Here is a 60,948-nt window from a genome sequence, read left to right as displayed (position 1 = left end):
TAATAATATTTTAATGCTCACGTCAGTCATATTAACTTTTACTGTTAGTTGGCAGATAGAATAGTGCTTCAAAGACTTAAATGTCTTGCGTAAATTGATTTAAAGACTAAAAAATGATAAAAATAAAATATAAAAATTAAAAAAAAAATCAAAATATAGCAACTAAGCATTTACGCCAAAAGTTTATATTTTATTTTCTTTTTCGAGCTGATGAGACTCATGAGAGCACGATCAACCATTTGACAGGTACGAAATCATCAATGATGTGAAAGCACGTGAGTCTTAAAGAAAAGCACACTTTTTGTCAAACATATTGACCCAATTCTTTATGAGATCTATCTTGATCTCAACTTGTACTACTTTACCATGGTTCTTCTATTTCCTACGTAACTCTCTTCCTGATTTCTCTCTCTATATTATAGCCCTCCCTCTTGGTCAACCTTCTTTCCCATCAAAAGCACAAAATGTTGTCTCTTACTTCACAATCTCTCTTTCTCTCACTTCTATTACTTGTTTCCATCTTCTTCTTAATCTTTAACCTACAAAAATGGCGGAGCAGCTCACAGTCACAGTCACTGAAACCACCGTCACCACCAAGCCTCCCAATAATCGGCCACCTCCACCTCCTCACCGACATGCCCCACCACTCCTTAGCCCAACTCGCCCAAAAACTCGGCCCCATAATCAACCTCCAACTCGGCCGAGTCCCCACCATCGTTGTCTCCTCAGCTCACCTGGCCAAACTCGTCCTCAAAACCCACGACCACGTTTTCGCAAGCAGACCGAACCTTCTCTCCGCTCAGTACCTCTCCTTCAACTGCTCAGACGTCACTTTCTCTCCCTACGGTCCTTACTGGCGCCAAGCCAGGAAGATCTGCGTCACCGAGTTGCTCAGCTCCAAACGGGTCAGCTCGTTCCAACTCGTCAGAGACGAGGAGGTGAATCGGTTGCTGGGCTCCGTGTCGGCTCAGTCAGGGTCCGAACTCGACCTGGGTAAGATGTTTTTCGCTCTGGCAAACGACGTGCTGTGTCGCGTGGCGTTTGGGAAGAGGTTTAAGGAGGAGAGTGGGGAGGACGAAGGGCAGAAGCGTCATTTGGTTGGAGTTTTGACCGAGACACAGGCCTTGTTTGCTGGGTTTTGTTTGGGCGACTTTTTCCCGGGTTGGGACTGGGTTGACTCACTGAGTGGGTACACGGAAAGGTTGAGAAAGAACTTGGAGGATTTGCGAGCTGTTTGTGAAGAAATTATAGAGGAACATGTGAAGGAACAAGGTGTGAGAAGTGGTAAAGAGGATTTCGTTGACGTTTTGCTTCGAGTACAACAACGTGAGGACTTGGAAGTGCCCATTACAGATGATAATCTCAAAGCTCTTGTCCTGGTATTTCTCTCTCTCTCTCTCTTTTTTCCTCTTTTTATGATATGGGCATTGGTTTAATGTTCTAAAAATCATATTATATACAACATGAAAATACAAGAATAAAATTAAAATTGCAGACGATATAGAATGCCGAAACCATCTAAACTCCGAAAATACAGTCAGCACGTACAGGTTTAAGCTAAGGCGAATAAGGTTAAAGATATTTCAAAACTGATTAATTTAATCCTTAAATTCAACTTAGCACTTTAAACTATTGCTCATTTTCTCCAATCCCGCAATAATTATAGATTAAATTGGTAAATTTTGATATGTTTTGGATCTAGGCGGACGTATATAACTCAAACCTTAGAGGTTTTATTCTTTTTAATATTCGAAACAGAATTATTAGAAAGTCGTGAAGAAGTTAAGAACCAGTAATCGTCGATAATTAAAATAAGAAGTGCACGTAGAAGGTATGCATGTACAATATGTATTATATGCATTCTAAATGAAATTTAATATTAATAAATAATAACATGCCAACCGTTTTTTTTTTTTTTTTGATAAGAGAATCGAGGTTTAATTTTCTTTCTCAATACTTAATAATTAAAATCACGATTTTCAAGTTAGAAATTGTGACTTGACAGTATTTCAAGTGTGTCCTGCTATTTTTCCTAATCAAGTTTTTATCATCGCTTGTTTGTTCTTGCTATTAGTTCTCTCACGTAAGATGATATAAATAAGATTGTCCATTATTAAAAAATTGGAAATTACCACAATTCAGAACTCAGTTCTTTTACAGTTTTACTTTCCCTTTTTCTATTAAAGATGACACTACTTGATCACTTTTATAATTGGTAGGGCAGTATGAAATTAATGATCAAATTAATTGAATAAGTGCTCTGGTAGAACACCTGTGCTGACCACTGTGTTAATAGTGGCATGACTGAGTGGCAATAAGGTGTTTGGGCCCACTGTGTTACTCACCCTATTACAATTATCTTCCTCTTCCGTTTTTGTTTTTTTCGAATAACCATTAAATAATCCTACTAAAAAAAATTAAATAATTAAATAACAAGTGTTCTAACGATTAACGAAACACGTTAGGGAATAATAAATATTAGATTTAAAGGTTTTAGTACTCATTTTTTGAAAAATAAAATATAGTTGTTATATTACTTTATTAGCTTGCACTTTCATTGGAATTATATATATATATATAATTTGACTTAATTTTGAAAATGGTATAAAGACGTTGTTTAATGGAGAGTTAAATATACCTTAACCTATGTCTTGGGGGTATACAAGGGCATTAATTAAGAAAATATTTTTATAGAAACTTTTTATGGAAAAAAGAAAAAAAAATGATTATTTTGACAATTTTTATATTTCTCATTAAAATGATATCAAAACTTTCCTAAACTAGTTAATTAACTAATGTTTTAAGGATACTTGTTAACTGAACCTTATTACAAATTTTTCTATATAGTCTTTACAAATTAATTTGTCACTAATAATTAAAGGGTTACGCTAATGAGTACTCTTAAGCTATTGGTTAACAATTTAGCTAAAGAAAGTTTTTATAGGAAAATAAAAGAAAAAAGTGAATAATGTTTTGACAATTTTTTTCATTTTCTATAAAAATGATATTAAAATTTTTCAAAAATGGATTGTTAACTAATACTCTAAGGGCAATTGTTAACTTTTTTATTTCTCAAAAGAAAAAAAAAAAAAAAGCTCATCATTTTGCATTCACACAATTCAAATATGAAATTGGAAATAAATGTGATTGATAGATTTAAAAAAAAATGAATCTTGCTATTTGAGTAAAGAAATGTTAGTCTATATGTGCTTTGGTACCATATAATAAACCAAATTATTGATAGTAATTACCCAAGGAATAAATTGAGTTATATTTATTAAAAATTGTCTCAAATTTATATTTGAATTTGGTTACTATTTGTTTTTGGCAAATTACACTATTTTGGCATGTTTTCATGCACAAAGTGCTTGGTGGTCTAAAAAAAAAAGGGTTTGAATTATATGATTAATGGTATATTGTAATTATCTCTAAAAAAAAAAAAAAAAAAATTTATGCTTAAGCTTTTGAACTTCTCAAACACATGATCAACTTTTCAAACTTCAAAATCATTTCCAATGTAACCCTTGCTGTTTTTTTTTGTTTTGTTCCCCTAGAAAATTAAAGAAGAAAAAGAACAACCCAGACAACTCTGTTTGTTTCCCAAGAAAATTAAAGAAGAGAAAGAACAACTTAGACAATTGGAAGCAAAACAAATAGAAAAAACCCACTCAAAGAACAACCCAAAGAAGGAAAAACCTTCATAGTTATTAGACTTTGTACTTTTTATAAGTAAGGGTACCATTTAAATTTAAGACACATATGTTTGAGCGACCAAACAAACCTATAAAATAAGAGCATTTACATTAACTTGTACAAAAAATTGTGTTTATTTTAGCATAAGAACCTACATTTTTCATTTTACAAACATTTCAAAAATCTTACGTTAAGGGTCTATTTGGTAACGTCATTCTAGTAACGTTTTTTGAATTTTTTTGAAATACGTGAGTAAAAAAGTGTGTGAAAATACATATAATGCTGTTTAAAAACTAAAAATTGTTATTCAAAATTCCATACCAAACGTCCCCTAAATTATCTATTCTAAACTCTATTTTCATTAAAATATCAAATTATCTTTATTTTTAAAATTTTTCCTATTTCTTCGCGCATAATAACCATCATCCACTCTCTCTCTTCATCATTGGGATACGCAAAGAAAAAATAAAATAAAAAACTAAATGCAAAATCAATAATGTCAATGTAAGTTTACATAGTTACTATAGCAACTTTGTAAATTAACTATGTAAATTTACACATCTTTAACTTGATTAATAGAGCTAGTTTTCTTCTTGAATTATCTGATGCAAGTGCTCTAAGACGCCTATTAAAGAGGGAAGCAATAAAATTTTTCTAAGAGTGATACAAGGTACATGACACATACACATTTTTAAACTATTGACATGCTCTATATGATTGAAGCGACATCAATTTTACGTGTGTCTAGCATTAACACAACTTTTATTACACATCATGTCACCAATTATGAAAACATTGTAAAAAATGGGAAAAATTACATTTTACTCTCCTAAACTATACTCCTTTTACACTTACCTCTCAAATTATGGGAATGCACATTTTACCCCCTAAACTGTTACCCATATTATACTTATATTCTAAACTATGAGAGTACACACTTATTTCCTTTAAACTATTATTTATGTATCACTTTACACCACATCTTATGGGTCATAGTTTAGGGAAACAAACATGTATTCTCATAATTTAAGGAGGTAAGTGAATATGAGTGTACACTTACCTTCTGTGTGGGCCTTTTTTGTAAATGTTGGGCTGGGCCGCCTCCTGCTGCACTAGACCCAAAGTTTTCTGGATCAGGGAGTTGGGGTCGGTCCAATAGCAACCCTCCTTGGTCCGGCTTGTGCGCAAATGATGAGTCCAAGTCCTAAGGAAGACGCTGTGAAGTGGGCTTATTCCTCTCTTTCATTTGGAGAGAACCTTTCTCTAGTTTCTGCCGCAGGCCTAACTTTTCTGATATGCAGTAAAACTGTCTGCTGTGCAGTAAAACTGCTTGCTGTAAAGTCTTCTGCTGTGCAAATAAGCTGTCTGTTGTGAAGTAAAGCTCTCTGCCGTGCAATAGAGTTATTTGCCGTGCAGTGAAGCTTTCTGCTGTGTTAATAAAGCTGTTTGCCGTGCAGTTAAGCTTTCTGCTGTGTTAATAAAGTTGCCTGTTGCGAATGACTACTCTTCATTTTCTGCAGAAATACTTTTCTACTTCCTGCACACAAACAAATCTAAAACTCAAGGAAAATACCAATCAAGCAAGTGTTAACTTACATGGGTTAGCATATTTTCAAATATATACATACGTATATTCATAAATATACTTATACGTATACACAGAATGTGAGAAACAAAATATATGTATATATATACTTATGGCAGGATAATGGGTTAGAAGTAAAACACGTAACAACAAATAAAGAAGAAAGTTTCGGCAGGAAAAGTTTAGATAACACGGTGGCAGACATGATAAAAAACGTGTTATAGCAGGATAACTAAATACAACAGATATAAGTTTTAATGAGTGAAATCAAATATATTTGTGATCAAAATTAGATATTGAGTCTTCCCATAGAATAAGTAAACCAAGAAGGAACCCAAACCCGAAATTGAACAACCTTGTTATAGGCTCCTGTTATAAGCTTTTGCCAACAAAGTTGTGCATTTTGGAGAATAGGCCTAAATGGCTACTAGCTATTATTTTTTGGAGACTTCAAAGAGTAGGTTTGCTAAGAGAGAGGGAAAAGATGGTCTATTGATGCATGCCCCTATTCCTGCCGCATTTTCTCTCTTCTTTTTATCACTTTCTTTCTTTCTCTCCGTTATTATTATTATTTTTTAACTCTTAGTTTTCTTTCTACTCTTTTGCCGTAGGTTGTTTTTCTCACTTGGGTCTTTTCCCTTAGGTAGGTGCTTCCTCTCTTGGGTTCCCTTCCCATTGGGTCTCCCGTCCCCCTCACCTCTGGGTTCCCCCGTGCTTACTGCCTTCCCCTTCCTCCCATCTCTTTGGGTTCCCTCCCTTTCATCCATGGCTAACTCCTTTTATAGTGAGCTAATTCAATGAGATTTCTCTCTTTTACCCTTAGGACTTCACCAACTATTTTTGGTTCCTTGTGGGCATCCATTCAAGACCACCCACTAACCCATTGGTTGCCTCGACCACTGTGCTTGCTGCACCATTTCTTATTTCACGACAAAATTCCTTTTTGTTTGTTCTTGCTGTATACTTCTACTCTAGGTTCAAACGGATAGGGATTGGGCGACCTCCTTACCTAGCTCTATGGCATGCATCAGATGGTCTCAATCATCCACTACTTCTTTTGGGTAAGATACCATCCTAGCAAGGCATTTTTTCAAAAGAAGTTATGGCAGGAAACCAAATATAGACCCCCTTTTCCCCCCACCACCAAACCACACTCTCTGAATCTCCTTGACTGTGGGCCCACCTCCTTTGTATTGACTGTATACAGGTTAGTGGTGCCCCAGCCCTTCTGTGCTTGCCTTGTTGTCTTCTGATTTGTCTCCCACGCCGCTTCTGTCGTAGCAGATTTGTTCTGTTTCTGCCTACTGCGTGCCTTTTGTCTTATGCATTTGTCATTTCCTTAGATTTGACTTTTCTTTCCTTCACGTGATTCCTGCTGCTGACACTTCCTGCTATTCCTTATTTATTTTCATCGTGCTTCTTTATCTTAACTTTCACGCCTATTTCTTTTATACAAAAGGATTTGGGCATTTTTGGGTCAAATAATGATGAATGGATCAAAAAGGTCTTGGGCCCAATTTATCTTCATTTGCCGAAGTCATTCTGCTGAAGAACTATATTCTGCGGTAGATTTGTATTGCTGCAGCTCATTTTCCCATGCATTTCTTCCTTTAGACCTCTTTTGCTCTTTGGTCTTCTTGGTGGGCCATTTGGGCCTTGCTTTTCATTGGGCTTTCCTCTTCATGGATTTGCAAAAATGGGCATCAACACCTTCCTAAACTATACACTTACCTCCTTAAACTATTATTCGTATATCACTTTACACCACATCCCATGAGTAATAATTTAAAGAAATAAGTGTGCATTCTCATAATTTAAGGAGGTAAGTGTAAAATGAGTTATAGTTTGGGGAGGTAAGTGTAAAATGAGTCATAGTTTGGGGAGGTAATTGTAAAAGGGATTATAGTCTAGGGGGCGTAAAGTGTGCGTTTGCATAGTTTATGAATGTAAGTGTATAACAATGTTTAAACTTTTTTTTTGGGAGGGTGGGTAAAGTGTGATCTTTATAGTTTAAGGGGAGTAAGTGTAAAATGAATCATAGTTTAGAGGGAATAAAATGTAATTTCCCTTAAAAAATGTTATGTCTCTAGACTCAGTGTTTTTTTAATACTTTCTACATTTATATCCTCCCAAAGTGATAAGAGAATACTCTCAAAAAGGAAATAATGTTGTAAAAATGTAGTTTATTAAGAAAAATACTAAAAATATTACAAGTTTTACTGTACAAAACTTACAAATTAAATAACAATGAACGTCAACTACCTCATAAATAAATATTTGAATTGCTTTTATATGATTGTGACACATCGGTTTTTAATGTAGTAAAACTTATAGTACTTGTAAGTAATACTACTATTTTACTAATCATGAACACACATGGTGGGAAAAAAAAGGTTACCATTTTTTTTATAGAATTGAAAATAATATCCTTAATTTTCAATTTTGTTTCGGTGGAAAACCTTTTCTACTTCTAAATGCACATCAATGGAAAATAAGTCCAATAGAGCAAAAAAAAAAAAAAAAAAATCAATTTCAAAGTGAGATTTTTATTTTTATTTTTTTAATATAATTTTTAAAAGTTGCAAAGGCAACAGATAACTATAAATAAAATTACCACAAACAATTCTCCCAATGATAACTTCTCTCTCCCTCTCTCTCTCCACGACTTGATTGTTGACTGTCGTTTACCATCAATTTAATGATAGACCACCATTGACTTAAATTTCTTTTTTTATCAAATAAATTTTTTTCCCACTTAATTTTGCGAAGATTCTAAATTCAAAGTTTTTTTTTTTTCTTAATTTGAGGCTCCCAAATTGTCCATATAATTTTATTTTATTTGGTGTCTATTCTTGTGAATAAATGGTTCTGCTTATATAAAATTATAAGAAATATTGATTTTTCATGCTAGCCAAACAATATCAATCATTTTTGGCTATTTTATATGAAAAAGAATTAATTTTTTAGAAAAAAAAAGTTCCTTTTTCATAAAATAAGTCATTTGTAAAAAAAAAAAAAAAGTTTTCTATTGAATAAAAAGTAAAGATAGTATCCGTATTTTCCTATTTTTGGTAGCATCAGAAAAATTAAATTCAAAGGAAACTATCTGATTAATGGAAAATCTATTAAAAATATGACTTATTTGTAAAGAGATTATTTTCTGCTAAAATTTTCCAAAAAACAACTTTATCACACGCCCTGTTAAATAAAGGAAGTTAAGAGACAATATAAAAATTATTGAAAACAACTCTCTTTCATTTTGAGGTCACTACCAAATATAGGAAAATGATACAATTTTCCAAATAATACTTTCTGAAAAATAGCTCATTTTTTTGGAAAACATTAATGTGTTGAAACAAGTGAAGCTTCGTGAAATTTTTGAAAAATGGATTTGCATACAACTCTACATGCTTTTCAAGGAAAATCCTACAAAAGTGTTTTCTTCCTCTGACTTGTTCTAGGCTTGTTTGTTTTTGTTTATGTAGCAATAGGAGTGTAGTAGACGTCTCATCCAATGCAAACTTCTTTTGTTTTTAGGACATGTTTGTTGCCGGTACTGATACATCATCAGCAACACTAGAATGGACAATGACAGAACTAGCTAGACATCCCATGGTAATGAAAAAAGCACAGGATGAAGTTCGAAATGCAGTATCCAGCCTAGGAAAAGTTGAAGAAAGCCATCTTCAACACCTTAATTATCTGAAAGCTGTGATAAAAGAGACAATGCGGTTGCACCCACCAGTCCCTCTCCTGGTTCCCCGAGAATCCATGGAGAAATGTAATCTGGATGGGTATGAAATACCTGCAAAAACTAGGGTTCTGATCAACACCTACGCAATTGGAAGGGATCCAACATCATGGGAAAATCCTTTGGAATACAATCCTGAGAGATTCATGGACAAAAACATTGAGGTTAAGGATCAAGATTTCAGGTTTCTACCATTTGGTGGAGGTAGGAGAGGCTGTCCGGGTTATTCTTTTGGATTAGCCACTGTGGAGATTGCATTGGCTCGCCTCTTGTATCATTTTGATTGGGCATTACCTCAGGGGGTTGGTGCAGATGATATGGACCTTGGTGAGATTTTTGGGCTTGCCACAAGAAAAAAGACTGCTATTGTTATTGTCCCCACAGCCAATAAGCAGTATGAGTTCAAGGGCTGATGATACTTCGCAGTATCTTACTGTACTCCCAAGAATGTCTATTTTGTAAATTTCTTGTGGTTCCTAGACTCAGCCGAGTGTTTTATTAAAGTTCCTTGTACTAAAATACACCCAATAATCCCCACTCTTTTATCAAACTATTAAGAAAATATAAGGAAAGCAGCATTTTCACCAAGCTGCCAGTTTCCCACAAGGTAGTTCAACCGAACTCCAAAAAGTTGAAAGCATTATGAGGTATGTCATATATGATTCAAAACAGCCTAATTTGCATTTAAACAATACTATAAACAGTACCAGGCTTTAAAATTTTGTTACACCACCTTGTAGTGCACAAGTCTGCGAAAATTGCAGGGTTGTGGAACTCACTGAACCAATAACCAATGTGATATGTCATGCAAATGGTGTCTTCACCTTCAGCCTTTAAGCCTGGTAATGAAACCAACTGGTGCATTTTCCTTCAGCCTTTTACCCTGGTAACAAAATTATTATAGTTGTAAAGCACTGAAAGGACTCATGTCTGAGAGAAGAACCAAAAACTTCAGCTAATTAAACCTATGCATGACCACAATAGAGATGTTACTTTTAATTAAACTCACTTGGCTGCGTCTTTGGGCTTTTCCTCTGACTCCTCTGTTGTGGTTGAATTCAGAGCTGTCAGCTTCCCAAAGGATTCTTTTGCATCCCCAAAAAAGTCTTTCACTTTATCAAGAACTGTTTTGAGCTGATCTTCTGTTGGCAGCTGAAAATTTGATCCAGAATTATAAAAGAGACTTCAGAATCCACAAAAGGTCAGTTCTGACTTGAAAAAAGAACTTTGCAAAAGGTATTGTAGATCTTCACTGTATTTAGATTCTAACTGAACTCGTTGTAAATTGTAGTCCACTAGCATAGATCTTAAGTTGTTTGACAATTTATTTGATGCTCTAAATTCTAAAATTAAGTTAGGGACAATAATATAACTGGAAAAAGGAAAACACCAATCCTCACCTCAATAACATCTGTGGTAGAAAGAGCAGCTCTCAAATTGCCATTTTCCTGCATATTCAGCACTCCTACAACTTGAGACAAAAGGATGGCAGAATTGTTTTTGACAAACTTGTGCAAAACACAAATGTATGTAATTATGTAGTTACAAATGTATGTCATAAATAATAGAGATCATATAATATAGGGTAGAGGTATTAGGCATATTTACCACTAGTTTGTAGCCATATCTGAACTCAGTAGCTGTTCGCAATACACGATACTGCTTAAATGCTGTCTTCTGTATCTCCTTCTCATCCTATTGCAATCATACACCAGTGGTCAGCATGGAGAAAATTAGAAGGAAATTGACTAGAGAATTACTATAGAAGAAAATGTGGTGCGCAATACATGAAATTGTTTGCCTAAAAATATCAATTACAAGATACGGTTGTCAAACTAAAACTCACATTTGGTTAGCTGAATAAAATTTATTATCAGACTCAATTTTGGCAGCAGAGGTAGCAAAGATCTCAACTCAGAATTGCAAATTTCCAAACACAAAAAACATTCCAAAGTGTGTAACATTGGTATGTGTGAGTTGTTTTTGGGTGCATCACTGCAGATTGTTGCAATTGACAATAAATTAGACATGATACAATTTTTGCAAGCTTCACCATGTACAAACTACAGAGGCAGTTGAGTTCTTCTCTTGATTAAAATGCTTATATCAATGGTTAATAATCAGGAATAACAAGAGAAAAGATAAGAAAGTATATGATATGCATACCCCCTCCTTCCCTTCTCTTTCCCCTCACATACAAAAAATAAAAAATAAAAACACCCTATTATGTTTTCCTGAACAGTTAACTTTTGAATCCAATGGCTAGTAGCAATTTAGAGATAAGATCTCAGTGAAAACAGAACTTACACGGTAAATAACTGCTGCGAGATTTCTATCAAGTGTATCTTTGTAGATGTATTTCCCTAGAAAGTTATCCTTAGCTGCAACCATGATTTTGGCAGTGGTTCCACCTGTTATAAGACTAAGCGGATACCAAAGATAAACCTGTACAAAATAGCAAGAATCTGAATTTTGATATATGCTCAATAAATGTGTCCTATAATTCCAATTGAAAAAAAAATATTATAATAGAGACAGACGAAAATTTATTTAAAATGTAAATAATATCAAAACAATGACCAAAAATCCATGGCCAATGACTAGAGGATGGGCAGAGGGGGAAAATAACTAAATTATACCAAAACCCACTACGACAACCTTGATTACATATGGATAATTTTAAGGTCAAAATCATGTTTACATGGAGAAAAGTACAATAATGAAGTATCGGAAGGAGGATAGAGTAAGGAAATTAGTATTGTTTGTTTACAGAGAAAAATAAATTATACAGAAGACTACTGTCAACAAAACAAACAAATTGGCAAACACACAATCCACCAGAGTGTAAGAAACCAAGAATAAGATCTTAGCAGGCCAAAAATATATCAAATTCATAGTTCGTTTGGATAGAAGTACATAAAGAGAAAGAAATGTATTTCAATTTTTAGTTTGAAAAAGATTATGAAATGTCAAATTGTTTTCTATTGATGAAATTTACGGAGGAATTTGAGCTTTATCAATATGTACATTTGAAATAACTAGGCATAAGATGTCATTTCAAATCCATAACATCAGTATATCACAAGTGTTTTTGTGTAACTAAAATTTTCAAAGTTCACATCAACATGTGTTAAATTTATATCAAGCAATTTATACTAGTAATTTTTTTTTTTCAAATTCCATGATTTTATATTCTCAAATCCAAATGCAATCGTCATGAAATTAACTCCAACTGCAGGCCTCAGCAAGTTTAGAACCCAGCTGGTGGATTTAAATTTTAAAGAACCTTCAATGAATCTACTAGAGTAATGAAAAATCTGATGAACATACAACAACAATAGAATCATGCAGGCATGCTTCGTCTGGTTACTCAGAAAAAGGAAAAGCCAGTAACCTTGAAACCCAGAATTATATTCAATTGAGCGTGTCAGTAAGCTATCAGCTATGTCAGGCATCAATCAAACAAAACCAAGCTCATAACTTTCTCTATCCCACATATAAAAAAAAAAAAAAAAAAAAGAGAGAGAGAAAAAAAGATTAAGATAAAAAAGAACCCACATTAGCTATACGGATGAAGATGACAAATCTGGGGTTGCCATCATCTTCAATCTTAGGCAAGGAAGGTGGTGGAGTCTTCTGAAACTGACGAGCTTGCATTCCTCTCTTGCCTTTTGCTTCAACCACCAATATGTGCTTCTGCCTCTGCTGAGGCTTCTGGGTCAGAGTCCTAGAAGAGAACAGTGAATGCTTCACTAACACATCTTCGTGTGTCCTAGAATTCGATAAGGGAAGCCGAACCAGCGCGTTCAGAGACATGCCCACTTCCATTTTTGGTTCACTTTACTCGCAGTTTCTCTGTGAGTCTTTGTTCAATGGGGTTACTCTGTATTGCGCGGTGGATAGGGGGACAAATCATCAACTACGTCCGAGGACTCTTATCCACACGCGCTCAGAGATGTCTCAGGGAATGGGGTGAGACACACGGAGCATTATCATTCATTCACGTGGCAGATGATAAGGCCTCAACCATTATACAGTCCCATTAGGGACCATGTCATTGGTCTCATGATCACGATCTCTCTCATAAATTTTTTATTTTTCATCAAATAGGCTTATAAGATATATAAATATATATATATATATATATATATATATATATATATATATATATATATATATATTATTAGAATTACTTTGCCTACTCCCATCCTTGATCCTCTTACCTTGTAGGTAATTTTAATAACACAAACCAAAGTCTTTACCATGCAATTTATATAACATTCAGGGTATACTCTAGCATATTGGCAACTAAGTCAGATCCTAAGGCCCCTAAATAAAAAAAAACCTTCTCTTTTAACTAATATAATATAATATATTTATATTATATTTCAATTAAGGTTTATTATGCTATTACCCATATTAAAAAAAAATTTAGTACCCCTTATACTAGCTAATAAAATGCATTTGTATGTTTTTTTAAAAAAGCTCCTATACTAATCTAAAACACTAAAAATGTTTGTTCTTAAAAAAAAAAAATCCATAAAAAGTATATAGATTCTAGCTATTATCAAAAATCAATTATCCTCAGTAGAAATTGAATTTGATGATGAGAGATGAGGATGAGCCTATGCCACTTTCAAAGAGAACAATATCTTGGCAATGAAGAATTGGGGTATGAAAATTGTAATAGAGTGGAATCCTTCATGACAGGATTGTGAGAGAATGAAATCTTGACTAAATCTCACATTCCCTATGTAGGAGGAAGTCTTTAAGCCTTATATGGATGGCGGAGAGTTCAAATTGGAGATAGGCATTTGAAAACCTTGAGGGGTTAGGCTATGTCTTACTAAAAAAGAAGGCAAAATCTTGCCAATGAAAAATCAGGGCAAGACAAGTTTAAAGTATTCCAAATGTATCAACATTTCTAATGATCATATTATATAGTCTTTTCAAATAAAAAGGTTTTATTAAAAAGATAAAATTGTACATTGGATTCTAGGACATGAATTGTAAAAGGATAAAATCATACAACTGGATTATAGGACTTGAATCCTAACATACTGTTAGAGAAATTTGTAATTCCTTCATTTGGTATCACAATTATAATTTTTCTATGCCATGAAGTCCAAAGTGTCCTTTTTATTTCAACATTAATGAAATTGATAAAGGATCTTATTTCTTTTTAGAAATTACACAACCTGGAGCCCCTATTTCGAAATTATTATCCCTAAGACATGATAGGTACAACTTTTTTTTTTTGAGAAGTAAGACAGGTACAACTTCTTGTACTCAATTTAGTTTGCATTATTTTTGAAAGAGTAGTATTTGCTAATTGTTGTTGGATTGTCTTGATTGCCTTCAACCATAGCTTGTTTTTAGGATGCAACGCAGGAGCCTTAACATGCCCCGTTTACACAAAGGGGGAAGCACTTAGGATGACATTTGATTATGAATGTACAATCAACATCTAAGATCAGTGACCTGCAGCATTTGACTTTTTTGGTAGTGATAAACCTGCCATCAATATTTCAGTAGCCACCATCATATAAAAAATCAAATATTGAGAGAGAGAGAGAGAGAGAGAGAGAGAGACTTACAAGTTGCAAAAGCAAGTAGGATGATAAAGAACGCCATTTTGGAAGAAATCGCGTCCATTATTTTCTTATTGTTCTAGTTGTGGGCTATGTTATGACTATACAAATTGATTTGCTTGATGATGGTAATCTTTATAGTGTCAGGTAGTAATCTTTATAGTGTCTGATAATATGGTCATGTTTTGTTGTGATAAATGTATGCATTAATTATTGTTGAAAAATTTAGACCCCGGTTGATAGAATTAACAAGTTTTAAATCCAAGTTGTTAATTAGATTTATTATGTATAAAACTTGTTAAAACATACAAACATCAATATCATGTCAAAACTAAGTGCAGCGGAAAAATAAATAAGACAAGATATGATGACCCAGAAAAACCAATGAAACCAACCAGTTTCACTGTAAAAAACCTGGGGGGAAACCTTCCCGAAAACAATTCACTATAGTAAAGAGAAGTTTCAGATCTAGTACAAAACTTTTGTCCCTAGACTCTACAATCCCCATAGATGAACTCACAACAGAAACCTTCTACCGCTTCAGAACCTCTGAACTCTTTAATATATGAACGCCATCCTTTGATGTACGGATTCCAGTACGCGACTCACTCCTTTGCATGAATCTCAATATGTGACTCGCTCACCAACTTGAGGAAGAAGAATGTTGGTTGCAAAGTTCTTCACTTCATCAACAATGAAGATCAAGAAGCACTTGGTTACAAAACCCTAAGGCGCAAAGACGCAGTAACTTTTTTCTAGAGAGAATAAGGCTTCGGTCACCTTTTGTATATGTTCTCCTTGTATTCTCTTGTGTGACGGCTTCTAAAATAAGCATTATATATGTCTAGGGTTGTGAGAAAAGAAACCCTACACAAATACAACAGCCTGGCCCAAAAATCAGATCTAAAAATCTGAATTTTCGTAACCTCGATAGAGACCTCGATAGATAGCAGGTGTCGAGCCTCATTAAATCTCGATAGATAGCTATTTGTTGAGCAGGTGTCGAGCAGCTATCCGCAAGTGTCCAGCAGGTGTTCAGCTTTAGAAAACGTATTTTCTTTACTTGTTTCTTGGTCCAATATTTATAACTTTAATACTAAACTTGAACAACATGTTCTTTGAGTATTAAACACATCCTAGATCTATCCAAATACAAGTAAATTGCGTTTTGTCAAAGGATTAGTCATTTACATAAAAGAATGACATATGTTCTAAACAAGTGAAACACATATATCCTAACAATTATCTTGGTATAAATACATTTTTTTTAGTATTTACTTTTCCATATAATTGAAAATTAAATCCACCATATAATTGAAAATGATTTGTTAATAAGACAAATTAAGGATATAGAGGTAAATTAAAAATTAAAAATATAATTCCAAAAAATTAAGACAGTAAGAAAAATTAAGGAAATAAAGTTAAAATTCAAGTTAAAATTTAATAAAATTAGGATACACATTTTATACTTAAACTAAATTACTTGTGGTCTTGACTTAAACATGTTATATTTTAATTAAAAAAATGAGAGTTTCTAGACATAAGCATAGTGCATGTAATTTGTATAAAATGAAATTGTATGATTATATTTATCAATTATTTATATTAAAATAATTTAATGTGATTGTTAATTATTATAAAAAATATTAGTGGATTTGGAATATTACAATCTTCCTCATATTTAGTTTATTTTACCAATAATTAATAAAAACCATCATGAAAGAAAAGCAAATTTGAATAACACATGCATTTGATAATATAAAAATAATTGTGCACTTAATTAGTAAAAAAAGAATTAAATTCTTATTCATTCACTGTAGTCATATTTTCTTATGTAGTCATATTTTCTTGAATTTAGACTCTCTAGATTTCCTAGGGTCAATAGATTTTCTTAAATCCTAACCAATCTTTTATGATTTAAGAGTCTAGATTCTGTCATATCAATTCTACAAAAAATACTCTTAAAATAATAAAATAATATTACAAACAAAATTATTAAGATTATTGTTAGTGGAATGCTAACATGGAAAAATCTAGACTATTAAATTATTAAAGAAATGGTAAGATTTAAAGAAATTTATTTGGTAGAGTACCTTAGGAAATCTAGAAGATTTGAATCCAATTTTCTTATATATCTACCAAACATTGTAGTAGTATGAATTTACTTTATGTATATCCAAGAAGTATTAATGGCGTAAATGCATTTCTTTTCATGTATTAATGATTTATAAATAGTGCACTAATCATTTATATAAAGAATTTTCTATTTTTATTTTTCTAAGATTAATATAAATCTTATTTGGAATATGATATTTTTACTCAAATACTCAATAAAAAATATTATGTTTCTAATCGCTCAAACAAAAATTTCACATATTTAATTATTTTAATTTTAAAAATTTGTGTTTCATCTCTCTCTAGTTTTTAATTTTTTTTTGAAAGAAAGTTTCATCTTTAGAATTCTCCTTACTTAGCCATCTACTTCACCAAGGAATTTTTCTATAAGTTAATGTAGTGGCTAGGCCCAAAAGCTATAGGATTGGGCTTGGTCCCTCAATTTATTTGTTTTCTTTTTTAGGACATTTTTAGCCTAGGATGGGAGGTCCCAGGAGCAGTGGTTAACTAGAATGGGTTGAGCCTCCAAGGCAGTTTGTCATTTATGATTTTAAGCTTAAGCCAAGGATATGATTCTCGGACTAAGTTTGTTCCCCTGTGCCTTGAGATGAATGTCAAATTCCCAATGTATGACTCTCGTTCCTCTCGTGTTTTCACCCCCCAATTTTTCGAACCGCCTTTCCTTTTACCTCTTTTCCTTTTTATATACTCTTTTTAGAATTGCCTTCATTATGATGGAATCTCCCTCACCTGTGTGGGACCTACCTAATTTAGGACCTAAATGGTTCTGTGAGTCTATGGTACTATTCCCCCTTGTCAAATCGAGGATTAGTAGCGGGTCCCATCGATTTGAATTTGTTAGATTACTTTGTAACATGTGCCTAACGCCAATTTGAGTGCTTGGATTTGCATTAATGTTTAGCTGGGATCACGGGTTTGAGCATTGGGTCTTTCATAACTCGTTTGTCCTCGGGCCAAGCTCACTCCTCTAATGTGGGCTGCACGACATTCTCATCCTGCCTCTGAAATGGGCCTGAAGCACGTCCCCCTACAGTTAAGATAGGAGTTTTTATATTTAAAAGCTAAAGTGTATAATTTTTGTTACCACGCTCCTATTGAGCCACATTAGCATAGTATTTCGGTCTAGTTTGGTCCATTAAGGTACACTTTGGTCCATTAAGGTTTACTTCTGTCCACTTGGTCTATTTATGTCAATTTAACACCATTTCGATTTATTTTGGTCCATTTTGGTGTAATTCGCTCAATCTCTATCTGTTTCATCCACTTTAGTCCTTTTGGTCCACTTCGGTCAATTATGGTTTAATTTGTTCCATTCGGTCCATTTTGTCTAGTTTAGTCCGTTTAGTTTGGTTGATCCACTTCAGTCCATTTTGTCAAATTTGATGATACTTTGAGAGGAGAGGTTTGTGTAAAAACTAAAAAGATGAGCTATTTCGTTGACAATTATTTCTCATTCTTAGTGTAACGTTCTGGATAAAATTAAATATATATTTTTATGTTATTATTGTATTTTTTTAAAATATAAAATTACAAGTATTATTTTTATGTTACTTATATCTATGTCATCTTTAGGCCATACAATACGTATAGAGGATAAACCGTTTGTAAAGTGCAATAGAAATAAATTCTAACCACACATTACATTATTTATAAATATCTATAATAATTAATGTAAAATGCATTATGTTTCCTTTTAAAAAAAAAACTTTCTAAATTTAAAACACTTTAAAATAAAAAAATATAGATAGTTTAATTTTGAAAATCTAATATATTGTATCAATTGTACTTTATTTGAAAATAATCACATCATTTTAAGAATGGTTTGAAACTAACACTTTTAAGTCTCATCTACTATTTTCATATTTTTACTTAACAGAAAAATAAATTGTCAAATATTTTCACACATCACATGGGTTTGCAACTAATAATAATTTAAATAGAAAAACTCCGAATCTCACACTAAATTATTTAAAATAAAATAGTAATACAAATTTCCCAAGTACTCATAATACACTATATTTCCTTTTATAGGTAATAAGGATAACAAACTAATGGGTATAAATTATAATAGAAAATTTGTACATAATTATATATATAAAAAAAGGTTTTTGGTAACTATACTCAAAATGAAGCAACCAAAATTCATCCCCATTTTGTCTCGGAGGTTGAGGCAAAGATTGTGCTATGTCTTTACTTACACATCAACTCTTTGGGACTCAACTTTCTGGGGCTAGAAAATTTGTGCGGGACGTGATCAAGTTGGTTGATTTGGGGTAGATCAAGGTGAAATTGTTATCACTGGTGAAGAAGCCAAAAATGGTTGTCAATTGATAATTTCGTCAGAGTTTATGACGAGGTAAACGTTCCCTGCAAAGATGAGAGAGAAAGACACCGGAATGGTTATTGAGTTGGTTGATTTTGTGTAGATTGAGGTGAAATTGTTATCACTAGTGATGAAGCTAAAATTTTTCTTCAGTTGATGTCCTTGTTAGAGCTTATGATGAGGTAATGTTTCCTGCAAAAATGAGAGAGAAAGACATTGGAGTGGTGTTAGCAAATAGTTCTTCAATGATAAAGTCAGTAGAGTTCTCAATATCTCTCAGATAATCGAAATGTAATTTTGTGTGTTTGAGTTTGTTTACCTTTCTCCTGGTGCTTGGTGGCTTATTTATAGCCTTTGTATATCTGTTGGGAGGCTCATTATGGGTGTAATTGATGGTAGCCTCTTAATAACTCTCTTGATCGTCTTTTGTAACGTATGCCTGAGCTTAAATGAGACTAAACAGTAGCTTGTTTTACGTGATTTCCTTCAACAATAGCTTGTTTTCGAGTTGTAGCACAGGAGCACTGACATGCTCTGTAGAGAGAGAGAGAGAGAGAAACTTGCAAGTTGCAAAAGCAAGTAGGATGATTAAGAAAGCCATTTTGGAGGAAATCGCTTCCATTATTTTCTTATTGTTTTAGTTGTGGACTTTGTTATGACTATACAAATTGATTTGCCTGATGATGGTAATCTTTACAGTGTCAAATAGTAATCTTTATAGTGTCCGATAATATGGTCATGTATTATTGTGGTAAATGCATGCATTAATTATCTCGGTATAAATACATTAATTTTAGTATTCACTTTTCCAAACTTAGAATTTTTTTTTGAGAATACTAAATATTTTTAACACACAAACTTAGAAAATTAAATCTACCGTATAATTGAAAATGATTTGTTAATAAGACAAATGAAGGATATAAATTTTAATTAAAATGTTTAAATTTAAAATATAATTCCAAAAAATTAAAAATGTAAGAAAAATTAAGGATATAAAGTTAAAATTCAAGTTCAAATTTCATAAAATTAGGACACACATTTTATACTTAAAAAAAATATTACTTGCGGTCTCGACTTAAAAATTTTATATTTTAATTAAAAAAATAAGAGTTTCTAGACATGCATAATGTACGTAATTTGTATAAAATGAAATTGTATGATTACATTTATTAATTATTAATATTAAAATAATTTAATTTGAATATTAATTATTATAAAAATATTGGTGGATTTGGAGTATTACCCTCTTCCTCGTATTTATTTACTTTACCAATAATTAATAAAAACCATCATGGGAGAAAAGCAAATTTTAATAACACATGTATTTGATAATATAAAATAATTGTGCACTTGATTAGTAAAAAAATAATTAAATGCATATTCATTCACTGTAGTCATATTTTCTTGGATTTAGATCTTCTCTAATCTGAATACTTTAGAGGTTTTAGGTGTTGATATTGATGGAGAATCCCAAGTGGATATGATACTCCAGTCACTACCGGAATCATTCAAGGAATTCAGACTTAATTACAATATGAACAAAAAGATTTATTCTTTGTCTGAATTAATGTATGAGTTAGTGGCGGTGGAAGGCATCCTTGGTACTTCTAGTGTTGAAGCCAATATGGGTGAAGCTTCTACTTCTCAACCTAAGTTGAAAGACAAGGGTAAGAAGAAGAAGAAGGACTTTACTAAGCAAGAAGGTAAGCAAATTGCTTTAGGGGTTGCTGACAAAGGAAAGAAGCTCAAAGGAAAGTGTTTCCATTGTGGTGAGAAAGGACATTGGAAGAGAAATTGTCCAAAGTTTAAAGCTGCCAAGAACAAGGGTAAGATTTATTCTTTGTCTGAATTAATGTATGAGTTAGTGGCGGTGGAAGGCATCCTTGGTACTTCTAGTGTTGAAGCCAATATGGGTGAAGCTTCAACTTCTCAACCTAAGTTGAAAGACAAGGGTAAGAAGAAGAAGAAGGACTTTACTAAGCAAGAAGGTAAGCAAATTGCTTTAGGGGTTGCTGACAAAGGAAAGAAGCTCAAAGGAAAGTGTTTCCATTGTGGTGAGAAAGGACATTGGAAGAAGAATTGTCCAAAGTTTAAAGCTGCCAAGAACAAGGGTAAGAAAAGTTCTTTTCTTCTTTAAATATGTTTGGTACAGAATCCCACGGATTCCTAGTGTGTGGATTCAGGTTGTATTAATCATATCTATAATTCTTTGCAGGGGTTCTAGGAGACCAGAAAGCTAAATGAAGGAGAATTGTTTCTTACCTTAGCGGATGGGTGTAGAGTTCCAGTTGTATCTGTTGGAGTGCTTAATTTGTGTTTCAGTTCTAGGGTTTTAATATTAGAAGACTATTTGTATGTACTTAATGTTCGTAGAAATTTAAATTCTGCAACTTATTTAGGTAACATGGGTATTGTATTATCTTGAAAGACAATGTTGTAATAAAGAAGGATAAAATGTTTATCTGTTCTGGCAATATTGTAGATGGTCTTTATATTTTAACTCCTGATAAGCATGAATTATACAATTCTGAATTAGATAGTAGCTCTCATGTGAAATCATTAAAGAGAAAGTTTCCTTCTAATGATGCATATCTTTGGCACTTGCGTTTGAGTCATATTAATTCAAACAGAATTCAAAGACTTATCAAAGATGGACTCTTACAGCCCATGGACTTTGATGAATTTCTAGTTTGTGAATCTTGTTTGGAAGGTAAAATGACCAAACGACCTTTTTGTTAGGATTAGTGCTCTTAAATCCTATTGTATGATGTTATGTATGTTATTATGTATGACATTATGTATGACTTAATGTTGTATTTAATAAAGTAGTTTTATTATTATCTGAATTAATGGTAACATGAATATTGAGACATTATTATATAGTCCATGAGATGCATAGTATGTGATTTATGTGAAAAGTCACAGAAGATATAAATCACAAGTTCTTTGTAAATTCAGAATTGTAGTTTGTAGTCGGTGATGAAATTGGGCTTTTCATCTGCGAAGACTATAACATATTAACTAAGATAATTTGTCTTGATCATGGAAATGGAGATTTCTAGTTGGTATGTTGATATGTTTTGAGTTAAAATATATTGAACTGGACCAGTGTGAAATTTATTATTCTCCTAACGACTGTAATGAATAATAAACTCACGACTTATATTTGCATGAACTCTTAATCTTGAGAGAATAATGGACTTGATCATAACGTGTTAGTTGCTTTAATATATCAGGAGTGAGGTCTAAAGAAACGATCAAAACCTCAGTATGTTGGGCAACCATATTTAGTGTTGATGGAACATATATTCTTAAGATGAAATTCATAGTCTCTTAACGGAGATACAAAATATTCCCTTGAGATAAGCTTAATGGTTTTGTTATTCAGAATGTTAGGCCTAACTACTTTAGTAAATTGTTGCTAGAGTATATATTTATGAAATTGAGTTTCATAAATATATGATGAATAACTTAAAGGATTAAACTGGGTACTCAAGGATAAGATGTAGTAATTTACAAAGTGGCAGTCTACATTTATGACTTTGTATTACTAAGAATATTTTATGAAGGGGTTCCATGTACAATAAAGTCTTGGGATATAATTTATAGATAAGGCCTAGAGTGCAACTATATTTATATAGTGGTATTAAATATAGTTAATGGTAACTTTGGACTTGTCAAGAGTTGACAAAAAAGCCCAAGGCCCATTGGAGCTAGTGTCTTATTAGTCCCTTTTGGTCCCACTCTAAGCCACATACTAAAACCCAATTGGAAAGGCCCAAAAGGCTAGTCCAATTAGATAATCAGTTAGATACAAAGGGAGAAACATACAGAAATTTATGTAGAGAATTGAAAAAATACTATTGCTAGGTGGTGTAAGAAGGGTTAGACACTTTGACATTCTCCCTTTGCAACTGATTGAGAGACCACGCATCTTGGGCATTAGTGGAATTGGAGTGAAGATCAAAAGTATTTCCAAGTGCTTTCGATCTTTGTTTTGAAATTCAACACACCAAGGTACGCTATCTTGTTCTTGAATTCTGAAACTTACATAGTGCATGTTATCGATTGTGAATGAAGTAGATCCGTTAACTTTTCGTTGCGTATGTTTTATATGAGATTCAAACCATGTTTAATCATATTATCCTACACTTTTAATGCAAAAGGTAGAAGAGCCCAAGAGATGCTTGAATTAGTTCATACAGATGTATGTGGTCCTATGTCAACCCAAGCAAAATGAGGTTATGAGTATTTCATTACTTTCACGGATGATTACGCAAGATATGATTATGTGTACCTAATGAGACGGAAGTCCGAAACCTTGGAAAAGTTCAAAGAGTTTAGGGCTGAAGTTGAGAATCAATTAGGCAAACGTATAAAGGCCATCCAATCTGATCGAGGTGGCGAATACCTTTTTAGGGATTTCAAGGATTACCTAATTCAAAATGGGATTGTATCCCAATTAACTGGACCTGGAACTCCTCAACAAAATGGTGCAGCGGAGAGATGAAATAGGACTCTTTTGGAAATGGTTAGGTCCATGATGAGTTATTCAACTTTACAAATTTCTTTTTACGGGTATGCCTTAGATACAGCAATACATCTTTTGAATTTAGTTCCATCAAAATCTGTTCCCAAAACACCCATGGAATTGTGGAGTGGGCGTAAGCCTAGTATGAGGTATCTCCACATTTAGGGTTGTCCAGCACATGTGCTAAAGGGGAAGCCTGATAAGTTGGAACCAAAATCAGAAGTATGTTTGCTTGTGGGATATCCAAAAGAAACTAGGGGTTATTTATTTTATAGTCGAAATGATAACGAAGTTTTTGTTAGTACAAATGCTAGATTTTTAGAAAATGACTATATAAATAATTTTACTCCTAGAAGTAGAGTTGTATTGGTTGAAATGAATGAATCTGTAAATCAACAACTGTTGAATAAAACTAGGGATGATGTGGTTGTATTAGATACACCACAAGATACTACTCATGAGATGTCTAGTACACAGGAGCCTCGTCGTAGTGGGAGAATTGTTCAGCCTCTTATGAGATTCATAGGTTTAGGGGAAACTTGTGAAGCTATCTCTGAAGAGGCTGAATTGGATCCCTACACTTATGATGAAGCGATAAATGATATAGATGCACATCAATGGGTCCAAGCTATGAAATTTGAATTGGATTCTATGTATTCCAATCATGTGTGGAATTTTGTAGAGGCGCCTAATGGCATTAAACTTGTTGGTTGCAAATGGGTTTACAAAAGGAAGAGAGGGATAGATGGAAAGGTTGAAACTTTTAAAGCAAGACTAGTGGCGAAAGGGTATACACAAAAAGAAGACATTGACTATGATGAAACTTTTTCGCTAGTAGCCATGCTTAAATCTATCAGAATTCTCTTATCCATTGCTGCTCATTATGATTATGAGATTTGGCAAATAGATGTCAAGACTGCATTTTTAAATGTCAATCTTGAAGAAGAAATCTATATGTTGCAACCAAAACCAAAACATTGGCAAGCTGTAAAGCATATTCTCAAGTATCTACGGAGAACGAGAGATTATATGCTTGTTTACCGTTGTGAGGATTTGATTCCCATTGGCTATACAGATTCAGATTTTCAGTCGGATCTAGATTTCAGAAAATCCATGCCGGGATGTGTTTTCACCTTGGGAGGTGGAGCCATAAGTTGGAGGAGTGTTAAGCAATCTTGTATTGCTAACTCTACCATGGAAGCCGAGTATGTTGCCTGCTTGTGAAGCAGCAAAGGAGGCTGTTTGGCTCAAGAAATTCCTTTATGATCTTGGTGTTGTGAGAATTGAGCAAGTTCCTATTACATTGTTCTGCGACAATAGTGGAGCGGTTGCACAATCCAAAGATCTAAGGAATCACAAGAAATGAAAGCACATAGAGAGAACGTATCACATCATACGAGACATTGTTACTCGTGGAGATGTGGTTGTAGCAAAGATTGATGGTGCAAAGAATCTAGCGGATCCCTTTACCAAAGTCTTGCCCCAAAGGACTTTCGAGTCACATTTGGAAGAGATGAGAGTTAGATTAGTGCACAATAGTCTTTAGGCCAAGTGAGAGATTGTTAGGATTAGTGCCCTTAAATCCTATTGTATGATGTTCTGTATGATATTATGTTTGACATTATATATGACATGATGTATGACTTAATATTGTGTTTAATAAATTTATTTTATTATTATCTAAAAATAATGGTAACATGAATATTGGGACATTATCATATTGTCTATGAGATGCATTGTATGTAATTTATGTGATTTAGTCACAGAAGATGTAAATTACAAGTTCCTTGTAAACTCAAAATGTAGTTCGTAGTCGGTAATGAAAATTGGGCATTTCATCCGCGAAGACTATAACATATCAACTAAGATGATTTGTCTTGATCATGGAAATTGAGATTTCTAGTTGGTATGTTGATATGTTTTAAGAATTAAAACATATTGAACTGGACCGTGTGAGATTTATTATTCTTCTAACGACTGTCAAATGAATAATAAACTCACGACTTATATTTGCATGAACTCTTAATTTTGAGAGAATAATGGACTTGATCATGAGGTGTAGGTTGCTTTGATATATCAGGATTGAGATCTAGAGTAATAGTCAAAATCTCAGTATGTTGGGCAACTACATTTAGCGTTGATGGAACATATATTCTCAAGATGGAATTCATAGTCTCTTAACAGAGATACAAAATATTCCCTTGAGATAAGTTTAATGGGATTGTTATTCAGAGAGTTAGGCCTAACCACTTTAGTAAGGAGTTACTAAAGTATATATATTTATTGAATTGGATTTCATAAATATATATAACGAATAACTTTAAATGATTAAACCGGGTACTCAAGGAATTAAGATGTAGTAATCTACAAATTGACAGTCTTCTTTAATGACTTTGTATTACTACGAATATTTTATGAAGGGGTTGAATGTACAATAAAGTCTTGGGATATAATTTATAAATAAGGCCTAGAATGCAACTATATTTATATAGTGGTATTAAATATAGTTAATGGTAACTTTGGACTTGTCAAGAGTTGACAGAAAAGCCCAAGGCCCATTGGAGCTTGTCATATTGGTCCCTTTTGGTCATACTCCAAGCCACACACTTAAGCCCAATTGGAAAGGCCCAAAAGGCCAGCCCAATTAGATAATCAATTAGACACAAAAGGAGAAACATACATAATTTTTCTATAGAGAATTTTGTAAGAACATTATTGTGAAGTGGTGTAAGAAGTGTTAGACACTTTTGACATTTTCTCTATTTGGAACTGATTGAGAGACCACACATCTTGGGCGTTAGTGGAATTGGAGTGAAGATTGAAAGTGTTCCTAAGTGATTTTGATATTTGTTTTTGAAATTCACTGCTCCAAGGTACACTCTCTTGTTCTTAAATTCTGAAACTTATATAGCCCATGTTAACTTTTATGGATGAAGTTGATCCGTTATTTTTCCTCTGCGCAACTACATTTTTTTTCCCTTTCAATAAGCATGTTTACTTTGCTATGTTTTATTTTTGTTTGAAGTAATAAAGTTTAATTCATGTTTTTTATATATGAAGATGTATGGGTCGTACCGGTAAAATCAATTCCAAGATGACTAGTGTTAGGGACATTAATGATGTAATTGACTAATTATTTGACAAAATGCACTTGACTTATAATTGGGTAGATTTAGGATGGTTTAAGACTTCAAGAAACATGTTATTCAAGTCAAGTGTTAAAGCCATGCAAGTTTGTTCAAGAAACAAGTGAAGAAGTGCTGTTCATTAAAGCTCGACAGATGTCTTGACAAAAGCCTATCTATGAAGATATAATGTTGAAGCTCGACAGAAGCTGTATCTGTCAAAAATTACGAAATCAGACTTTTCAGATCTGATTACACGCATATGCATGTGTATTTGTGTAGGGTTTCTTTTCTCACAACCCTAGACGTATATAAGAATTATTTTAAAGGTCGTCACATAAGGAATCAGAGCATTCCTTCATGCATTTTGTGGCCGGAGACAAAAATTGCTCTAGTTCATCATTCTCTCTAGAGAAGCTACTGCGTCTTTGTGCCAAGGGTTTTGTAACCAATGAGCTTCTTAATCTTCATGTTGATGAACTGAAGAATTTTGCAGTCAACATCTTCCTCAAGTTGGTGTGTTAGTCACGTACTGGGATTCGTGTATTGAAAGGAGAGATTGCTGCAATAATATAAGTCCAATTGGGTATTGGGTAAGGGTTCAACTGTAGGTTGGTATTGGGTAATGAGATTCCTTTTACTTGTAACTGCTTGTGATTGATAATAGTGGATTCTCAAGAGTGGTGACCTTAAAATTCACCCTGTGGGGCTTTGCCTTGGAGGTTTTTCCTATTCATAAACAAATTATCGTGTCAAATTTATTTTCCACTGCATTTAGTTTATTTTCCTATTGAGCCACATAGCATAGTGTTTCGCCCTAGTTTGGTCCATTAAGGTCCACTTCCATCCACTTGGTCTATTTCTGTCAATTGAATTCCATTGCGATTCAATTCGATCCATTTTGGTGCAATTTGCTCCATTTCAATCCGTTTTGTCCACTTCAGTCCTTTTGGTCCACTTTGGTCTAATTTGTTCCATTCGGTCCATTTTCTTGAGTTTAGTCTGTTCGGTCCAGTTGATCCATTTCGGTTCATTTGGTCAACTTCGACGATACTTTGAAAGGAGACGTTTGCGTAAAAACTAAAAAGATGAGCTATTTCATTGACAATTATTTCTCATTCTTAGCATAAGGTTCTAGATAAAATTACATACATATTTTTATGTTATCATTGTACTTTTTTTTAATATAAGTGATGGATTTACTTATATCTGTCTCATCTTTAGGCCATTCAATACGTATAAAGGATAAATCGCTTGAAAGGAGCATTAGAAAAAAATTCTAGCCGCACATTACGTTATTTATAAAATATCTATAATAAGTAATGTAAAATGCATTATGTTTCCTCAAAAATAAAAATTCTAAATTTAAAATACTTTAAAATAAAAATTATACATAATCTAATTTTGAGAATCTAATATATTGTATCAACTATACACTATTTGAAAATAATCACATCATTTTAAGAATGGTTTGAAACTAACACATTTAAGTCTCATATACTATTTTCATTTTTTTACTTAATAGTAAAATAAATTGTCAAATATTTCCACACATTGCGCGGTTCTGCAACTAATAATAATTCAAAATAGAAAAACCTCGAATCCCGCACTAAATAATTTAAAACAATATATAAATACAAATTTCCCAAGTACTGATAATACACTATATTTCCTTTTATAGGTAATAAGAATAACAAACTTGTAAGGTTGAATTTATTCAATCATGTGTTAGCTTTATTCTGTGCCAAATTTGCTTGTAATTTAGCAATTGAATACCAAGTATTTAGGTGAGATTTATGTAAGGGTTGTGTGTGAGAGAGTGTGAAGAAAAACTCAAGATGTGTGCAATTCAAAGGAGTCTCGTGACTATATCGCGCGGTTGACAAGTTTGATGAATGGTCACGACAGCTGGAGCACTACAGGATAAAACTTCTAGTCTGGCCAGACAGTTAGCTCACGACTCGTTCCAGTCGCGAGGCTGAGTTGCCAGAATGTCATGTTTGATGAAAACTGACCTTTTGCATTCCTCATACACCCTACTATAAATACTCTTATACCCATGAAATGTAAAGAGCTTCTAGAGAGAATTTTGAGAGAAAAACCCTAGAGAAAACCAAGATTGACTCATCCACAATTTTTATCATTTGATTCTCCAAATTTCTCTATTCTCACCCTCTCCATTGAAATATCCTTGAGAGGTACATTTGCCAAATCCTTATCTCACCATACCCATATCAGTGAGGAGGTGTTTGGGTGCTTGGGAAGCAGTTCAGAGAGGACCAATTCATTTGGTTGATGCAATGGGCTTATTGCGGGATCCGGTAAGCTAGAGAAGACAAGGTTTGGCGTAACCCTGATGGAATAAGAAGCTTGGAGGGCTTAGTTGCACTAGGTAGATTAGGCTTGGATGGTCTTCTACTATTTATGTATCCCAACTTCATTCTCTAGTGGATTATTGACCGCTTGGAGGGCGGCGGAGAGGTTTTTCGCTGATTACTTTGGTTTCCTCTTCGACAACACATTGCCGTGTTATCTTTGTGTTTGCATCTCTCTTCCCTTACTCTTTACCTTTTAATTACTGCTGTGGTTGTGATTAATTTCGGTTTAGAGTGTTTTGCCAATTTGGATTTAGCTTATATTCATCTTTCTACACATATATTGTTTATGTATAAGCTTGTATTGGTTATTTTTTTTTTGGGTCCAAACATTCATTAATGTTTTATATGCTATTTGAACTTTCAATTGGTATCAGAGTAGGTTCACTTGCTATGGTTTCATTACCTAAGTGAGATCCTAACTCCTCTTTGAGATGGATCGATCTCAATCTCTTATTGCTCCTCCATACTTTGATGGGAGAAACTATGCATTTTGGAAAGTCCGTATGAGGGCATTTCTATGTTCCATAGACGAGAGTGTTTGGAATGCTATAGAGATAGGATGGACTAGGCCGGAGGTTGCCAAATCTGTTAGGATTTGTGCCCTTAAATCCTATTGTATGATGCTATGTATGATATTGTGTATGACTTTATGTATGACATGATGTATGACTTAATATTGTGATTGATAAAGTTATTTTATTATTATCTAAAATAATGGTAACATGAATATGGGACATTATCATATAGTCCATGAGATGCATTGTATGTGATTTATGTGAAAAGTCACAGAAGATGTAAATCACAAGTTCTTTGTAAACTCAGAATTTATAGTTCGTAGTCGGTGATGAAATTGGGCATTTCATCTGCAAAGACTATAACATGTCAACTAAGATGATTTGTCTTGATCATGGAAGTGGAAACTTCTAGTTGATATGTTGATATGTTTTAAGAGTTAAAACATATTGAACAGGATCGCTGTGAGATTTATTATTCTTCTAACGACTGTCAAATGAATAATAAATCTCACGACTTCTATTTGCATGAACTCTTAATCCTGAGAGAATAATGGACCTGATCATGAAGTGTATGTTGCTTTGATATATCAGGAGTGAGATCTGAAGTGACGGTCAAAATCTCAGTATGTTGGGCAGCCACATTTAGTGTTGATGGAACATATATTCTCAAGATGGAATTCATAGTCTCTTGATGGAGATATAAAATATTCCGTTGAAATAAGTTTGATGGGTTCAGTTATTCAGAGAGTTAGGCCTAACCACTTTAGTAAGAAATTACTAAAGTATATATTTATGAAATTGGATTTCATAAATATATAATGAATAGTTTTAAAGAATTAAACCGGGTACTCAAGGATAAGATGTAGTAATTTAAAAAGTGGCAGTCTACATTTATGACTTTGTGTTACTACGAATATTTTATGAAGGGGTTACGTGTATAATAAAGTCTTGGGATATAATTTATTAATAAGGCCTAGAGTGCAATTATATTTATATAGTGGTATTAAATATAATTAATGGTAACTTTGGACTTGTCAAGAGTTGACAGAAAAGCCCAAGGCCCATTGGAGCTAGTGTCTTATTGGTCCCTTTTGGTCCCACTTCAAGCCACACACTAAAGCCCAATTGGAAAGGCCCAATAGGCCAGCCCAATTAGATAATCAGTTAGTTATAAAGGGAGAAACATACAGAATTTTTATTAGATGAGATTAGAAAAGAAAAAGAAACGGTGTGTGAGAGTGTGAGACACACTTTCATTCTCCCTTTGAAAAACTGATTGAGAGACCACACATCTTGGGTGTAAAGTGGAATTGGAGTGAAGATTAAAAGTGTTCCCAAGTGCTTCTAATCTTTGTTTTTAATTTCTCCACACCAAGGTACGCTATCTTGTTCTTAAATTCTGAAATTTACATTGTGCACGTTATTAATCATGAATGAAATAGATCCTAGTTCGTTACTTCCCCTGTGGGTTTTGCATGAGATGCAAAACCAGAATTTTTTCCTTCAAAATCCACATAGGATAAGGCAGCTCTTTCGGTAGCTAATGCTAATAGCAAGGCTTTAAATGCTATTTTTTGTGGTGTTTCCCCTGATGAGTTTCATAGGATTTCTCATGTTACAATTGCCAAAGAAGTGTGACAAATCTTGGAGACAACCTATGAAGGCACCAAAAAGGTGAAGGACACAAAGTTGCAAATGCTTACCACACGTTTTGAGGAGCTGAAGATGAGTGAAGATGAGTCATTCGACTCATTTTATGGGAAGCTAAATGAAGTGGTGATTGGAAAATTCAACTTGGGAGAAAAGACGGAGGACTCCAAGATTGTAAGGAAGATCCTACGATCATTGCTGGAGTGCTTTCGTGCAAAGGTCACTGCTATCGAAGAGAGCAAAGACCTCGATGAGATTAAAATTAAAGAAGTCATTGGTTCTCTTCAAACTTATAAGCAATCTCTACCGTCGTAAAGGAAGAGCAAATCTCTTGCTCTAAAGACAATCAATGAGAGAGTAGAAGCTTAAGACTCCTCAGATGAGGATGAGGTCGAAAAGGATGTGGCGTATCTTGTTAAGAACTTCCGAAAGTTCTTAAAGTTCAAAAAGAATGGAAAGGTTGTTGAGAAGGGAAAATTCCCAAATTCCTGGAAGGAGAAAAAGGATTTCAAGAAGAAAGATGGGAAGGATTCTCAATCCTCTCAAGGAATCATATGCTATGAATGCAACGGTCATGGACATCTCAAGAAGGAGTGTTCCAACTATTTGAGAGGAAAGGGTAAAGTGTATGCAACTACCCTTAGTGACACTGACTCCTCTAATTTAGACTCGGAAGAAAGCTGTGACGGAAGGTGAAACTACTCCGCATTTATGACCATTGCTCTCGTGCAATCTTCGGATGATTTGAGTGTGTTAGTGGAAGAGCTTGGTGAGCACATTGACATGGAGTCAATGGGGATAATAAAGGAATCTGATGATGATGAAGATGAAAGAACAGTAGGATTACAAGAATCCTATAATACTCTCCTTGAGAAGACCGGTAAATATGCAAGAGTGGCTAGAGCAGCCATTAAGAAAATGAAGAGAGCAGAGCAAGATTACAAAGGCTTCTAAAGTAGTACAAGGAGACCAAATGTGAAGTTGAGACGCTGAACGGAGAACTAACTGAAGCCTATTCAAAGATAAAGTTTCTTGAGCTTGAGGTGATTTAACCTAATGCTAAAGTTGAGTGGGTTTCCTCTAAAAAGCTTGATGAAGTGCTCGCACATCAAAAGGCCTTTTCTGACAAAAGTGGCTTAGGATATATCAGAGAGGCTAGTTCAAGCACTATTGTGTCTAAGGAGATGAAGTTTGTTAAAGCAAATGAACCAGTGGTAGCAACTTCAGCTGTTGAGAAAGAGAAGTTTGAGAAGAAGCCAAATGTGAGCTCAACGGGTTTTAACAAAGCCTCCAAACCCAGCAGTGGCTAAACTCAAGGCGAAAGGAAAATCTCTTTCGAAGTCACAAAAGGGACCACAATCTCAACACTTTTGCCACCATTGTGGAATCCGAGGTCACACTAGACCCAATTGCCATAAGCTTCGAGTATTAAAGAATGACAGCTCTTAAAGGCCAAGCGGACAAAGAAATGGCAAAGGGAACCTCAAGCAATCGAAAGGGGGAGAAGTTGAGCCTAATATTGGGGATATAATGAAGATGATAGACACCATCACTTCTTGCTTGGCAAACTTCACCCTAAGGTTTGAGAATCGTAACTCAAGTACCCAATCCTCTAAGGATATCACCCCAAACGCACGTGCTGTGTGGGTGAAGAAGGGTACACATGCATAAACATTAGAACATGTCTATGCATCAATTCTTCCAATATGTTGTGGATTTGCTTGGCTGTTTTCTTTGTTATCATTCTAGCATGTTTTGACAAATTTTTGTTTGTTTTCTTTTCTTGCTTTGAATGTTTCATTTTTGATCAATCTTTACTTGTTTTTGTGTCAAAAATAAAAAAACACATAAAAAGTAGAAAATCCAAAAAGTTTGATCGACACTATTGTGTTTTGTCAAAAGCATGTTTTACCTAGTACCTCCTTACAAATGGCTTTGTGCATATATGAGTGTAGCTTGTTCTTTATGCACTCATATCATTGTGGGAAAAATCTTGACATCTATGTGATTGTTGTAAATATATCTTCAAACTTGTCATGAACGATTAGTCAATGATTTTGTTGATCTTGAGACTTGCATAGACATGTGCCTATATATCTTTCCACCATTTTATTTTTTTCTTAAAGAGCTCAACCAATGTAAATCTCAAAATGAAAAGAGATATTGAGCTACAAAAGCCGTCGCACATACTAGTACTTGACTAGGAAAAAGGGAAAGCGACTTTTATGAAAATGTATGATGCCCCAAAAAGCCAAAGGCTTGTTCATCAAATTGAAATATCTAAATTTTAGGCATTGATCTCAAAATGAGATGTATTGATTCAAAATGATCAAATGTTATGATGTGTTCGTAGCCAAATGAAAAGCTTCAAAGTTATGTAATCAAGTTTTGTGGGAGGTCATATATGCATATTTCTATAATGGAGATTGGTCACTTTTTTTAGTGCTAATTGTGTATGTCTTGGTTGAATTGATCATTGAACCTTCACATTAGACAAAGGACTATCTCACATTTGATATCCACACACATCACACATGTCTATGTTCAATGAATGCCTTATTCATTTGTGCGATTGTACTTGATTAAATGTGTTGCACATGCTCAATCATATGTTGATGAAACACAAAAAGATTTTGGCGTGTTTTAATTGTTTTTGGAAAGTGTTTTTGTTTTGAAAAATTTAAAAAATTGTGCAACTCTGTCTTGGCGACTCACTCGTGAGATTGCTACTACAATACAAGTTTAATTGGGTATTGGGGTAAGGGTTCAACTATAGGTTGGTATTTCAGGATAAAGCCAAAGGATTTGGTAAGATTGCTTATGCTCGTAACCGCTTGTGATTGATAATAGTGGATTCTTGGGAGTGGTGACCTTAAATTCACTCGGTGGGGTTTTGCCTCGGTGGGGTTTTGCCTTGGTGGTTTTTCCCATTCGTAAACAAATCACCTGTTTTAAATTTATTTTCCGCTATATTTAGTATAATTGGTGATTTGTTTGTGCTACCACACTATTGCATGTGATTTGATCTAATTAATTAACTTGGATAATTAATTAATTTGCAAGGGGTCAATTCATTTTAACCCAACATGGACTAACAAGATAATTTTTTTTTCTATATTAGAATTACTTTGCCTATTCCCATCCTTGATCCTCCTACTTGGTAGGTAATTTTAATAACATAAACCAAAGTCTTTACCATGCAATTTATATAATATTCTGGGCGAACTTTAGCATATAGGTGACTAAGTCAGTTCCCAAGCCCCCTAATTAAAATAAAGTCCCCTCTTTTAACTAATATAATATAACATATTTATATTATATTTCAATTAAGGCTTATTAGCTATTACCCATATTAAAAAAAATTAGTACCCCTTTTACTAGCTAATAATATGCATTTGTATGTTAAAAGAAAATCTCCTATTGTAATCCAAAACATTGAAAATGATTGTACTTAAAAAAAAAAACAAAGGTAGACACTCTATAGACTCTAGCTATTATCAATGCGATCACAAAAATCAATTATCCTCATAAGAAATGGAATTTGATGATGAGAGATGAGGATGAGCCTATGTGTCACTTTCAAAGAGAAGAATGTCTTGTCAATGAAGAATTTGGGCATGACAAATAGTAACAGAGTGGAATCCTACATGACAGGATGGTGTGTATGTCCCACATGAGGAAATGTGGCCTATTAAGGGGGGTAGATTATGAGAACTCAAAAGGCCAAAATACCTCTTAAGTTGGGTAAGGTGCGAGAGAACAAAATCTTGACTAAGTTTCACATTGCCTATATAGGGGGAAGTCTTAAGCCTTATATGACAGGTAGCAAGTTGAAATTGGAAATAGGCATTTTAAAACCTTGAGGGGTTAGGCTCTGTCTTACTCAAAAAGAAGACAATATCTTGCCAATGAAAAATTGGGGCAAGACAAGTTTAATGTATTCCAAATGTATCAACATTTCTAATGATCATATTAAATAGTCCCTGCAAATAAAAAGGTTTTGTTAAAAAGGTAAAATTGTACATTGGATTCTAGGACATGAATTGTAAGAAGATAAAATCATACAATTGGATTATAGGAAATGAATCCTAACATACTGTTAGAGAAATTTGCAATTCCTTCATCTGGTATCACAATTATTTTTTTTCTATGCCATGAAGTGCAAAGTGTCCTTTTTATTTCAACATTAATGAAATTAATAAAGGATCTTATTTCTTTTTAGACTTTACACCACCTAGAGCCTTTAGTTCAAAATTATTATCCCTACGACATGATAAGTACATTTTTTTTTTTGAGTAGCAAGACAGGTACAACTTCTTGTACTCAATTTAGTTTGCATTATTTTTGAATTAGTAGTAATTGCTAATTGTTGCTGGATTGTCCTGATTGCCTTCAACAGTAGCTTGTTTTTGGGTTGCAGCGCAGGAGCACTGACATGCTCCGTTTACACAAAGGGGGAAGCACTTAGGACGACATTTGATTACGAATGTACAATCAACATCGCGAGAACAATGAACTGCAGCATTTGACATTCTTGGTAACGATAAACCTACCATCAATATTCATTCACCACCATCATTTAACAAATCAAATATTGAGAGAGAGAGAGAGAGAGAGAGAGAGAGAGAGAGAGAGAGAGAGAGAGAAACTTACAAGTTGCAAAAGCAAGTAGGATGATCAAGAAAGCCATTTTGGAAGAAATCACATCCATTATTTTCTTATTGGTCTAGTTTTGGACTTTGTTATGACTATGCAAAGTGATTTGCCTGATGATAGTAATCTTTACAATGTCAGATAGTAATCTTTATAGTGTCCGATAATATGGTCATGTATTATTGTGATAAGTGCATGCTTTAATTATCTTGGTATAAATATATTTTTGTTTTAGTATTCACTTTTCCATACTTAGAAAATTAAATCTACCATATAATTGAAAATTATTTGTTAATTAGACAAATTAAGTATATAAATGTAAATTAAAATGTTTAAATTGAAAATATAATTCCCAAAAATTAACACAGTAAGAAAAAGTAAGGATATGAAGTTAAAATTCAAGTTCAAATTTCATAAAATTAGGACACAAATTTTACACTTAAAGTAAAATTACTTCTGGCCTCCACTTAAAAATTTTATATTTTAATTAAAAAATAAGAGTTTCTAGACACAAGCATAGTGCATGAAATTTGTATAAAATGAAATTGTATGATTATATTTATTAATTATTTATATTAAAATAATTTAATTTGAATATTAATTATTATAAAAAATATTAGTGGATTTGGAATATTACACTCTTCCTCATATATAGATTAGTTTACCAATAATTATTAAAAACCATCATATGAGAAAATCAAATTTTAATAACACATGCATTTGATAATATAAAATAATTGTGCACTTGATTAGTAAAAGAAGAATTAAATGCATATTCATTCATTGTAGTCATATTTTCTTATGTAGCCATATTTTCTTGGATTTAGATCCTATAGATTTCCTAGGGTATTCTATGAATATATTTTCTTAAATCCTAAACAATCTTTTTTTGATTTAAGGGTCTAGATTCTGTCATCTCAGCATTCTACTAACAATACTCTTAAAATAATAAAATAATGCTGCAAACAAAGCAATAAAATTACTATTAGTGGAATGTTGACATAGCAAAATCTAGACCAATAAATTATTAAAGAAATGTTAAGATTTACGGAAATTTATTTGGTAGAGTACCGTAGGAAATCTAGAAGATTTAAATCCTATTTTCTTATATATCTACCAAACATTGTAGTAGTATGAATTTATTTTATGTATATCCAAGAAGTATTAATGGCCTATATGCATCTTATAAATGGTGCGTTTCATCTCTCTCTAGTTTTAATTTTTTTTTGAAGGAAAGTTTAATGTTTATAATTCCCTTTACTTAGCCATCTACCTCACCAATGAATTTTTGTATAAGTTAATGTAGTGGCTAGGCCCTAAAACTATAGGATTGTTCTGGCGCCCTCAATTTATTTATTTCTTTTCTTTTTAAGGACATTTTTAGCCCATGATGGGAGCACCCGAGGGCAGTTGTTAACTACAATGGGCTGAGCTCCTAAGGCAGTTTGTCACTTTTGATTTTAAGCTTAGGCCGAGGATATGATTCTCGGATTGAGTTTGTTCCCCTGTGCCCCAAGATGAATCTCAAATTCACAATGTATGACTCTCATTCCTCTTGTGTTTTCACCCCCCCTCCCCAATTTTTCAAACCCCCTTACTTGTTTGTAATCTTTGTTAGTAGGGTCTTCATAATGATGGAATCTCCCTCACATGTGTGGGACCTACCAAATTTAGGATCTAAGTGGTCTTGTGAATCAATGGTAGTGTTCCCCCTTATCAAATCGAGGATTAGCAGTGGATCCCACCAATCTGATTGTGTCAGTTTACTTTGTAACTTGTACTATTTGTCAATTCGGGTGCTGTGATATGCATTAATGTTCAGCTGGAATCACATGTTCGAGTGTTGGGTCTTTCATGATTCGTTTGTCATCGCGCTGGGCTCACTCCTCCAATGTGGGCTGCCCAACATTCTTAGTTTGGCTCTGAAATGGGCCTGACACATGTTCCTGTACAATTAAGATAGGAATTTTTATATTTAAAAGCTAAAGTGAATAATTTATTGTTACCATTCTCCTGTCGACCCACATTAGCATAGTATTTCGATTTAGTTTGGTCCAGTATGGTCCACTTTTGTCCACTTGGTCCATTTCTGTCAATTTAAGTCCATTTTGATTCGTTTCGGCCCATTCAATTTTGTCCACTTCAGTCAGTTGTGTCCACTTCAATCCATATTGGTCCACTTCAATCCATATTGGTCCACTTCAGTCCATTCAGTCAATTTCAGTCCATTTCAGTCCACTTCGGTCTATTATTGTCTAATTTATTCCATTCGGTCTATTTTGTCTAGTTCAGTCCATTCAGTCCAGTCAATCTACTTCAACCCATTTGGTCAAATTTGATGATACTTTGAGAGGAGAGGTATGTGTAAAAACTAAAGATATGAGCTATTTCATTGACAATTATTTCTCATTCTTTGCGTATGATTCTGAATAAAATTACATATATATTTTTATGTTATTAAAGATCATATTTTTTTTAATATAAGTGATGGATTTACTTTAATTTGCCTCATTTTTAGGCCATTCAATACGTATAGAGGATAAACCATTTGTAAGGAGCACTAGAAACAAATTCTAACCACACATTACATTATTTATTAAATATCTATAATAATTAATGTAAAATGCATTATGTGTCCTAAAACAAAATTTCTAAATTTAAAACACAAGTTGTACAAACATTGAGCAAAGTCTATTCAAGGAATTTGTGACCGGAGACAAAGTTTGCCCTAGTTTATCTCTTTGTGAAGAAGCTGTTATGTTTTTGCACCATAGGGTTTTGTAACCAAGCATCTTCTTGTTCTTCATTGTGAGGATGAACTGAAGAACTTTGCAGCCAACATCTTTCTCAAGTTGGTGATTGAAGTCGCGTACCGGGATCCGCACAATTGGTTAGTCACGTACTGGGAGCCGTGCGTTGAAAAGGAGAGATTGTCATTATAAAACAAGTCCAATTGGGTATTGGGGTAAGGGTTCAACTGTAGGTTGGTGTAAGGTACTGAGATTCCTTTACTTGTAATCACTTGTTGTGATAATAGTGGATTCTCAGGAGTGGTGACCTTAAAATCATCTGATGATGCAAAGAAGATCAGTAGGCTGGATGCTTCGGACTTGAAAGGACTACTTGTTCTCTCTGCGGCCTGAAGAAAGAAAGAAAAGCGAATCAAAGGTGACTGGGGCTACCGGCCGAAAACCCTCCGATGGCAAAGTTAGTTTTTCTCTCTATATTATTGGAGTTCCAACTTTCTGGGAGTAAAAAATGAACATACCTTTGCCTTGTCTGAATCAGCCTTTATATAGTGTTCTCATAGACGGTTATCGAAATTGGAACCTCTCCTGGATTCAAAGAGGCGCAGGAATTAAACGTAACTTGCATAACCGTTTAGGAGTTATGCTTCTATTTCACAACGGATACCTGACGGTTATGCGTGGGATAAGGAATCATCACATCATATTCGGAGATTTTCCTAAGTATGATACCCTCGTCCTGGAATTCCTTAGTTGAGTGTGCTTTGGTACACGCGCAGGGGATGTCTCGTCTAACAGACAAATCCCTTCAAGACGAGATTGTCAGCACTCTGGACGAGTGCCTCATTCTCTGGTGGTGCTTATCTCGTCCAGAGCTCTTCTTCCTTGGACGAGGTAGTTGTAGGTAGGTTTCCGAGGGTGTTTACAATTTCAACCGGGTTATGGACGACCTGTATGGACGACTTGGAGATAGGCAAAATCAGTACTATCATCACCCGGCGGGGTTTTTGCCTTGGAGGTTTTCCCCATTCGTAAACAAATCACTGTGTCAATTTATTTTCCGCTGCACTTTAGTTAAATTTGTGATTTGTTTGTGCTACCATGCGTTTGCATGTTAAATTGGTTAATTAATTAAACTTGGCTAATTAATTAATTAATCCATCACAAGGGGTCAATACGTTTTTGGCCTATCACCCCATTTTTCTTACTTCTACATTTTGGACGACTGTAGGAATATTGACAGTTTCCACTTGTTTTGATGAAGACTCCTATTTTTGGATGCCATATATTTACATCTCATGCTTCTTGCTAATCTTGATAATTAGCTAGAAGTATTGATTTGTTGATAGTGTTGATCTCACCTGCTTCTTTGAGAATTTCACCAAGACAGTTATGCCCTTCGGTTTTTATACTTGTGACATTAATCATACAATTTTATTCATGTTTTGAGATTTGGTCTGTTTATATGATTTTGTTAATTGCTTTTAATCGTACAAGTTTGGTCACATGACTTACTCTTGTGTTGAGAATTTTTCGTCGTCGATGTTATTTTTCTCGTTGATTTTAGCCTTGTGGGTTTACTCTGAAGGAAAAATTTTGGTTTTGCATCTCATGCAAAACACATAGCGGAAGCAACAAATAAGGATCTATTTCATTCATGATTGATAACGTGCACAATGTAAATTTCAGAATTTAAGAACATGATAGCGTACCTTGGTGTGGAGAAATTCAAAACAAAGATTAGAAGCACTTGGGAACACTTTTAGTCTTCACTCCAATTCCAATTTTCGCCCAAGATGTGTGGTCTCTCAATCAGTTTTCAAGGGAGAATGAAAGTGTGTCTCACACTCTCTCACACACCGTTTCTTTTTTCTCTTTTTCACTTATCTAAAAAAAAATTCTGTATGTTTCTTCCTTTATAACTAACTGATTATCTAATTGGGCTGGCCTATTGGGCCTTTCCAATTGGGCTTTAGTGTGTGGCTTGGAGTGGGACCAAAAGGAACCAATAAGACACTAGCTCCAATGGGCCTTAGGCTTTTCCGTCAACTTTTGACAAGTCCAAGGTTACCATTAATTATATTTAATACCACTATATAAATATAATTGCACTCTAGGCTTTATTAATAAATTATATCCCAATACTTTATTATACACGTAACCCCTTCATAAAATATTCGTAGTAACACAAAGTCATAAATATAGACTGCCACTTTGTAAATTATTACATCTTATCCTTGAGTACCCGGTTTAATTCTTTAAAGTTATTCATTATATATTTATGAAATCCAATTTCATAAATATATACTTTAGTAATTTCTTACTAAAGTGGTTAGGCCTAACCCTCTGAATAGCTGAAACCATTAAACTTATCTCAAGGGAATATTTTATATCTCTATCAAGAGACTATGAATTCTATCTTGAGAATATATGTTCCATCTACACTAAATGTGGCTGCCCAACATACTGAGATTTTGACCGTCACTTCAGATCTCACTCTTGATATATCAAAGCAACCTACACTTCATGATCAGGTCCATTATTCTCGCAGGATTAAGAGTTCATGCAAATAGAAGTCGTGAGATTTATTATTCATTTGACAGTCATTAGGAGAATAATTAATCTCATAGCGGTCCTGTTCAATATGTTTTAACTCTTAAAACATATCAACATATCAACTAGAAGTCTCCACTTCCATGATCAAGACAAATCATCTTAGTTGACACGTTATAGTCTTCGCAGATGAGATGCCCAATTTCATCACCGACTACGAACTATAAATTCTGAGTTTACAATGAACTTGTAATTTACATCTTCTGTGACTTTTCACATAAATCACATACAATGCATCTCATAGACTATATGATAATGTCCCATATTCATGTTACCATTATTTTAGATAATAATAAAATAACTTTATCAATCACAATATTAAGTCATACATCATGTCATACATAATGTCATACATAATATCATACATAGCGTCATACAATAGGATTTAAGGGCACTAATCCTAACAATTTCCCACTTGCCCTAAAGACTATTGTGCACTAATCTAACTCCCATTCCTTCCAAATGTGACTCGAAAGTCCTTTGAGGCAAGGCTTTGGTAAATGGATCTGCTAGATTATTTGCACTTTCAATCTTTGCTACCACAACATCTCCACGAGCAACAATGTCTCGAATGAAGTGGTACTTCCTCTCAATGTGCTTTCCTTTCTTGTGATTCCTTGGATCTTTGGATGGTGCAACCGCTCCACTATTGTCACAAAACAATGTGATGGGAACTTGCTCCATTCTCACAACACCAAGATTAGAAAGAAATTTCTTGAGCCAAACAGCCTCCTTTGCTGCTTCACAAGCAGCAACGTACTCGGCTTCCATGGTGGAGTCTGCAATACAAGATTTCTTAACGCTCCTCCAACTTATGGCTCCACCTCCCAAGGTGAAAACACATCCTGAAGTGGATTTTCTGAAATCTAGATCTGACTGAAAGTCTGAATTTGTATAGCCAATGGGAATCAAATCCTCACTATGGTAAACAAGCATATAATCTCTCGTTCTCCTAAGATACTTGAGAATATGCTTTACAGCTTGCCAATGTTTTGGTCTTGGATTTGATTGATATCGGCTGACCATGCCAACTGAATAACAAATATTTGGTCTAGTACAAAGCATGGCATACATGAGACTTCCCACTGCAGAAGCATAAGGAACTTGTCTCATCATATTTTCTTCCTCTTGAGTCTTAGGCCTTTGGTCATCAGACAGAGGAACTCCATGTCTAAAAGGAAGCAATCCTTTCTTGGAGTTTTGCATGCTAAACCGTTCTAGAACCTTATCTATATATCCAGCTTGCGATAAGCCTAACATCTTATTCTTGCGATCTCGCCAAAGCTTGATCCCTAGAATAAAGTTAGCCTCACCCAAGTCCTTTATATCAAATTGGCTTGACAACCAAACTTTAATTGATGACATTACCCCTACATCATTCCCAATGAGTAGAATATCATCAACATAAAGCACTAGGAACATTACTACTTTGTCTCGATGTCTTTTGTACACACATGGTTCATCAAGATTTTGTTCAAAACCAAATGACTTGATTGCTTGATCAAATCTGATGTTCCATGACCTAGATGCTTGCTTAAGTCCATAAATGGACCTATTCAACTTACATACCATATGCTCTTGGTTCTTTGCTATGAAACCTTCTGGTTGCAACATGTATATTTCTTCTTCAAGATTGTCATTAAGAAATACAGTCTTGACATCCATTTGCCAAATTTCATAATCATAATGAGCAGCAATGGATAAGAGAATTCTGATAGATTTAAGCATGGCTACTGGCGAAAAAGTTTCATCATAATCAATACCTTCTTTTTGTGTATACCCTTTCGCCACTAGTCTTGCTTTAAAGGTTTCAACCTTTCCATCTATCCCTCTCTTTCTTTTGTAAACCCATTTGCAACCAACAGGTTTAATGCCGTTAGGCACCTTTACAAGATCCCATACATGATTGGAATCCATAGAATCCAATTCAGATTTCATAGCTTGGACCCAATGATGTGCATCTATATCATTTATTGCTTCATCATAAGTGTAAGGATCCGATTCAGCTTCTTCTGAGATAGCCTCATGAGTTTCTCCTAAACATACGAATCTTATAGGAGGCCGAACAATTCTCCCACTACGACGAGGCACCTGTGTACTAGACATCCCATGAGTAGTATCTTGTGGTGTATCTAATACAGTCACATCATCCCTAGTTTCATCCATTGGTTGTTCAACTACAGGTTCATTCATTTCAGCCAAGACAGCTCTACTTCTAGGAGTAAAATTAGTCATATAGTCATTTTCCAAGAATTTGGCATTTGTGCTAACAAACACTTTATTATCCTTATGACTATAGAATAAACCTCCAACTGTTCCTTTTGGATACCCTACAAAAAATACCACTTCTGTTTTAGACTGTAACTTGTCAGACTTTCCTTTCAACACATGTGCTGGACAACCCCAAATGTGGAGATGTCTCATACTAGGCTTACGCCCATTCCACAACTCTACAAGTGTTTTAGGAATAGACTTCGAAGGTACTAAATTTAGAAGATACATTGCAGTATTTAAGGCATATCCCCAAAAAGAAATTGGTAGAGTCGAATAACTCAACGTGGACCTAACCATATCTAAAAAAGTCCTATTCCTTCTTTCTGCTACACCATTTTGTTGTGAAGTTCCAGGTGCAGTCAACTAGAATATAATCCCATTTTCAGTCAAGTAATCCTTGAAATCACCAAGAAGGTATTTGCCACCTCGATCAGATCGAATAGCCTTTATGTGTTTACCCAATTAATTCTCAACTTCAGCCCTAAACTCTTTGAATTTTTCAAAGACTTCGGACTTTCGTTTCATTAGGTACACATAACCAAATCTAGAGTAATCATCAGTGAAAGTAATGAAATACTCATAGCCACCTCTTGCTTGGATTGACATAGGACCACATACATCTGAATGTACTAGTTCTAGCAGATCTTGGGCTCTTCTACCCTTTGCATTAAAAGGTCGTTTTGTCATCTTACCTTCCAAACAAGATTCGCAAACTGGAAAACCATCAAAGTCCATGGGCTGTAAAAGTCCATCTTTGATTAGTCTTTGAATCCTACTTGAATTTATATGACCTAAACGTAAATGCCATAGATATGCATCACTAGTAGAAGGAAACTTTCTCTTTAATGATTTCACATGAGAGCTACTATCTAATTCAGAATTGTATAATTCATGCTTATCAGGAGTTAAAATATAAAGACCATCCACAATATTGCCAGAACAGATAAACACTTTATCCTTCTTTATTACAACATTGTCTTTCAGGATAACACAATATCCATGTTTACCTAAGTAAGTTGCAGAAATTAAATTCCTACGAACATTATGTACATACAAATAGTCTTCCAATATTAAAACTCTAGACTTAAAACACAAATTAAACACTCCAACAGCTTCAACCAGAATCGTGCTCCCATAAGCCAAAGTAAGAAATAGTTCTCCCTCATTCAACTTTATGGTCTCCTGGAACCCCTGCAAAGAATTGCAGATATGATTAGTACAACCTGAATCCACACACCAGGAATCTGTTGGATTCTGTACCAAACATATTTCAAGAAGAAATAAACTTTTCATACCTTTATTCTTGGCAGCCTTGTATGTTGGACAATTCCTCTTCCAATGTCCTTTCTCACCACAATGGAAACACTTTCCTTTGGTTTTCTTTCCTTTGTTGACAACCCCTAAGACAATTTGTTTACCATCTTTCTTAGTGAATTCCTTCTTCTTCTTCTTCTTACCCTTGCTTTTTGACTTAGGTTGAGAAGTAGAAGCTTCACCCACATTGGCTTCAACACTAGAAGTACCAAGGATGCCTTCCGCCGCCACTAACTCATTTATTAATTCAGACAAAGAATAAATCTTTTTGTTCATATTATAATTGAGCCTAAATTCCTTGAATGATTCTGGTAGTGACTGGTGTATCATATCCACTTGGGATTCTCCATCAATGTCGGCACCTAAAACTTCTAATGTGTTCAGATTAGCAATCATCCTAAGACAATGCTCTCTCACTGAACTTCCTGCAGCCATTTTGGTATTATAAATTTGCCTCATGGTTTCTTGCCTTGCAGAACGGCCTTGCTCACCAAACATCTCCTTCAGACTATGCATTATGTCCGAAGCAAGTTCTACATCCCGCATTTGATCTTTGTAGAACATTTGAGATAGATGCTAGGATGTAGCACTTGGCCATCTCATTAGATTTTTGCCAACGATCATATCGCTGTTTTTCCTCAAGAGGAGCATCTAATGAAGGAAAGTTAGGACATAGTTGAGTAAGCACATATTTGTGCTCTTCAGCAGTAAGAACAATGTCCAAATTTCTTTTCTAGTCAACATAGTTGGATCCAGTCAGTTTGTTTTGGTTAAGAATAGAAACAAGTGGGCTAAATGATGCCATGACAAAATCTGAAAAAAATAAACATGAATATAATAAGTAAATTGGACATTATCAATTTAGCATAAAAGCATATAATATGGAACCTTAATAAAACCATAAAATAACATATGCAACGACAACCCAATCTCATATTCAATATCCCTCAGCATAGAGTGAACATAAAATACTATGATTGATTGAGAACTATTCACATTATTTGTGCCATCATGATAACTTTTATCAAACACTAATAATATGTTGTTTTACATTTAGCCTCTAAGTAATAATAGTAAGAACTCAGCATAGAGGATACTATAATACTTAGTCTAGTGTATACCATTGTCTAGAATCATGTGTAACCACATTTTATCCCTTTAACAGGCTTATTTTGTAGTACTATGATAAAACACCCTCCGCATGGAATGCAAAATTCGAAGCTAAGACAAGGTGTTTATCAAACCACTATAAACCAGGAAATTCAATCTTGTAGGACCATGAAATAAATACTCTCCGCATGGAATGCTAAGCTCGAGGCAAAGACAAAGTATATATTTCACACTACTATGAACCAATAATGGAGGCCGTGAGATCCAACCCTTGAATCTCTCTCCCACTAGATATTTTAAAATAAAGGTTTTTAAGATCAAGAATGATAATAATGCTAGACACGTGAAAAAATATAATCCTAATCTAATTAGGAATAAATTTCATTAAACTAGCATTAACACATATAAATATATATATATATAACGTAATAAAAATCCTTATTACATATAAAAATTCATATTATATTATATATAATATAATATACAAATTAATATATGTAATACATATATTTATTACACTATATATATATATATATAATATAATATAATATACCTATATATGTACTTTACATATATATATATATATATATATATATATATATATATTATATTATGGCCCACGGTTGATTGAATGGTGTGAAAATTCAAGATGGAATTCATGAAGTCTAAGATTCCATGTTTACACTAATATCTATTGGGTCCCATTTGCAATATATATATATATATATATATATATATATATATATATATATATATATATATATATATATATATATATGGATTGATCTTTTCATAGCCATAAAACATGCAAGACAAAGAAAACTTTGAATAGTCAACCCACATTCAAACCATGCAAGCCATATAAACCAAGACTTGAAAGTTAAACCATGCAAAAACTTTTATTCCATGCAAGCTATGCACCAATTCCATGAATCTACGTCCAAGCCAAACGGTTCAAGACAAAACAAAATTATTTGATTGGCATAACTTCCGTCCAATAACTACCAACCCCATCCGTATGGAACATGTTGAATCACTTGGTAAATGACAATCAATGCAATCCATGGCACATGAAGACAATTACCATCCCACTTGACAGTTATTCTTGGTGTTCAAAAAAAAACTGTATCCTTGTAAAGATTCTCTTCATTATATCCAAATGATGCAGAAAATTAAAAGACAAAGATAACGGTTTTCTTAAATTCTAAAATTCAGTCACACGCTATACAATCATGATATGAAAACCTGGCTCTGATACCAATTGAAGGAAAAATTCTGGTTTTGCATCTCATGCAAAATACATAGCGGAAGCAACAAATAAGGATCTATTTCATTCATGATTGATAACGTGCACAATGTAAATTTCAGAATTTAAGAACATGATAACGTACCTTGGTGTGGAGAAATTCAAAACAAAGATTAGAAGCACTTGGGAACACTTTTAATCTTCACTCCAATTCCACTTTTCGCCCAAGATGTGTGGTCTCTCAATCAGTTTTCAAGGGAGAACGAAAGTGTGTCTCACACTCTCTCACACACCGTTTCTTTTTTCTCTTTTTCACTTATCTAAAAAAAAATTCTGTATGTTTCTCACTTTATAACTAACTGATTATCTAATTGGGCTGGCCTATTGGGCCTTTCCAATTGGGCTTTAGTGTGTGGCTTGGAGTGGGACCAAAAGGAACCAATAAGACACTAGCTCCAATGGGCCTTGGGCTTTTCCGTCAACTCTTGACAAGTCCAAGGTTACCATTAATTATATTTAATATCACTATATAAATATAATTGCACTCTAGGCTTTATTAATAAATTATATCCCAAGACTTTATTATACACGTAACCCCTTCATAAAATATTCGTAGTAACACAAAATCATAAATATAGACTGCCACTTTGTAAATTATTACATCTTATCCTTGAGTACCCGGTTTAATTCTTTAAAGTTATTCATTATATATTTATGAAATCCAATTTCATAAATATATACTTTAGTAATTTCTTACTAAAGTGGTTAGCCCTAACTCTCTGAATAACTGAAACCATTAAACTTATCTCAAGGGAATATTTTATATCTCTATCAAGAGACTATGTATTCCATCTTGAGAATATATATTCCATCAACACTAAATGTGGCTGCCCAACATACTGAGGTTTTGACTGTCACTTCAGATCTCACTCCTGATATATCAAAGCAACCTACACTTCATAATCAGGTCCATTATTCTCTCAGGATTAAGAGTTCATGCAAATAGAAGTCGTGAGATTTATTATTCATTTGACAGTCATTAGGAGAATAATAAATCTCACAGCGGTCCTGTTCAATATGTTTTAACTCTTAAAACATATCAACATATCAACTAGAAGTCTCCACTTCCATGATCAAGACAAATCATCTTAGTTGACACGTTATAGTCTTCGCAGATGAGATGCCCAATTTCATCACCGACTACGAACTATAAATTCTGAGTTTACAATGAACTTGTGATTTACATCTTCTGTGACTTTTCACATAAATCACATACAATGCATCTCATGGACTATATGATAATGTCCCATATTCATGTTACCATTATTTTAGATAATGATAAAATAACTTTATCAATCACAATATTAAGTCATACATCATGTCATACATAATGTCATACATAATATCATACAATAGGATTTAAGGGCACTAATCCTAACATACTCACGTGGCTATACTCTTGTGATGAGAATTTTATCGTCAAAATTTTGGGACCATATCGTTGGTGCCTTGCCCCATTCCCATAGGAGTTGAATGTATGATCTATAATGTTATGGTCTTACAGTCACGTTCTCTCTGACAATTTTGTTTTTCATCAAATGGACTAATAAGATAATTTTTTTTTTCTATATTAGAATTACTTTCCCGATTCTCATCCTTGATCCTCCTACCTTGTAGGTAATTTTAATTACACAAACCAAAGTCTTTACCATGCAATTTATATAAAATTCAAGGCAGACTCTAGCATATAGGTGACTAAGTCAGTTCCCAAGGCCCCTAAATAAAAGAAAGCCCCCCTCTTTCAACTAATATATTATAGCATATTTATATTATATTTCTATTAAGGCTTATTATGCTATTACCCATATTAAAAAAAAATAGTACCCCTTTTACAAGCTAATAAAATGCACATGTATGTTAAAAGGAAAGCTCCAATTGTAATCTAAAACACTGAAACTGATTGTACTTTAAAAAGAAAATGATAGATAGTAAGTCTATCAATTCTAGCTATTATCAATACGATCATAAAAATCAATTATCCTCAGAAAAAATTGAATTTGATAATGAGAGATGAGGATGAGCCTATGTGCCAGTTTGAAAAAGAACAATGTCTTGTCAATGAAGAATGGGGCTTGACAAATAGTAACAGAGTGGAATCCTACACGATAGGATGGTGTGTATGTCCCACATGAGGACATGTGGCCTATTAATCCTTATATGGACGATGGTGAGTTCAAATTGTAAATAGGCTTGGAAATAGGCATTTGAAAACCTTGAGGGGTTGGGCTGTATCTTACTTAAAAAGAAGGCAATATCTTGCCAATGAAAAATTGGGGCAAGACAAGTTTAATATATTCCAATTGTATCAACATTTCTATTGATCATGTTATACAGTCTCTGCAAATCAAAAAGTTTTAATAAAGGTAAAATCGTAAATTGGATTCTAGGATATGAATTGTAAAAAGATAAAATCATACAATTGGATTATAGGACATGAATCCTAACAACTTGTTATAGAAATTTGCAATTCCTTCACATGGTATCAAAATAATTTTTTTCTATGCCATGAAGTCCAAAGTGTCCTTTTTATTTCTACATTAATGAAATTGATAAATGATCTTATTTCTTTTTAGACTTTGCACCACCTGCAACCTTTAGATTGAAATTATTATCCTTATGACAAGACAGACACAACTTTTTTATTTTTTATTTTTAGAAGCAAGACAAGTACAACTTCTAATACTCAATTTAGTTTGCATTATTTTTGAATGAATAGTATTTGCTAATTGTTGCCAGATTGTTGTGATTGCCTTCAATAGTAGCTTTATTTCGGGTTGCAGCACAGGAGCACTGACATGCTCTGTTTACACAAAGGGGGAAGCACTTAGGACGACATTTGATTATGAATGTACAATCAACATCGCGAGAACAGTGACCCGCGGCATTTGACATTCTTGGTAATGATAAACTTGCCATCAATATTTCATTAGCCACCATCAAATAAAAAATCAAATATTGAGAGAGAGAGAGAGAGAGAGAGAGAGAGAGAGAGAGAGAGAGAGAGAGAGAGAGAGAGAGAGAGAGAAACTTACAAGTTGCAAAAGCAAGTAGGATGATCAAGAAAGCCATTTTGGAGGAAATCCATTCCATTATTTTCTTATTGTTCTAGTTGTGGACTTGGTTATGACTATTCAAATTGATTTGCTTGATGATGGTAATCTTTACAGTGTCAAATGGTAATGTTTATAGTGTCCAGTAATATGGTCATGTATTATTGTGATAAATGCATGCTAATAATCTTGGTATAGATACATTTTTTTAGTATTCATTGTTCCTAATGGAAATATACATGTTTGTAGTGCATACAAAACATACGCAGCGGAAAAATAACGGACTTACTTCATTCATAAAAGTTAACATGTACTATAGAAGTTTCAGAATTTGAGAACAAGAGAGTGTACCTTGGAGTGGTGAATTTCAAAACCGAAGATCAGAAGCACTTGAGAATATTTTCAATCTTCACTCCAATTCCACTAACGCCCAAGATGCGTGGTCTCTCAATCAGTTCCAAAGGGAGAATGTCAAAAAGTGTCTAACACTTCTTACACCACTTCGCAATAGTGTTCTTACAATTCTCTACAGAAAATTCTGTATGTTTCTCCCTTTGTATCTAATTGATTATCTAATTGGGCTGACCTTTTGGGCATTTTTAATCGGGCTTAAGTATGTGGCTTGGAGTGGGACCAAGAGGGACCAATAAGACACTAGCTCCAATCAGTGATGACGCCACTTAGAGTCTAGGGTGTTCCTAGGAACACCCTGACTTGAATTTTTTTTTTTATATATAATAATTTATTTATTTTTATTTGTTTACCCTTAAAAAAAAAATAGGAACACCCTTAAGCAATATCAGGAACACCCTCAAAATTTTTACGCCAAACAAATTTTGAACTAAAATCTAAAAAAAAAAAATTGTAACAAAGAATTCGAAAAAAATAAAAATTGGTAACAGAACAAGCCCAACAAAAAAGCCCAACAAAAAAGCCCAACATCAATCCTAAACAAATACCCGATAGGCCACCCATCGCAGTTCATCTCAATTCGTCAGTAGCCTCAGCAACTTGGCCTTCTTCAGTTCTTCTTTTCTTCTGCACTTCGTCCTCTCCATTTTCTTCTTTTCTTTGTACATCGTCCTCTTTGTTTTCTTCTTTTCTTTTGCACTTCGTCCTCTTAGTTACCCTCCACTTTTTTTCATTGAGCTTTGTATTTTGGCATTTCCGTCCCAATTTTTTAGTTTTGTGAGCCACTCCATATGACTAGCATTATAATAATAAAATTCAAAAGGAAAGTTAATAGATTGTAGGCTTTGTGTCTTTTCCATCCTCTGTGCTTTTTTTTTTTTGGGTCTAGTAAATATTATTGTTATTATATTTTAAAAAACTTGTTAGTTATTATAATAATAATAATTATTAACATTAAATATGGGCATATAACTTTAAGATTCATGATAATTTTTATAAGTTTGACCAAAAATATATATATCGAAATAGTACACCGTATTTATCGGTACCAAAATATTCCGTTCCAATGAACAAACCGAAACGGGATCTGAAACGGTATTCATAACATTGGTTTATTGTACTGGTACCTTTGTTCATTTCATTTCTTTTTATTTTTTATTTTTTTTCCTTTTAAGGTTTTTCGGTGTACTGAATACAAATTTTTTTTGGTTTTAAGAATTTTTTTTTAAGTACAAACTTCATGCTTGCCAAATCTTGAATTTTGGTCGGTATTTAACGAAACTTCTCGAAATAGACCGAAATGACCCAAAATTTTTTCAAAGTGGAATAAGAACACCCTGGAAAAATTCCTGGAGTCGCCACTGACTCCAATGAGCCTTGGGTTTTTCTGTCGACTCTTGACAAGTCCAAAGTTACCATTAACTATATTCAATACCACTATATAAATATAGTTGCACTCTAGGCCATATTTATAAATTATATCCCAAGACTTTATTGTACATTCAACCCCTTCATAAAATATTCATAGTAACAAAGTTATGAATGTAGACTGCCACTTTGTAAATTACTACATCTTATCCTTGAGTACCCGATTTAATCCTTTAAGTTATTCATCATATATTTATGAAATCCAATTCTATAAACATATACTTTAGTAACTCCTTACTAAAGTGGTTAGGCCTAACTCTTTGAATAACAAACCCATTAAACTTATCTCAAGGGAATAATTTATATCTCCGCTAAGAGATTATGAATTCCATCTTGAGAATATATGTTCCATCAACACTAAATGTGGTTGACCAACATACTGAAGTTTTGACCGTTACTTTAGATCTCACTCCTGATATATTAAAGCAACCTACACCTTATGATTAAATCCATTATTCTTTCAAGATTAAGAGTTCATGCAAATATAAGTTGTGAGTTTGTTATTCATTAGACAGTCGTTAGGAGAATAATAGATCTCATAGCGGTCCAGTTTAATATGTTTTAACTCTTAAAACATATCAACATACCAATTAGAAATCTCCATTTCCATGATCAAGACAAATCATCTTAGTTGATATGTTATAGTCTTTGCAGATGAAATGCCCAATTTCATCACCGACTACGAACTACATTTTGAGTTTACAAGGAACTTGTGATTTACATCTTCTGTGACTAAATCACATAAATCACATACAATGCATCTCATGGACTATATAATAATGTCCCAATATTCATGTTGCCATTATTTTTAGATAATAATAAAACAAATTTATCAATCACAATATTAAGTCATACATCATGTCATACATAATGTCAAATATAATATCATACATAGCATCATACAATAGGATTTAGGGGCACACATTCTAACAGTTCCATACTTAGAAAATTAAATCTACCATATAATTGAAAATGATTTGTTAATAAGAAAAGATATAAATGTAAATTAAAATGTTTAAATGTAAAATATAATTCCAAAAAATTCAGACAGTAAGAAAATTATGGATATAAAGTTAAAATTCAAGTTAAAATTTCATAAAATTAGGACACACATTTTATACTTAAACTAAAATTACTTGCGGTCTCAACTTAAAAATGTTATATTTTAATTAAAAAAAAAAGAGTTTCTAGACACAAGCATAGTGCACGTAATTTGTATAAAATGAAATTGCATGATTATGTTTATATAGTTTAATAAAATTACATATATGATTAGAAAATGAATAAAGAAAAAACAGAAAAAATGCCTAATATATTTAAATTCAACTACATATTAAAATGATATTATTCTCAATAATACCATGCTTTACAAATCTATCAACAAAATTCACAAATATATTATATACATTTATGCAATTAAATTTATAAAATCAATGAGGGCTAAGTTAAAACTTCAAATGGTCAAGATGACTACTATAACAACATATACTATTCTGAAAGGAACTTGTTCCTAATGAAAAGAATGATACAAATATAAATATGAACAAAAAGAGGTGTAGGCCATAAGAATAATAGTAGCATATTACAATTTAACTCTCTCGAAATCAACCAATCTGCAAACTCTAATGCATAAACTCTAATAGTAGTATGAAATCAGATTAACATTAATTTTATATATATAAAAGCACTTAGTCATTTTTTTCTCTTCTTTGATGCTTTTGGTGTAGTTTACTTGTGATGATTGCGAAGCATTTGGCTATTTCCTTATTTTCTTTTAGAACAACAGAAGTTTTGGGAGAAGCAAAATGAAGAATTTATGGATGAGGTTTTAGGTACTTCTATATGCTAATTGTTGATAGATTTGTCGGTCTTTTGTTTTGCTAGAACTGATTTTTTTGTTTCCTGCAATATTTGTCATTTATTACAAATGTTTCAACAAAAATGTGCAAAATACATTCATACACTCAACTATCTAAGTTTTCAGAACTAATCAAAAGTTTCAAATGTGTGTACTTTAACACCATTGAACTTAAAGTGACTAACAATAATGCTAGTAGTGTGGATCCTGATTTGGCTAAATTTTGTTTCAAAGCTGGCAAAAAACAAAGAATTCCACAAATATAGAAAACTTAAATGATAGACAACACAAACCAAATTTTAAAAACAGGTAGAGTGAAACAAAACACAATTAGTGAAAACAGAAAATGCTCTAAACCACAAACTATCTTTTTGAAACTGGTCTGAATTTCAAATGAGTAATTATAGAAGCATCAGTATGTATATTTTCAATTTTCCTTTCTTTCTATATGTCATTAGTATCAACCTGCATCAGCATGTAGCTTTTCAATTTTCCTTTGTTTCAATATGTCTATAGTACCAACCTTCATGACTCTTTTACAATTTTTTTCAGATATTGTTTTTCAGTTCCTCTTGATTTTAAAGACACAACTATTGGATCTCAACAACATACCAATGCAAATATTAATTACTTAAAAGTCAAAATAAATTATTTAAACATGATAAGTTACAATTCAAATTGAGTCTCATGAGTTTTTTAAATGTAAAGAGAACACTACAATATTTAGAAATTAGATGTATATAGACAAACAGTTAACGCTATACTAAAAGAAAATCAGAAACTTATTTAAGGGGCAAAAAAAAAAATCTAACAAAAAAATTTGCCAAGCAGGAAAAAAATTCTAACCAGAAAAAAAGATTGACAAACCAAATCCAAGAAATTGGAAAATTTTAATTGTAATTTAGCATGCCTTTAATTATTTCTTCAAAGGTATTTATAATTTAAAATTGTAAAAGGGTCTAAGGAAAAAAAGGGTCTTTAGCATCAAAGGTATTTCTTCTTCTAGCGTCAAGGTTAAATGGTCTAAGAAATACATTATTAATACCTTTGATGCTAATTTACAATTTAAAATTAGAGGAAATAATGATAGAAGAAGAAATACCTTTGACGCTGAAGAACCTTTTTTTTTCTTTATCGTCAATAAAACGATAAGAGTACGACCATCGATTCCACTGTGATCAAGTAAACAATATAGCAGAAATAACCAAGTCTCACTACGTTGCCAAACCATCTATATATTACTTCAAGATTCATATAACAATATAATAATATTGATCGACTTGAAGATCAGGTTCGCACCTCGATTTTGCAGCAAGCAAAACCTTATGCCCTTAAACAAATTATGTTTTAGAGTTTTAAGAAGACCCAAGTTTTAAGTTTAAAATAAAACCTAAAATAAAACACAAATTTTCTTTCACTTTAGAGAAGCTACTAATAACAAAACATTGACAAATAGAAGCGATAAATAAAACCATAAACAATAACAAAAATATTTCCATAATTCGACGTATCAAATAAAACTATCATAAATATTCGTAAAGCATCAAATAAATTAAATGCCTACTGTTTACATGTATAGTGTTGTGGGCTTTAGGCCCAAACTAGTTTACTTGTATATCACTCATATTTACTTGTACTGCACTCATATGCCTACTATATAAAGACACCCATGCATATTCTTTCAGGGAGAAATACAATACTATTGAATTCAGTATTTCTAACATGGTATCAGAGCCACTGCTCTGACCTTTTCTTACCAGTCTTGTCTTTATTGGTGTAACTCCATTCTCAATATTGCTTCCGCTGTCACAACAACTGCCACAGCCTTCGCCGTTGAACCTTCGAGTCTTCCAGACATTGTCCTCAGGTTCCGGACCTGTAGCAGCCGCCGTTGGGGAGTTCGAACACTGCAAAGACCACTGCCCTTTTCGGCATCGCCATGAATATTGCTTCGAAAAATTTTCCGAAGGTACCACGAAAATCGTCTTGCTCCGTTCTACCTTTTCGTGAAAACCTCACAGTCATCGGAGCTTCCATGCGACCTCACGCGCCGCCCAAAGTTTCTGCATTAAAGGTCATGCTCCCACGCTCAGCCACGCGCCGATCAGAGCTGCCACGCGCCGAAGAGAGCCTCCACGCGCTTCCATGTGCCTCACGCGCCAGACTACTCCTGCTGACGTCAACCCTAAGCCACGTCAGCCTGCCACGTCAGTCTGCCACGTCATCCTGCCACGTCAGCCTGCCACGTCAACTTCCCACGTTAGCCTACCACGTCAGCCTGCCACGTCATCGCTGATGTCACCTTCCAGCGCCCTGCTGACGTCACCCGCCACGTCATCATTGACTGACCGTTGACCAGCCGTTGACCCTTGACTTTTTCGCAGAGTTGACTTTTTGCAGCCCAGGTGCTCCTTACCCAGTTTTTCACGTAGATTTCATTTTTGCAATCCATTTTTGCATATTTTTCTTCTAAATGAAGAATAAGGACAGGTCTTCTTCCTTTTACAATAGTCGTCGCCGACAATCTAGCAAACGCTTTTGCAATTTTTGCAAACGTTTTGGCCATAATATTGAGACTTGCTTTTAGCGCAATAAATCAGCTGTTTTAGGTTCTTCTGCCACTATGGCTAACATTGAGAGTGTCCAACCAATGGCTCCCGTCTTTGCACAGTCTAAGTCTTCAGGTCGCACTTTCACCATGACCACAGATGACCTTAAAAACATCATCACCAATGTCATTCGTATGGTTGGTAATGCATCTTATTCCTCTTCTCTCTCAGCTTTGTCTGGTATGTCTCCTTCCTCTTGGCTTATGGATTCTGCTTGTTGCAATCACATGACACCTCACTCGTCCTTATTTTCTGAACTTAAACCTGCACCACACCCTCTTACTATTCGCACAAAGAAATGGTTCCACAATGTCCGGTCATAATATAGGTTCCGTTTCAACCTCCAACCTCTCCGTTTCGGGGTCTTTAATGTTCCCGACCTTTCTTACAATTTTTTTTTCTCGTGGGACAATTAGTCGAGTTGGGTTATCAAATCATATTTGATTATTCTCAGGGTGTATTATGTAGGATCCAAGGATGTGGACAGAGCTAGGGACCGGTCCCAGAGTTGGGCGTATGTTTCCCGTGGACAACCTTTGTCTTCCACTTGTTGCTCCTGTTTCTATTGCCGCAGCTATTGCAGTTTCTTCTATTCCTTCTCTTGCTCTTTGGCATGCTCGACTTGGTCACGCATCTTCTTCCCGTGTACAACAATTGGCTTTTAGAGGTTTGCTAGGTTCAGTGTCTACAGAAAATTTTGATTGTGTTTCATGTCAATTAGGAAAACAACCAGCTTTGCCTTTCAATTCTAGTGAATCTATATCCACTGATATCTTTGACCTTATTCATTTTGATGTTCGGGGACCTTCCTCTGTCTCTAGTATTGGTGGATCTTGATATTTTGTTATCTTTGTTGATGATTACTCTCGCTATAGCTGGATCTTTAATATGAAACATCGTTCTGAATTATTGCAAGTGTATTCAAATTTTGCAAAAATGGTTGAAAATCAATTTTCTAAACGTATCAAAATTTTTCGATCTGATAATATTTTTCGATCTGATAATGCTTTTGAGTACACTCAATATGCTTTCCAAGTTTTTTTGCATTCCTATGGCACTGCTCATCAACTAACTTGTCCAGGTACCTCTCAGCAAAATGGTAGAGCCGAACGAAAACTTCGTCATATTCTTGACACTGTTCGTGCTCTTCTTCTCTCTGCTAAAGTTCCTGCTCCTTTTTGGGGCGAAGCTGCTCTTCATACTATTAATCGCATTCCCAGTCCTGTCATCCAAAATCAAACTCCATATGAGCGCCTTTTTGGGTCACCTCCAGACTATCACCACCTACGCTCATTCGGCTCTGCTTGTTTCGTTCTTCTTCAGCCACATGAGCATAACAATCTTGAGCCTAGGTCAAGACTTTGTTGTTTTCTTGGTTATGGCGAAACTCAAAAAGGGTATCGGTGTTATGATCCTATTTCTCATCGTCTTCGTGTCTCCCGCAATGTTGTCTTTTGGGAACATCGCCTCTTTGTCGAGCTCTCTCACTTCCGTGCTTCTTTATCTTCCCCTTCTGTCTTAGATCTATTTCCAGATGAGATGCAAATTCCTTCTGTAGCTGCTCCTGATCCTCCTATAGCTGATCATGATCCTCCTGTAGCTGCTCCTGATTCTCCTATTAACTTCTCTGTCCAACCACCAGAAATCCTTGACCCCTTTCCTAATTCCCCTTTTAATGAACAGGTGGAAGATGAACAGGTCGAAGACGAGCTACCCAACCTTGATCTTGGTTCCCCTGCTCCTGCTCCGCCTGAAGATCATGTACAAGACATTCCACCTCGTCACTCAACTCGGGTAAGGTCCATTCCTGCACAATTACTTGACTATCATTGTTACACTGCCCTTGCTACATTGCATGAGCCTCACACCTATCGTGAGGTTTCTACTGACCCTTTATGGTAGATTGCAATGAAAGAGGAACTTGATGCATTATCTAAAAACCATACTTGGGACTTGGTCACTCTCCCCCCTGGGAAATCTGTGGTTGGTTGTAAGTAGATCTACAAGATTAAGACTCGCTGATGGGTCTATTGAGCGCTACAAAGCTCGTATTGTTGCAAAATGTTTTACACAGGAGTATGGGATTGATTATGAAGAGACCTTTGTTCCGGTTGCTCGTATCTCATCTGTTCGTGCCCTCTTAGCTGTTGCTGCTGCCAGTAAATGGGATCTTTTCCAAATGGATGTCAAAAATGCATTCCTTAATAGGGATTTAAGTGAAGAAGTTTATATGCAACCTCCTCTTGGTCTCTCTGTTGAATCAAACAAGGTTTGTCACATTCGACGTGCACTTTATGGCCTTAAACAAGCTCCACGTGCTTGGTTTGCCAAGTTCAGCTCTACCATCTCTCGTTTGGGTTACATGGCCAGTCATTATGATTCTGCCTTATTTCTTCGTCGCACTGACAAAGGCACTATTTTACTTCTCCTGTATGTGGATGATATGATCATAACTGGTGATGACCTCAGTGGCATTCAAGAACTCAAGAATTTTCTCGCCGCAATGAGTTTGAGATGAAAGATCTTGGACATCTCAAATACTGGGTCTTGAAATCACTCATTCTACAGATGGACTTTACATTACTCAAGCCAAGTATGCCTCTGAACTCTTGTCTAGAGCTGGACTCACTGATAGCAAGACTGTTGACACTTCGGTCGAGCTTAATGCGCATTTGACTCCCTCAGGAGGGAAACCATCATCTAATCCCTCTCTTTACAGACGCTTAGTTGGCAACCTAGTTTATCTTACTGTTAGCCATCCAGACATTTCCTATGCTGTTCACCAGGTGAGCCAGTATCTGTCTGCTCCACGATTGACTCACTATGCTACTATTCTGCGCATTCTTTGGTACCTAAAGGGCACTCTCTTCCATGGTCTTTTCTACTCTGCTCAGTCTCCTCTTGTTCTCCATGCATTTTCTAATGCCGATTGGGCAGGAGATCCCACTGATCGTAGGTCCACCACTGGTTATTGCTTTCTTCTTGGTTCTTCTCTGTTTTCTTGGCGAAGTAAGAAACAAACTCATGTGGCCCGTTCTAGTACTGAAGCAGAATATCGTGCCTTTGCTGATACCACATCTGAGCTTCTTTGGCTACGATGGCTTCTCAAAGACTTAGGTGTGTCTACATCCTCTGCTACTCCTCTTTATTGTGACAACAAGAGTGCCATTCATATTGCTCACAATGATGTCTTCCATGAACGGACTAAACACATCGAGATCGATTGTCATTTTATCCGTTATCATCTTGTCCATGGTGCTCTCAAGCTAATCTCAGTCTCCTCGACAGATCAACTTGCAGATATCTTCACCAAGTCACATCCTAAGGGACGCCTTCGTACTTTGGTTGACAACCTCAAGTTGGTCTCACATCCACCTTGAGTTTGAGGGGGGCTATTAACATGTATAGTGTTGTGGGCTTTAGGCTCAAACTAGTTTACTTATATAACACTCATATTTACTTGTACTGCACTCATATGCCTACTATATAAAAGCACTCATGTATATTCTTTCAGGGGGAAATACAATACTATTGAATTCAGTATTTCTAACACCTACAATGGAGTCTATAAAAACATCCGGTTGTTGAATGAATCCAACTTTCTACAAAGTAAGCCTCAGATACAAAACAACTACACAGGATTCGGGGATTAATTAGCCTAGCCCTACAGACAAGAGGTTTAAGCCTTGGTTTATTGTTGTAGAGAAGAGCCGTGCATGAGAGAGAGAGAGAGAGAGAGAGAGAGAGAGAGAGAGAAGAGCTATACGTGTATGAGAGAGTGAGAGAGAGAAGGTAGAAGACAGGAGAGATTTTTGTTTATAGATACCTGGTTTGGTGTGGTGACTTGGGACTGTTGCAAACTTTGCAGCAGCCTCAAACCCTAAGAAGAAGAAGAAAGACAAAACAGAAAACACTCTTCAGAAAGCTTGAAACAATAGAAAACATCAGGTTGTTAAATAATATATATATATATATATATATATATATATATATATATATATATATATATATATAAAAGACTTTGGATTGGGCTTGTAGTGTAGACTCAATAAAAGAAAAAGAATCTAAATTAAAAAGAAAAAAAAATAGTGGTGAGGTGGAAAATTATGGGAACGGCTTCGGTTATATATATATATATATATATATATATATATATTATTAATATTAAAATAATTTAATTTGAATATTAATTATTATAAAAAATATTAGTGGATTTGGAATATTACCCTCTTCCTCGTATTTAGTTTACTTTACCAATAATTGATGAAAACCATCATGAGAGAAAAGCAAATTTTAA

General features: G+C 34.1%; 2 protein-coding genes across 3 annotated transcripts; one reads left to right on the top strand and one right to left on the bottom strand.

Moving 5' to 3' along the window:
* The first annotated feature begins 421 nt into the window (after positions 1-421).
* On the top strand, positions 422-9,609 carry LOC142628088 (tryptamine 5-hydroxylase-like). The gene is made up of 2 exons (XM_075802058.1): positions 422-1,379; positions 8,816-9,609. The coding sequence occupies exons 1-2, from the start codon at positions 465-467 to the stop codon at positions 9,440-9,442; spliced, it is 1,542 nt and encodes a 513-aa protein (XP_075658173.1). The 5' UTR covers positions 422-464; the 3' UTR covers positions 9,443-9,609.
* LOC142628089 (protein HHL1, chloroplastic) lies at positions 9,549-12,941 on the bottom strand. Of its 2 annotated transcripts, none has more exons than XM_075802059.1 (6): positions 12,588-12,938; positions 11,337-11,474; positions 10,638-10,724; positions 10,430-10,477; positions 10,039-10,181; positions 9,549-9,912 (listed from the first exon to the last, which is right to left on the bottom strand). In XM_075802059.1, the coding sequence occupies exons 1-6, from the start codon at positions 12,855-12,857 to the stop codon at positions 9,900-9,902; spliced, it is 699 nt and encodes a 232-aa protein (XP_075658174.1). In that variant the 5' UTR covers positions 12,858-12,938; the 3' UTR covers positions 9,549-9,899. The 2 variants fall into 2 exon arrangements, with proteins under 2 accessions (XP_075658174.1, XP_075658175.1); XM_075802060.1 differs by having other exon boundaries at positions 9,661-9,912; positions 10,023-10,181; positions 12,588-12,941.
* Positions 12,942-60,948: the final 48,007 nt, after the last annotated feature.

Source organism: Castanea sativa, chromosome 3 (genome assembly GCF_040712315.1).
Source record: "Castanea sativa cultivar Marrone di Chiusa Pesio chromosome 3, ASM4071231v1".
Classification (NCBI taxonomy): Eukaryota; Viridiplantae; Streptophyta; class Magnoliopsida; order Fagales; family Fagaceae; genus Castanea; species Castanea sativa.
This window is presented reverse-complemented; position numbering and strand designations above follow the sequence as displayed.

Coding starts and splice junctions, on each gene's coding strand:
- LOC142628088 (XM_075802058.1), top strand. CDS start 465: ATGTTGTCTCTTACTTCACAATCTCTCTTTCTCTCACTTCTATTACTT. Junction 1,380..8,815: donor ATCTCAAAGCTCTTGTCCTG/GTATTTCTCTCT, acceptor TTTTGTTTTTAG/GACATGTTTGTTGCCGGTAC.
- LOC142628089 (XM_075802059.1), bottom strand. CDS start 12,857: ATGGAAGTGGGCATGTCTCTGAACGCGCTGGTTCGGCTTCCCTTATCG. Junction 11,475..12,587: donor TCTTCATCCGTATAGCTAAT/GTGGGTTCTTTT, acceptor TATTTTGTACAG/GTTTATCTTTGGTATCCGCT. Junction 10,725..11,336: donor TCGCAGCAGTTATTTACCGT/GTAAGTTCTGTT, acceptor TGATTGCAATAG/GATGAGAAGGAGATACAGAA.